Raw genomic sequence first — 72089 nt, 5'->3', positions numbered from 1 at the left:
CCTATTAATTCCAATAGAGAAGGAATAGACTTCCTAAAATTATTAGGAGTTAATCTAGATGTTAATTCATCCTAGTATAGTGGTCCTCTCAAGCATCTCCATTTAATAAGAAAATCTAGAAGATCTATTAATAAAAGACTCTGGAATCAAAGTCAACAATCCTGATGTCCAAAGCCCCAGATGGCATAGCAACATTCAGAAAGGAGGAAAACAAAGAAGGACAAAGAAAGAGCTATTTCTTGCAGGGAAAATTATATGCTGATTCCTTACTGCAATGTGATTAAATGCTCCTATAGACCTGCGATATCTTAAAGAATAATTATTTGTACTATTTTGGTGTTGGACCATAAATATGTTATTGTGACAATGCACCTTTTATCTCCTTGTGAGTAAATTTGGAGTTAAATGAGGACTTTTTCAAAGGTGTTTTAAATTAAATACTCCTTCAAGAACTATTGCCAAAAAGATAACTTTCTTGGATTACTACCAATGTTTTTCTTCTAACTTTATTTTTATATGTCTTACACAGTTTGTTTCGGTATCTTCATTATGTCTCTGTTACTATCTCCTTCATAAAGCCTTCTTTCTCTCTTCCCTTCCTTCCTACCAAATTACCAAATTGCACCTAGTTTTTTGGACTTCTTTCTTTCTTTGAAAGAAAATAAGCGGTGGGGAGAGAAAAAGACAGTGACAAAGAAAGTAGAAAAAATATAACTGCTCACATAGATCCTGATGGTATCCTGTTCATCCTCTTCTAGTCTCCTCAGTGGCTGCAGTGTTGTTGAAGCAATGCTTGCAGTCTATATCCATCAGGTGGGGAATGGAAAAGAGACCATGGATCACAAAATCTGTTTGGTTTATATTCACTTGGGTTCAGGTGGGAACATCCACATGTCTCCCCCGATGCACAGAGTTTCACACTGGATGATATAATGTTATGGATCAGGGTCCTGACATCTTCTAAGATGTTGCAGCTGTCTCTTCAGTGTAGTTGAATCAATCATGACCCATCAGATGAGATGAATATCTACCCTATGTGTGAATATTCCCCTACTTGGAAGGGGAATATTCACAGATGATTCATTATGTAAAGGAGGACATTGGCAGGATAAGAAGGACTCTTTCCACATCACAGGATTTGCTTCTTATCAATCTCTTCCCTTATCTGGAAATCCAGCTTGTAGCCTCAGATGTGCATGCCCTTCTGCACCCTAGACACCACTGTGCACTACCAGACGCCCAGTGGATGGTTTAAGCCATTTGTACCAATAGTCCAGTCTCTTATAGCACAGTCTCTTACAGAAGTTATTGCAAGTGGATGAATGTTTGAGTCATTAACCACTAGCAGTCCAGTCTTTCATACTCATCCAACTACCTGACCAATTAAGGGCTGACCAACAGCTAAAGCATGATATTAAGGGCATTATCCAAATGCCCCAATGACTCACCTAATTTAGACTTCCTCCTCTGGATGCATTAAAGGACCTTCAAATACTTAAATCATGGGGTGTGGAACCCGACACATCAGCCAAGGTAAGGGCAGACAAATGTTAAATACAGTGGTGTAATCACCTCTTTTGACCAGCTGGTTATCCATGTTTAGTGCACCCCAGGATGGTGTTTGCCCTCTTGGCTGCCAGGACTCACTGTTAATCCATGGTGATCCCCACTGTCAGCCACTACCATGCTTTTATTCATTTCTGCAGGCCTGCTCTCCTGCCATTCCTCTGCCAGCTTGTGCCTGGCATTACCCTGCCTTAGGTGCAGAATCAGGCACTGGGACTTCTTTAATTCCATGCCATTGATGATTGCCCAGCTCTCCAATCCATGCAGATCCTTCTGCGAGGCCTCTCATCCTTTGAGAGAGTGAGCAGCACCTCCCTGCTTGGTATTGTCAGCAAAATTCCTAAGAGTGTATTCAGCTCCTACATCCAGATCACTGATAAAAACACTGAACACAACATGCCCATGACTGAGCCCTGAGGGACACAGCTGGTGTCACCAGCCAGATGTAGCTGCATTCACTACGACCATTGGAGCCCCATTATTCACAGCTTTTTGCCTTGTCTACTCATCCCAGGCTCAGACAGCTTGTCCAGAAAGGTGCTGTGAGGGACAGCATTGAAAGCCTTACTACAGAGTGAACTGGGCTCTCTGTGAATGGAATATGCAGAACAAATGCTTAAGAATACCCAGTGTTTTCTCACATATCCACCAGCATAAGGGAAAAAAGACAGCAGCTGGAGGTAGCTGGGCATGCCAGTTGATAGGATACAGCAAAGAGCCTTAATCTGCTTTGTACTGGGCATACTACATCAGAACATTATGTTGTGGGTGTTAGGTACAAAAAGTAATTCTGAAAAAATACACAAACCTAAACAAAACAAAAACAAGACAAAGGACTGCCACAATAAACCAAACAAAAAGACCAAGCACCCTCCCCCTGCCCTATGCTAATGAAGTGTAGAAAGATTTCTTTTTTTGTTTTTAATGTACAAAATAAATTCAGTCTGAAAGGAAATATAGCTTCTGATGGAAAACAACTACATGAAACATGTTTTTTTTCCTGTTTTTCTAACTTTTAAATCATTAGCTTGGGTATGTTTAATAACAATACCATATTATTCTGAATGCTTTGCAAAACAAGACCTTGCTCCTACTTACACTTCATGTTCACATAAGGCATGAAAGCCTAACTAAAAATGTGAAGCTATGATATTGATAAGGTTATGTTAATAACTTTATCTTAATTCCATGGTATTGCACACTTTATAGACTTGTAAAAATTAAAAAATGATAACACAAGTGAACTTGAAAATATGTGTTTCAAATATAAGATTTGTTGATTGTTATATTCCTGTTTCCTGAAAACCCTAATTTAAACTTAAGTCAAATCTCTGGTGGCTAATCAGCTTCAATACTATTTTTCCTTTACTGTACCTTTAATCTTGATGTAAAGTCATAATATTTAGCATAAATTATGGCAGGATTTAAAGAAAGGTAATTAATCATTCAGAAATCCATTATAATCTAAGTGAAACTGCCTCATTGTCGCCTCTGCACTCTCAAAACTATAAGCAAATAGCTCCTATTTAGCAATCTTTAAGAACCTTTTCTTTCTGTATGCCTTTTGTTCCTTCAAAGCTAAGGTGCTTGAGAAATGAAGTCATGACTGCCATTTCATGGGTCATTCTAGCTGGTTACCTTCCTGTTGGGAAGATGTCTTTAATGGCCTACACCTAAAGTAGTAATCCCTATCTCTTTTTGTTGTCAGTGGAGAGAAGCAGATGCTTCTAAATAACAATTCATCTCATCTTAAGGTAGACATCTAAGGTTAGTAAGGTCAATCATGTACTTCTAGGGTCTATTTCTTCCCACTGATGTTTAAGAGATCTAATGTTACCCCTTTCAGAGGTTAATGTAGATACTGTGTAATAGTTCAAAGAGTTTCTGTCTGATTTGCTGCTTTATCTTTCCATTTCCACTTCAGTTTATACACTGATACAGTTTCATCAGTTGTTTGTTTCATCACTTCTGTTCACCTACAACTTCACACTAACTGACTGCCAGGATTTAATTCTGTAGGATTTTTCTATGCTTAAAGTTATGATTCCTGGAATTCAAGGGTTTTTACCTCCAGTTAAAAGAATTCTTGTCAAATGCAAAATTGATGGGCTAAATTTTAGGACTCAACATTAAATTAAGTACCAATAAAACCCATTTAATTAAATGGTCCCACCTTTATGTACATTTAACTGTAGTTCTGCATTGCAACTGAGATTTGATTAACATAGTAAGAGTGGTAGTTTCTGAGACTGATTGTTAAACTGAATGATTTATTTTAAGTTTATGGCATGGTGAGATGCTAATTCATATCAATTATTTTATCTTTTAGAAGACCTTTCTAAAATGAGGCTTACAATGAACTCTCTAAACAACTTATTTTTATTCTGTGACTCAAATTAGCCCAAGATTATATTGATTAAAATACTACTCCACTTACACTCGAAATAAGCATCTTAAAGAAATGGGAGTTTGTCAATTTTGTGTATGTCACAATAAGAGTGACTTTAGAACTTATAAAAGGACAGATTACAAATTTTGCTTTAGCAACATATATTGGTGATATAGTATTTTTTAAATTTATTTTTTATTTCATTAAAACTGCTTAATTTTCAAGAAAAAAAGCAATTCATTATTTTTCCCAGAAATAAAAGCACATACAGATTTTAGCTGTCAGTTCAGAAATGTCATTCAAACATCCAAAAGCTTTGCAAATTCCAGTTCCGTAACATATGTTCCACAGTCACCTCATTCTGAAACAGTCCTGTTAATCTCAGCCATAACTGCATATCCCTGAAATGTCCATTGAAGATAGTGGTCTAGGCATCCTTTTTAGTCAATAAGAGACTGAGAGATCTCCAGGCAGCTAGTACTTAAAATAAGAAGGACGGATCCCTCTTAGATGTCTGTCCACTGCATGCAAAGGAAACTCATGCTAAACACTGAAATCTCTGTGAGATGGAAAGAATATTTCAGTTCTGTGAATACACATATGCAACCAATGGCACCTGAGGCCGAGTTAAGTATATGGGATGACTCCTACAGCTGGAAAGTTCAATATTAACTTGCACAGCTTGCACCCTTTTAGAGTGGTACTCTAAAGACTGATGAAGATGTCTAAAGTTGATGACTATATTTGATCATATAGCCTTATAGTCTGTGAAGAGAAAAATTTTCTTTATTTTTAATTTTTCTTGCAACACAATTAGTCCCAGAAGAGAGAGTAGACTGATTTTTCTCTGGAGGTAACTATATTTTGTCAATGAGAGATCCAAAAGTCCATAGTCAGGTGTGGGAAGTTAGACAGGCAGTGCATACAGGTAGGTGAAACCTTAAGGTTTTTAATGCATATAACAAGGGTAATTACTCTAACTGTAGACAGTATTGTGTGAGACAGAACTTGGCTAAGATGATCTGTTTTAGGCATAACCGTGAGTCCACATATTCAGAGAATTAAGTGTTCAAACAAAAAGTAGCTATGGGGTTTCGGGACATGGTTTAGGTGGACCTGGCAGTGCTGAGCAAACTGTTGGTCTGAGAGGCCTTTTCCAACCCTGATGATTCACAGATTCCAATGAGCTTCACAGAACAATTAATTACTCTAAATAACAGGTTTCATAAAATTAATTGCCCTTACCACTCACACATGAAATGTGTATATTTGCACCCTATGGTGTAGGAAAGCATCTGAGTTCTATGTTTGTTTAAGTATTAGGTTATTGGTGCATATTTTTATGAAAAATAGGTAGAAATAGCCTTTACATTGGACCAGAAACTGTAGGTTGAAGTAAGCTTTGGGACTTGGTTTGATTTAAGGAAGTTCCACAGTACTTGAGAAACGCAGTTATTTATTACAGTTTTCTGTTTGGAGCATTGGGTGATATGTTGCATTTATAGAAGCCAGGCCATTGAACAAAGAGGAGAGTGAGACTTTTGAGCTCAGATTTTATATCTTGCAGAAGTCAGGGGAGTAAAAAGAATGACAGGTCTAACATTTTTCAGGTTGTTTCTCACCTTATGGAGAACACACTTTTTAGGGTTCTCTCTCAGTCCCAATTTTGTAAAGGGTGATGCTTCACAGACACAGACAAACTACAAAGGAGCTAACAAGAAGGTTTTAAAATAACAGAGTACAGATGCTAAGCTGCATTCAGTGTAGTTAGAAAAAATGTATGTAGAACACTATTCTCAGCTAAAATAATTTCAATTCTAGAATAATGTGTCTTCCTGAGGTATGTGTCAGTGTTAAAAGGAATAGATTAGTTTACTGATTTAAAAAACTCTAGGAATATATTAATTTATGGATGATAATATTAAATTCCCAGTCACTAAGCTTGGGCAAATAAAACAAAGACAACACATCAGTGTTGTCTTGTAACAGATTAGGAAATTGTACTTATAATTAGCATTTTAATAATTAGCTAACCCAACATTAATTCTTTTTATAAATGTAAACTGATAGAAGTAAGTGGGTACTTAATTTAAATACAAAATTTATAGCAAACTTTTATGGGCCTCTTAGGTCATTCACAATAAAACAAAATGTTTCAATTTTCAGGAGAAATGCGGATGTCTCATGCAGATGTAAAGATGCACAAACACAAATACCTCTGCAGACCTTCAAGAAATCTTATGCTTATGAAGAATATAAAAGCTGTGAATCCTCTGTAAAGGCTCTGAACTTTAAAAGTGTTTTGGGTTGTGAAGATGAAGGGACAGATGTTACATATAGGGTATTTATATTTACTCCCTTCCAAAGGGAGATAATTCCAAATGATAATCACCCTAAAATGCTTTGATGGCTGTTGGAGTTTAAGGAGTGTTGTGGTTCAATTTCCTCCTTGAGCTGTTTCCTCAGTGATGTTCAGGAAAGGTAGTTCATTACTTAAGGCAGCATCCTTTTAATCACTAGTCTATAATGATTACATTTATAGAAATGCAGTATAGAAATATGTGAAATACCTCTCTGGAGAAAGCATAAACCAGCAAGTTCCTGTGAAAGACTTATATACAATAATTACTGCTACTATCAGTAAATATTACATATAGAATTTAATAATATTTGGAAATGAGGGAAACTGGTCAAAGAGCATTTAAAAAAAATCAATATTTTTATTGATTTTAGTTCACTGTGGAAAAACACTATATACCCATCATGAAGAATAGATTTAAGAATTTGATTCATGTTTTACTGAATGGGTTTGGATACCTAAAAGTTTAAAGTTTTCTCATTGATGAAAATTTGCTACACTTTTTAGATGATTCTGAAATCTCTCTCTGGAAAAAAAATATTATCAACATAATGAAGGCACTCAATACAAAGAAGGGCTTTGAGTCATTGGTGGTTTTCAAATCTGGTTTTCAGGCACAATTGCAAAGACAGCTCAAAAGATAGCAAATACAATATCCTTGGATAGTACTTACTATTTTAGTGATTCTTTTATTTTTACCTTTTTAAATGAAACCAAGTTTAGCTTTAAATCAGTTAACCTAAACATTATAGTAGAACTTTACAAATCCCCTAAAGCCCATTTTAAAACAAATTTTGATATCACAGAATGAAAATTATTAAAATTATAAATAGTGTAGCACAATAACCTTTGGGATGCTTTATTTTACATTCTTAGAGCAGTAGGTGGGAAAATGAATAGAATAGAATAGAAATTCCAAAAGAATTTGAGTAAGAAAAGATAAAATGTTCATGTCTCATTCTATGAGAAGCTATTGAAATTTAATGCATTACAGACACAATCACAGGAAAACTGCAGCAGACTGTATTCTGTTTGTGCTTACTTTTCAATTAACTCCCTGTGGACTAGCTGAAATCAGTCTCCTTAAACTCTTTCTGCCTTCTGCACCAAAGTCACCATTGCACAGCCCTTCTGCTTATTTAGATTTTGTCACTTCTAAAATAACAATAAGCAAGTTCCAAATAGTAGGGTTTTTTTTTAATGTAACTGCCTCTTTTGTATTTTGCCTTATGATTTCACTGAAAACCTTGGTGGTCTTGAAAGTGTTCAGCATTTTTTTCAGTAGAGTTCTTTACCCAGATCCACTTTTCTTTACCTGAAAAACTGAATTTTAGAGGTCATTTTGTGTGCATATTGCAGTGCACTGCAGGTGTCTCATATTGCTATCCAGCTTATGGACTCTACTCACAAAGAACATTGCTTTGAGTTCATTATATCGAAATCAAATGTGTCATTGGGATACTACAAATAAAAGCTTCAAGATACAAAGGAAATTAAATTTCTGTCTAAATGACTTAGTTTCTCTGATTAGTGATCAGAAATGAAAGTATAATGCAAAGAAAATGCTATTATTCGTCAGCCAAACTTCAGTAGGACATATGACACTAAAATGCTTCCATTTTATCTGTCCTGTAGCTGGATTATAAGGTAGCTTTCAGGGGCTTTGAAGCCCCTGAAATCTAAAATTCCCTTTAGATGAAGACAACTGAAGTCCACAACTACTCTTGTGAAAGAAGCAGTCTCATTACATGATTAGTGTAGCAGTATTCTGCAAATTAATTTGGTATTGCTTCTCTGCAGCAGATGGGATATCAGGCACTATGGAATGCTCTAGGCTGGCTTTCAGCTGCTACTCTAAAATAGTGTACATAAATTCTGTATTATACCTGTCATCCCTGTATGAATGTCTCAGATATTCTGAAGCTTTTCAGATAGACACAAATGAAAACTGAGGTATTTGGCTTAGCAAAGAAAGGGATTAAGCTGGTCATGGACACCAGTAAAACACTTGCAGACAAGGAGCTTTAGCATGTCTTGTGCACTTGAAACAATGTGAGTCATTTTTCTTGGCATTAGAGTCTTAAATTTTGTATAAATATCCTTTTTGACACTTTATGTTTATTATGTGTCTGCCTTGACTTTCAGCTACATGCCCTTGGTGAGAGAAGCATATCTGAAAAAGAAAACCATAGATTTGAAAACATTGACCCCCAAATTGGCTGTTCCTTCATGTTTTAGAATATATTCTTCTAGCTTTCAGATGCAGATAGCACTCTTTTTCTTCCTTCCTTCATACATGTCGGAGAAAGGGAAAAAAATAACTCTCATTTTCTATTAATAAAGCTGAATTGTGACTATTTCACCATCAGATTTTTTTTACTTTAAACCATGGATCTTCTGTGACTGATATGAAACTATTAGGACATGGATAATTAGGGTGCTGTATTAATCACTGTTAGCAAACTGGAGGAATGATTAAGGCAAAAAATGGCTAATTTCACAGTTTATCTATGACATAAAATTCTCAAAAAAGTCATTTATATTGCTGGAAATATTCCTAGCTATTTTATTTTTCCTGTGGAACAAAGTAATAAGAAAGATTAATAGTGGCTCTCAGATGGCCTATAATTTATTCTTTTAATCAAAAAGTAAATACAGAATATTATATAACTCAACTCTTGAAAAAAATCCGAACATTTTACAGGATGAAAAACAGATCTAAGCAGAATTCTTCCTCTCTGCTACTACTCTTGCATCTGAAAAACAAACCCTTAATGTTTAATAGACCCAGTGCAGGAAATGAAGACTGTCTGACTTTTCTATTGTTTTTCTCTCTGCAGTAGAAAGTCTAAATAACCTGTGTCTGCTAAACAGTGCTGGACTCCCATGGTGGAACTTGCAGAATCCTGTGGGTCTTCCTGTGTTTTTACCACATATTTTATACGTGTTTTATGAAGCCAGCTGTTGAATACAATCTTATCTCCACTTAACATAAGGAGTTCTTCTGCCCCCTGCCACTGCTGCCCAGAAGAACCATTTATTTTTGTGAACATTCAGTGCAATTTTCTTGTTTATTATAGCATCCTTCAAGAAGAGAAGCATTACAGCTCAATTTAGTAGAAGACATCCAATAATAGTCATATAAAGTGCCTGAAGTGGTGAACATCTCCCACAACAAAAAGCAGTTCTACTGTCAGAGGGGTTGCAGTCTGAAGGGCTGTTCATGTCCTGACCACAGGAAAAAATATATTCTTCAAACCAGCTGCCCATGCATGGGAGAACTGCTGGAGCACCATCCATGGCCACTGCTTCCCACTAACAGCAAAGGGGTGAGATATGAGATGAAATGAGATATGAGAGGAAAGTGAGACCAGTGTTTTTGTTGAAATGCCTCCATCTCTGAGCAACTTTTCAAACATTTGCTGTTAAAATCATGCCCATGCTTAAATAAGAAAATACAAGTTTCAGGAGTATAAAAAGGTAGAAAAAGGAAAAATGTGCACATGGAGGAAACATCATCATGAGATACCAAAATGGGACATTGTAGTTCCAATGGAGCAACTCCATTGTCCAAATATAAATAAATGTATAGTAGTGTTAATATAGATTAATCAAAACTATCTTAAACCCGTACAAATCCCTATTAAACGCCTGTTTGCACCCTATAATCCTGTTACAGGACTAAGAGTACTCCACTGGTGGATCAGGCATATCCCAGTTCTAACTCATTTGCAAAAGCTGACAGCGTTAGTTGTCCAAGTTATCTTACATTTTATCTTGTCTGTTAAAAGGTAGAATAGGGAGAAAGTAAAAATGAGTCCAGATGAAAGTCTAGATGGGTCTAGAGGAAAAAATTAGCTACAGCAAAAATGCCTTTATTTGTAGTGAAAGATATACCGGCACTTGTTAATTTTTTCACAGTTGAATACAAAGCTATGTTGCAAATTGTGTGAAGATATATTTATAGTTTTGTTTTGATGTTTATACTTAGAACAAAAGAAATACACACAATTACTGGCTTTTATGGAGCACACAATAAACAGTGCAATTTGTAAAACCAAGCATTAACAGTCGTCATTTCATCCTAATGTATCACTTCTTCCTTAACATTTAAAACCAAAGTTTTATTTTGTTAATAAGTACAAGCAAGAATAGAAGTTATATGCCAACACTTCAGGTACACAGCAAGTGAAGGAAGCTGTCCTTATTGGTACATATTGCCTATTTACAGGTCCTTTCAGCACCTTGTAGAGACAGTTGTCTAAAAGTGGTCTTCATGGATAGACCTACAAAGCATGGACTTCATCTCATGTAATTTACCATCTATATGTTAAATCATCCCTCAAAGCCAGCAGGAAAAGATAAATAGGAGGAAGAACCCCTCTCAGTTGACTAACTAGGGACTGGGTGGCTCACACTATTTGACTTTCAGGCAGCACTGGGTGAAGTAAACCCATACATAAAATACAGATGGAAATTCTGTTCAGCTTCTACTACCTTTGATATCATATGTTTCATCAAACAGCTTCTATCTCACTTAACACAGACACAAATCATAGCAGTAAACTAAGTGCCAGTATTTTTACCAAATTTATATCAACTAAAAAAGTTTGGGGGATATATGAGACAGATATATACAGCACAAGCATTTATGAGTTCAAAGTTCCCCTGCAACCAAGAGCCACAAAAAAACCCAACCCCCCCCCTCCCCCCCAAAAAAAAAGGAAAAAAAGAAAAAAAAAAGGAAAAAAAGAAAAAAACAGAATCAAGGACAATATAATCAGCAAAACTGAAAGAGTCAGAGCCTGAGTGAACATATACAAACTGTTGCATGGTCAGCCATTAAGATAGCAATGGTTACAGCAACAGCAGGAGAAAGACCTGTCCCTGATGTTATTCTGGAACATACAACAAATATTATTCACTCTTATGTCACAGACAGTATCCAGAAAAAAGAAGATCCATTAACAATCAAAATACTTTTCCCTGACTGTTTGCAGCTCTGGAAAAGAGGTTGCATGGCTGCTGTTTTCTGATTTCAAAAATTCTTGATGGCACAGGAAACTTTGCAAATGCTTGTCTTTTGAAGTCTGAGAAGAATACAAAACTTTAAAAACTGATTTCTTCCCTCTTTCAACCTTTTAAAAATTTCATACACTTTCTCTTCCTCATACCTCTTCCCTGCTCCCTGCTTCCCCATCCAAAAAGGAAAAAAAAGGTCTCCTACTTTTTATGCAAGCATTTGGGGGTGATTTATGTCATAGCAGCTGCTCTCAAGTTCAGGCTGACATATAGACAACAATATGACATAAATCCTAAATGGCAAACATATAACTGCTGCATTTAACTTGCATTGAACTGTTGATTTCACATGGATGCTATAAAAAAGGATCACCCCTTCTGGCAGATATGAATTTTTATATTATTTTTTTTTCCACCTTCGGTCCAGATTTGAGAATCTGCTGAAATCTTTATTATTGTTCACTTGGCTTCGCTTTTCCTGCAGTTTGGTTTCTTATTTTCAGGGACATTTCTTTCTGTCACTGCAACGTTGTCAGTTTGTTCTCAAAGCTAACAGTCCACAGACATTCCTTCCCACCATCTCCTCTGATATTAAATCAAATGGCCCAGAACAGTTCAGTCATTGTGGTAAGGGAATAATAAAAATTTCTACTGTACAAGGTATTCAGGAAATGACAAGACATCAATGGGTGTTTAAACATGTCCTTTGTACTCCAGAAAAAAACAAACCTGAGATCTCTGATGGCACAAGGAAAAAATTCATAAAACAAGTAATGAAAGTACACAGTCAACAGAAAAATGAGAAACTAATTCTTTGTGATATTAAAGCGCAAGTCATGAATTTTTCTATATTGAGAGTTTGAAGGTATTGAGAAACAAGTTTAGAAAATCAGGTCAATCACCCAAATGGCCCCTTCCTTCAGGTTTTTACTGAAGGGAAACCTTCATTCTAAAGCCATCAGCAGGTCTTTTTAATCTTTATTTTATAGCTTCATAGTTACAATGCTACCAATAAAGAGAACCAAATGCTGTTGAGATTTGTTTGTTCATTATTATTTAGGCAGGGAAAATCTATTTCAAATCCGTCCTCCTGTTACAAAGTTTTGCTGTAAGTATATCTGAAAGTTACTAGGGAGGCTCTAAATTTTAGCATGCTGGGTAAAACATAATGAAATGGCTAAAATCAATAAACAGGATGAGATGGTCATTACTATTCCAAATGTGTTTCTTCAAATTGACATTTCTTAAGCCTTTTTGATCTAAATTGAGACACAGAGTGGATGACATACCATGACTAGGGCTTACCACATGACAGGGATTTTCTTTTTGGGCTCCTGTGAATTTTGCTGTGATTTGTAAGCAAAACTTAAATGCAGCCGCAGTATTGCATCAAAAAAGATACTCTCTAAAGACAGCAAAAGGAAAAAGTTGGTCAGTTTGTTTTTTTCATGACTATGTTTTTAAAATATGATTTAAATATTTTAAACTAAATACTGGGGGAAAAATAAATTCATAAATCAAAAGATTAGTTGGCATTGGTAGATGTTAATATCCCTGTTTTTGCTATCTAGGCTTTAAAAAAGAGTCCCTAGTAAATCTACAGTACCAATAAATTCTTTCTGAAAATGTAAAATTTTTTACTTTCTCATCATTTCTGCATTATTAATGGTCTCTAAAGATTAACTTATAGAAAAAGGCCTGAATTACCCTCAAAACAGAGCATAATTTTCTTAGGTGAAAATGTCTGCAGGAAGGGGAATGCCAAAGCCTGTAGGTTGTTTCTGCCTGTGTGTCTGTGCATTCCCAGAGGAGGCACAGGTGGAAGGATGTGCGAGGGATGCTGAGAGGGGCTGGCTCATGAGAGTCCATTTGGCCCAGGGCTCTGCTGCTCTCTCTCCAGCCTGCAGGTAGGAATAGTGTGGCTCTGTGGGAGCTCTGTATCCTGCAGTTTAGGCAGTGGGTTGGAAAGCTCAAGTGAAGCACCTGGAGGCCTCCAGGCTTCTTTCGCATGCAGCTTGATTACTGACTTCATGCCAATGAAATGAATTTCACCTGTGGATTGTAGTGCATCTTATCTAAATGGATGTTTTAGACTGTTAATCTATCTTTTTAATCCTTCAGTAACATTGTTACCTACAGAATCCCCTAAAAGCCTATCTTACACACTACAAGAAAGTGAATTCTTTGTTCTTTTTTTGACTCCTCTTTGAAGATAGTGGTTAAAGTGAATGACAATAAGACATAGGAAGATATTTTAAATTTCTCTTTTGCTGAATTCACTTAGGGCTCAGAAGTATGCAGCATTTCATCACTATCCATGGTTTTCAAAACACTGTGAGTATGCTCACAGAAGTGAGCAAAAGGATTTTGTTTGTGGCACTGAGGCCAGAGAAAACACTCTGCATGAGTACATAAACACTAAGACCACCATGCCACTGAATCAAGAGCTTCTTAACAACCTGCATGGTCAGGCAAAGGCTGCACTTAGAACCTGGTACAGATCCACAAGCTCTTGGTGTTCCCAAGCTCCTTGTGCACCAGTGTCAAGGCCAACATGCGAGTTTCCTCTCTGAGACTTGGCTTCCCCACAGAACTGGTGGTTTTAAGATGAATTCTCTAACGATAACAACAAGGAAAGATGAGCTAATATAAATGCAACTAGGCAGTCAGGTTCAGGTAAGTCATTGCCTGGATAATTTATAGTTTTCAGCTTTTCTCAGCATTACTGACATACCAGAACTCAGAAACTGTATTAAGACATAGGCTGTCATTGGTGCAAAGTAATTTGCACAGAGCATTAAAGAAAAATTGCAAACTGTTTCAATATTGTTAAGTTTTATTTTAACTTTGTCTTCACACTAGTTTATTGGAATTAATCCCTGTCCTCATTTCTAATAGACAAAGATTAATTGGTCCTCTTTATCAGAGCATTTGGTGATTAGGAATGTTCTTCTCTGACATGTATCTTCCATCATGGAGTGTAGCCACTCAATAAAAAGATGTGCTCCAAACCAGAGCATCCATTTTTCAATATAGCAATGTACAGCAACAGGTTACTGCTTTTGTAAAGCTATTACTTTTACTGTCAACATGTCTGCTGCTAGAAACTGTCTCATTAGACAGGATAAATTGGAACAGCATAAAAAAAATTTGACGAGGCAAGAAATTAAGTTTTATTACATACTTGTAACACACAGGTAAACATGTGTGCACACACACAAGACAATGTGACTGAAAGAATAATCATAACGTAGAATTAATAACAGAGAGTACACAGGTGAATATCACATCTGTGGAATAGAATTAGTTGTTATCCGAATAGAGGCAATTTGATTATGTAAATATAATGACACCCCTATCAGAGATGTTCATGGAAACCATGAAGCAAAAATACCCAGCACTGGAGTGGGTTCACCTTGGCTGGGTGCCAGATGCCCACTGAGCTGCTCTATCACTTGCACTTTTCAGTTGGACAGTGAGAGGGAAAATAAAATTGAAAAATCATAGGTTGAGATAACACAGTTCACTAAAGGAAAAATGGAATTTTGTGCATGCAAAAGAAGAAGAAGTTGAATTGTTTTATCATTTCCATCAGCAGGTGATGTCCAGCCACTTCCCAGGAAGCAAGCCTGCAGCATGCAGAGTAGCTTCTTTGGAAGGCAAACATAATAAATGAATTCCTTCCTCCTCTTTTTCTTGCTGCTTCAACTAGGTACTTAAACCAGCTTTATACCCAACATACATGCATGTATTTCATTAACTACTACTCTCTGTCAGTTCACAGGTATTATTTTCCCATTCCATGGACTTTCTCCACCCCTCCAGATGATCAAAACCAGCCATGATTTAGGCTCCATTCCATCAAGAGAGGTGATCAGGACAGGAGAAACAGCACAGCTTGAGCCTGGCATGGATCACCATCATACTCTCCTTGCTCCTCACAAAATTCACTCTGCCTTGGTTCATGTCATTCCTGATACTTTATATCCTGCAACATAAAACAGATTATTTTCCCCCAGAGTTAAATCTCCTTGAGATGTACCCCAGGTCTCCCCATTCCTCTGCATTATCCAGTTGGTAAGCCCCACTTTTGAGCAAAGACAATCCCACATCTGTGTTTGCCTTTTCCTGTGGGAAGAGAAATCCACCCTATCTTTCCCAGCTTTTCCCTGTGTGCAGTACAGGGACCTTATCTCCTCCCATGGAAGGCAGGAGGCCTGTTTTGGGTGGAGCAGGATGGTTTGCAGTTCCTCTGAAGGAAAGAACCAAGTTAAGCAACCAAGTGTCTTCTGCTAAATTTGCATCCCATTGCTTCCAAGCCCCATTGCCTAATGCTCTCAACATAGCTTTTTAGCAGTCCATTATATCTCTCAGTCTTTCCAAAGGTAGTTGGTGATAGGGGGTGTGACATATTCACTCAATGTCATTTCTTTGTCCTAAAGTTTTTTTGGGGGGGATATTTTGGAGGTGTAAATATAGAAAAATAAAAAAAAAAATCCTAAGAAAATTAAAAATTAAAGTGATATTAAATAACATTGTAGTTATGTCATTTCAATATGAAGTCCAAAAGAAGGCTGTGGGATGTAAAAACAAACTAAAAAAATGTGAGGAGTAATTGATTTCCCTGTGAAAGCTTGTTTAATCATGTAATTTCCTTAGTGACAGAGGCATTTGAATTGTAATTCCTGAGGGTACACAGATGAAGGAGTGAAGTGAGCCAGCACTGAAGTTCTGGCTTGGGTTGTCACTCATAATTACGTTTACAAGTGCCTGGTTTGATTGCATATGGAGCAATGGTTCAATCTGCTTTAAGTATTTATCCAACAAAAACGATTTCTCTGTACAAGATCTTTAGGAGTTGAGAACTATCAAGTTAGGCTTGTGTCTTCAATTATTTTTCTGACCTCTGATTTCACTGTATGTAAATATAGACAGCTTACATAAGTATAAAGTTGCAAGACAAATTAGTAGGCCTCCATTGTATTCTGAATTTTCTCACTTACAGCAATATTTGTGTATATGTACATTTTGTATATGAAAGATCTAACTTGCTGTTCTTGCAAGAAGCATGGGAAGCACAGTCTGCAAATCCTGCCACTTTTGTAATCATATTTAAATAGCTCTTAAAAGCAGCAAATAGAGTAAAACACTCAATTTCCCTCAATGGATAAGAGCTATCTAGGTCACGTTTTTTGAACACAATTTCTATCCAGTATTGTGTGAACTAGAAACCTGGGCCAATGTTAAAATGGCAGCTGCAACTTCGTGTCAAGGAAAGGCAGTTGCCTGCAAAGCAAAAACAAAATAGTGATAGCATCTCTACTCATGAAAGTGGTACTTAATGCTGTTAATATTGGGGGATTATCTTTGATATCTTTTGGATTTCACTTTTTGTGAAGAACTTGACCAGGATTTCACTTAAATTCAAGTATGAGAGTCTTTATACTTGTGGGTCATTGTTTGCAATTTTACAGTGGCATTTCTCTCTGATACAGGAGGATTGTGTAATATTTGATTTGTTTGAGTTCAGACTGTCATTTTTCTTTTGGACTCTTACATTCCAATTTCAGTTCCACACTGACAGAAACTGTGGGAATTTCTCAGGAGACAGAGCTTTGGATACTGTAAGGCTTTACAAACACTGGATTGTCCAATCATAAAGGGGACAAATCTGTGTTGGGAAGGTGCTTAGGAAGCCAGTGGATATTAAAGCTTTGTCTACTCAGTTGCTGCAAGCTATGTTTGCTTGGCAGGAATTCACACATCTCCTCTATGTACTGTTCTTCTTACACTCTGCAGTTATACCTTTCATTCAGTGTGTAAAGTGAGCCTGCACTTATTTTTTTTCTAGTTCTGTATCTACAAATTCTGTATTGCAAGCCATTGTAATTCAATTTCGTCTGTGTTTCTCAGAGCAGTTGTCAGAGCAGCTGGGGACCACTGTATGATGAATTAACTTCCATGAAATAAATATAGTAGCTTGGTGTTTAAAGTGAGATTTATTCAATGGAAGAACATAAATACTTGCCAGGTGGTACTTTGACAGAGGTTAGCTTTTGGTAGTGCGAAAAGATCTTTGTAGTCTTTGCATCCAAGAGCAGTTATGAAGGCAATATGATTGCAGGAAGCAGTAGGAGAGGGTTTTCTCCACAAAGCAGGACTGGGGTCGCTCTGGGGAGCCCCGATGGGCTCTGCAGGGCCTGGGCTGAGCAGAGAGCTGGGGTCTGGTCTGAGCCTGCTCTGGCTTCAAGTGAGGCTGCCCTGACAGGCTCTTTGGGGTCATGCAGTCCTCCTGACACATGGACCAACAGATAATTTCCAAAATAAAGAAAATGTCTCAAAAAATTAATACATTTTTTTAACTGCTAGATTTAACCACCATCTCATTCCACCAGTGAAAGCATTAAGGTATGTAAGGTAGTAAACCTTGAAGAAATAACTTCAAGTTCAAATATTTGTTCATGTATATTCTAATAGGTTTGTTAGGCAAAAACTTAAACAGAAAATTTAGATTATTTTGGTTCCTAGAACTGTTTACAAGTGGGTAGTTTTATTTACTAAATACATTACCAGCTTTCATTGCAGCAATTCTTGCAAATTTCTTTGGCCTTCTTGTCTAACAACTTTTATAAAAAGTAATACCGTTGCAGTTTTCGTCCTACAAAATGCAGTGTTTCATCAGCCTGCAAAATACTGACTGTAATATTTCCAAATGGATCAACCTTTCCGAAATGATTTTTTCCAGGCTGAAAATGCAAATGCTGATGACATGCTATTAGAAGGAAACTTTATGCCTCACATTTATAGCTAGCTACAGTAGGGTGTAACCGTTTCAAGGATTAAGATCCCATACAAACACATTAAATTAAAATGTAAAGAGGATTTGTGGCTGTGCTTATGATGGCAATTATTTCTTCCACTTATTTGCTAAAATCCAGACAACAAATACACCAGTCCACTTAATCTAATGCTCAATTAGCAAGGCAATGCAAGCCTTGCCAGCATCTCTATAGGCAGGCATGAAGAAAAGGCAAGAAGGACATTCTGAGCTTCATACTTAGGCCTTGTCATTGAACTGGTGTCGTACAGGTTTTGGGCACTTTGCTGAAATACAATCACGGACCATGAAATATGTGAATGCAGTTATCAGTCTCTTCAAGGGGAAGAAGTAATTTCCATATGAAATGACTATTGTAAATTTAATGTTTCCAAATAGTTGAATGACAAGATAAAGTAATTTTATATTAATTTTAATAAATATTTGTATATTTAAATAAATATAAATATTATTAATAAATATAAATATTAAAAAATATTGATTTTTATTTTATTTTATATTTAAAACGAGTCTTCTTGCAGATGTTTGCTCTGCTGGTTTTTTTAGTCTTTATACTTGATATTGACCAGAGGTGAGAAGGTATTTATGTTGCTTCCACAGATAACCAAATGAGAAGTGTATCTTTACATTGTATAAAGAAGTAAAAATATCATGAGAAAAATCTGAATTTCCCAGGGGCAATTTTTTTAATCATAAATTTGATCCATGACTGTTCCTATTTCTTTGACATTGTTTGCACTGCATTATAGATTCTCTTTCTCCCTGCAGGCATCAAAATTTGATTAATTTATAATTTTTACGCAAACAGGTATTTATATTTGTCGCTGTTCTTATCATGCATAAATATGGAACTTTTTTTTCCTTTGATGGTATTAAAATATGATTGAGAGCTGGCAAAGATATTTTTGCAATTTTCCAGTCAGTAGTTTGTTGTGCTTTTATATGTAGATTCTTCTTCCCCTATGTTATAGTGGCATATATGAAACACCCTTTCAGTGACATTTTTTTCACAGAGGCGTTTGAATCCCTTTTTATCGTGGGTTGGGTTTTTTTTTGTTGTTTGTTTGGGTTTTTTGGTTTTGGGGTTTTTTTTTCTTTTTTTGGTTTGTTTTTGTTTGGTTTTTTTTGTTGGCGAGTCGAGGAATTCTGACTTTCAATTCAAGTTGAAACATCTTGTTTCTTCTTGGATGTACGCAAGTTGTGGCTACATCTGCTGCCTCCCATTATTCATTCTTATGTCTGCCTATTGTTTCTCTTCCAGTTCTGAGATTAGAAGGACAAAGACAGAAATGATGCAAAAAACTTCTGGTTAAGACTGTTACCTGCATAATTCATATGGAAATACTTGCTGCAATAAAATGCAGTGGTCAGACCTTTGATCTTCAGAAGATCCCCACTGTTCTCAGGGAAATTCAAGAATTTGAACTGCAGATTGGAAGAGCTTATCACTACTCATTACATTCAAATAGATTGTCTAAATTCAGATAAATATTTGAAGTTTCATCTGCTAATCTGAATTAAATAAGGTTTCAAATCTAGTGGGATTTGACCATTATTGCTAATTACCTTTCTTTAATGATCACATTAAAAAGGGCATAATGGAGCTGTTTTGCCAAAAAACTTCTTGTTTCCTAAGGTTGCTGTGACCCTGTGCATCATATCTGGGTGATAAAAACATTGTTTGGTAGAGCTTTATTTTCGTTTTTGAATGTTATTGTCCAGTTGGTAGAACTAATTCCTGAAATTAAAGCAACTTTTTAATAGCATTGTACATAAATTCTTGGTGTATATATTTTAAAATATATTTGTTTATGAAAAGAGCAATAAAGTTATGATGTAAAAATTCTCCTTCAGCTATGATACAGAGTATCACTGGTAATTATTTTCCATGCAGCACAAAAGAGACAAGTTCTTTTCCCTGTTTCCAGATGGCAAAGATAGAAGGTAATTGAAATGATGTGCAAGCTACAGCACACATAAAAAAAATAGTAAACAAGCCATATTTTATGAGAGCATCATTAGAGTGATTTAAAGGTAAAGCAGCCTTTGAGAAACTAATGATTGGTAATTGTCAAGTATTTGTACTGACTAACTACCTTTGAAACATATTGTAAAGGCTTAGTAACATGTTATCTATAACCTCCAGAAAGATTAAATATTTTGACACATAAAAATAAAAAAGACAGAAGTTAATTATCTACAGCTTTGCATTGTAAGGGACAGAAATAGATGCACAGGTTCATATTTTGTTGTATTTTGGCCGATGTTAGGAGGTTTGATCTGACATATTCTGACCTGGAAACGTGATGTTTGAATATCATAGTGTTTAGACCTCTAGACAGTGTGGTGCACACATTTATGTACAGAAATCTGCTGTTGGTTTCTGAGTTACTTTTCTGCAAGATCTGTCTCATGTTATTTAATGCAGAATTGCATTCCCTCCCCTCTTTGTCCAACTCCATAATACTTCAGTAACACGGATTCTGGTTTAAAAACTTGAAAAAAAAATACTACTCAGCAGCAGAGAGCTCACAAGGTACAATTAGACTAGCTCCATTAGCTTTTGCAGCGGCTGAAGATCCAGCCCACTCTATTTCAGGCTATAAATTACTTTGGACCCATATGTTTACATGGTTGACAAATGGTTTGCAAAGAAGAAAAGGTATTCTGCCTGCAGCTTCCATTTCACCTCTATTGTGGATACCTAAAGTCACAGGTACTCTAACAAAAATGTTTGCCCCAGGTCTTCCATGAGCATGCTGTTTTTCTGGATGTTAAATAGTGTAAAGCACAGCAAAAATTCAATGTATCTTTTACAGTGATCACCATTTTCCCAGCTATTGTTATGTGTCTGTGTTAAGGAAGTTCCCACCTGCCCAGAGCACACAGCAGGTGTGAAGGATGCAGCGTTACTCAAGACAAGCAAGACAAGAGAAAGATGCTGTGAAAATATCATCCTAGCCTTGTAAAAATGTTCTAATTATTCTTATCCATTCACCAGAAACCACAGTTTACTTTCTTACTTGACAGGCATAGGTCTTCTCAGACAGAGGCAACTCTGGAACATTGGGAGAGCTTCAGAAAACCTTTAGGAATGAGGGAGGCAGTTCCATGAGAGAAAGAATTTCACTGAGGTGCAGGAGAAGCACTGGAGAAGAGAGAATTTCCCACAATTTCTGAGACATTAGAGGAAAAAGAGCAGGAAGAAGAAAAGAGGTATAATTTCAGTGAGGCTTTCCTGTAAAAGCGCACAAGCAGATGCACCAGTTGATCAGGTGGAAAGCACATTCAATCAACACAACTTCTTGCCTTCTATTTCTTTCTCCTTCCTCCCTCGAAGCATCTGCCTCCAGGATGACTAATCCCAAATTACAGACTGCAGGGAGTGTGACTGACTAAAAACACTTCTCAGGCACTTGTACCTCCTTCTTAACTGGCTTTCAAAATGACAAAGCTGAATTTTTTAATCCTAATCCTGGGAACCAAAGACAGCGCAAAAGTCTTTTCTCTAGGATCGCTCGATATCCACCTGAAGACTGGCTAATGAATCAAAGAAATGAGTTAGGAAAGCAAGGCCATAAACTGTTCTCTGAGGCCAAATAGCCATGACATGAGATATGTAAATTGAGCCTGAGTCTCCCCTGTGCTCCATTCATTTTTACTGTGGTGCTAATCATGAATAATTTTTAATTACTCTTTTTTCAGTTCAAAGGTCATGAAATGATGTGAGAATGCCAACATATGTCATACCCACTGTAGTGAAATGTGTGATGCTTGCTGTGAATTCTTGTTGAGCTGAACAAATAAAGCAGACCATGTGTCAGGGAACACATCTACTCTTGTGATATGGTCACCTTAACTATGGAAACCAGGCCACTACTTAGATTCAAAAAGTGTTGGCTAACAAAGCCTAAAATTTTACAGTTCACATAAATGAACTCTCATCTCCTGCAAAAAACTTCTCAAAGGTGCAGGCTCACGAGTCACAACACACTTCCAGAAGCTCCTCACTCCCACCACAAACTTCAGTGTGGAGTACAGGAAATATGATAGTAGTGCTTTGCCCAGTAAGGGCAAGGGAGGAGGGAAATAAAGGCTGGAAAGAGAGAAAGAAGACAAAGGATGTCATCAATCCTTAGGTCCTGCATTAGTCCTGCCATATGGGTGGTTGGAGGTGGGGCAGTAAAAAAAAGAAAATGAAAGACAAAGAGAGGAAAAAGAGGTGGGGCACACTGATCCACTTCCTTCAATGTCTTCCTTAACCTGGTGCATGCCTCTTAGTTAAACTACATTTTGTGTGATGGACAGTACTGCTCCTACCTCTGCAGAACTTTCCCTTCTAATAGCAATATTCCTGTTGCACCAGTCAGAAGCTTTGAGACAAGATATTCTTATGCCTGGGTCTTTACAACACAGAAAAGCCATGTAATAGGAATCTACAAAACTATAGCACAGACAGGGATTTCCTTGTCCTCCCCTCTGACAGTACAGAAATAGGGACCACTAAACTATGAGAGAAGTACCCAGGTTCAGAACTGACAGAAATAAAGAAAACCTTTGTAATTCCTTGATGACATTAGTTTCTGGAGTGTCAAATGTTCTCATTTGCTCATGAGGACAATGGGCATTGATATGTAAAAAGTTTATCAAATATGCACATTCAGCACAGAAAGTTCTCTGTACTGAACAAAGCCAAACACTGGAAGTGTGTTTTGCTGTGGATAGAAAGTGATATGTGCATGTCCTCTTTTTACAATTCCTTTATGCTCCTGATTACATCTGTGTCCTTGTTGATTTTCCCCCCAAAAACAGGCATCAGCCCATTCCTGGGAGTGGTAGAAAAAGTAGGAATATTCAAATTATTATGGCAGATGATGAATTTAAATAAATAAATAAAAGGAGCTGAAAAGGGAGATGGGAGAGAAAGATTAAATGGTTGTAGATATAGAAAGACTGAAGGACATCAAGCAGAATATCACCACAGCTCACCCTCTTCCCTGAAGTTTTGAAGAATTAGAGGCTGCTCCCTGGATATGCTGTACCTGGACTTATCACAAAATGAGGGATAGAAATGATTCTATTAGACTCTACTATCTCTATATTTCCCAGCTCCCTCCTTTTGTTGGAATGGATGAGCTTTAACCAGGAAATGGTTAAAGAGAAGCTCCCATAGCTTGACAAATCCTCAGAAACAGCAGGTAAATAAAAAGGTCAGAGGAGAAGTGGAAATTTTACTGTAATTTTACAAATATTTAGAAACTTGTTCTATCCTGCAACCCACTAATAGACTTCATAAACCATGAAGGCAGGGAAGGCAGGTTGGTAAACTTTTCTGAATAAAAGTAGAAGTTTCATCATCAATATCTACATAGTTTGTGGTGACAAATCAGTCTTTCTGCAAAAACGAGAAAAAATTAGTTGTCCTATAAAAATACTTTTGTCATTGTTCTTCCAGTGTGTATTAAGAATGGTTTTTCTTCTTGCAAGACAGCTTCCAGTTCAAGTCTTGCACTGAAAAATGATAGATATGTAGGTCCCGGTGTTTTGCCAATGCAATTAGATAACTCCACTCTTGTGTGCCAAAACACAATGAGATTTTTGAATTTTAGAGTTTTGCAGTTACAGCAACAGAATATTTTTAGTTAGTTTATTCATTTTCCACTGTACCAACAACAGCTGATCTGCCTCTGCCTTTGTCAAACTGGGCAGCAAGTGCCAGTGTGGCAATGGTCACATTGCAGTGAATGGACAATGAATTCTCACAGTGGCTATAGGTCAGAGGAACCTTGCACACTGGTGCAGTTTGAAATTCCTGTTGTCATTTCAAAGTCAGTAGCTGTTGATCAGCTTCACACACTAAAACGTGAAAGAAAGAGATCCCAAAGAAAATCCCTTCTGAGTCAGCACCTCTGCCTGTGCTGTTTTCTTGCTGTTCCTCTCTTTTCATTCTCTTGGTGCAGCTGCAGCTGGGAAAGAAAATGTAAATGTAACTGCTGCTGCTGCAAAAATTGCAGCCAAAAACTATTGATTAGTGCAGCAATTGCAAAGTTGCAGCTGTCCAGATAAATATATCTATCTATGCTCAAATCTAAGCTCTACAGCAACGACAGATGGTTTTCCTCTCATTAGGGCTGCCATATTTCAGACTGATTTTTCAGAAGGAAATAGTTAGCTGTGACTGAGCAGCTATATGCCAAGAATTCCTGGACAAATAATAGAAGTGCTCAAAATTCTGAATGATAAAACTTCCATCTGGAAAAGACAAAGTGTAATGGAAAACCTAGACACATGGCAGCCTTAGCTCAGATGGTGGCTTAAGAATATTAGAAAGACTCATTCTGGCTACCCAGTAACAGATGTATCCTGGGCTGAAAGAGAGGAATGATGAAGGTTTTAGAATTTGTCCCCAGATGCAAAACCTAATGGCTTCTAGTTGGTTTTCAATAAATACAATATCATTAATTTAACTGAGCACAAAGCCTGGAAACAACTTAAAATAATTTGAGATATTATTCACAATATTTAATGCTTAATATGGATGAAGTATCACTGTGAGGAGTAATAACTTATTAGGTAGGATTTATCCTATGCGATGTTACCCATCTAAAAAACACCTATCTAGTCACAGCTGGTCCCTTTCTACTCAATATTCAAGGCAAATGTCCCTTAAGATAGAGATCCACTCTATATTTAAAAAAAAGTGTCTGAAACGGGAGAGAGACATTTCTCCACTCTTTTTTTTAGGAGTGAAATATACTTGGCAGTTCATACAATGGGATATTTCCAATTGTTCTTACTTGAAAGTGTCTAGACATATTTTTCTGATTTTGACTGCTATGGTGTTCAGCTCAATGATCAAAGTATATAGACGTGTGCCAAACTTGGCTTTCAATATCAGTTTGCTTTCTGGTAGCAAAGACAAGAATTTCCCTTTCAAAAATATCTAGATCTCAGGAGAAGAATAGTAAAAGGAAAACATTTTTGAATAGGGTATAGCAAATAACTGTGTGTGGAGAAATATTCCCCATGACTGAGGTGAAGCTGCAACTCCTCATAAGACTATCTTAGTGAAATAAGAGTTGACTGTACTTACATCATCTATTGGACTAAGAAAGGGTTGAGCTATACATATGGTAATAGGCAAGGAACATATTTTTTTCAAATAATCTGTTTTATGTATTTAAATATGAGGCTATTTTTCATCAGTTATATTAACATCAGAAAAGATTTCTCCCTGTAGCATTTTGCTCATCTTACCCATGCTTCCCTTCCCTTCCCTTCCCTTCCCTTCCCTTCCCTTCCCTTCCCTTCCCTTCCCTTCCCTTCCCTTCCCTTCCCTTCCCTTCCCTTCCCTTCCCTTCCCTTCCCTTCCCTTCCCTTCCCTTCCCTTCCCTTCCCTTCCCTTCCCTTCCCTTCCCTTCCCTTCCCTTCCCTTCCCTTCCCTTCCCTTCCCTTCCCTTCCCTTCCCTTCCCTTCCCTTCCCTTCCCTTCCCTTCCCTTCCCTTCCCTTCCCTTCCCTTCCCCTCACTTGGATGTAAGGAACACTTGAAAAGCAATCTCTAGTTTAATTTCTTTTTAAGAGTATTTCAGGACATACCATTCATATATTTCATGAAAAGACAAAATTACTAGTCAGCATATTAGATAATTTACTAAAAGTCTCAGTTTCTTAGTTTATAGTGATGAAATACTAATTAGACATGGTTATGTAAAATACTGCAAATTTGAAAAATGAAACCTTTCACATTACTCTGTCTAGATGTCTTAATTAGTGTTTAATTCTATTCATATTATATGTAAAGAAATTTTTCAATTTCCTGACTGAATATTTGCCATGGGTTTGGGACAGTCTAAGTAATGTTTAATCAAAAGTCAAAATATAATTTCTACAACTTATAGAATATCCAACACCTGTATTTCTGTGCTGGAATTGACTCCAGAAAAGCAACTTTTTTCACTCTATCTAAATGACTAATATTGGCTGACAAGTTAAAATTTCAGTACAATTGTTTTTTAGGGTCTAATGTTAGCTTGAAAGAGTTGTTCTGCTGCAGCAGCTTGAGCAGCTGTATTTTCATTCAGTATATATTCCCACAAAAACAGAACAATAGTTTAAATTACACTAGCTCCTTCGCTGCTGAACAACTTTGCTAAGTAACAGCCCTGCTTGCTCAAAAATATAGAAGAGATGTTGCCATTTCTTGTGGTTAAATTTTTCAGCTTCCTTAACCTAGAAAAAGCTCCCTGAGGGCAGCTTCCATGTGCAGTTACGCTTTGCCATCACATAATTTTGGAAAGCCTTAGAATTTTTAACAAGGTCAATAAATTTTAATTTTTAAATTCAATTAAGACTTTTTTTTTTTTTAACTTAATACGTAATTTGATAGTAGCCCATATGTATTTGTTGTTATCCAAGAGTATCAGTGTATCTCTTTAAAATTCAGAATGTAGCTCTTTAGAATTTATCAGCAAATAATTATTTCTTGTTGCATAACCTAATCTGAGTCCAAAGGATCTAGTATTTACATTTCTAGGTCAACAGAAAAAAAAAAAAAATTTGAGGTAAGTATTAGGTGTGTTTAATATATTTGGGTTCCCATATGTTTTACATTTGGTGTCTTTTGGTTATTTTCCTTTATGTTTTAACTGCTTAAAAGCTGCTATACTTTACAGCTTTGTGTGAAAACTGGGTGGAGGCACTGCAATTAAAATTTTACTGTATGTCAGGAGAACGTGTCCTTTGTCCAAAATTTCCCATGAACTTGAAAACCATTTTGCTTTTTACCTGTGTTTAGAAACCTCAGTGGACACCTTATTGGTTGGACAAGCAATAGAATTTAGAAATCTAATATAACACATGGATGCTATTGTATAAAACTTCTCAAGGAAACCAGAACAATAAATTCTCTAAATGTGAATTTCTCCAAACAGTTTTCTTTTTGAAAGTTTTTACGGCTAATTTGTCAGAGAATGGATATTTAAATTAACTGCTTTGCACTATTTCCATGTTTTATGGATCATTATTAGTTATACTTCTAATACATCTAACTTGTGTGGGGAAAACCTCTCCAGACTAGCATTTTAAATGATGCCTATTTTAATACACACTTACAAATGATCTGAAAACAAGGCTCCAACATTTTTTTTCTCAAGTTCAAATTTAGAATCCTCAATCCAAATGTTTTACACAGACCTGTGCATCAAAACCTCTTTATAATTTTTTTTTTTTTAATAAGAAAATGCTGTATTTTGAGTCATGTATCATCAAATATAACCTTGTATTGCTGAAGAGGTCTAAGATGTAGTCTATTGAACATCTTAGGATAAGAAAATAGCAAGTTGTGTAAGGACACTTAAATTAATCCAAATTGTACTAATGGCATCACAGAATGGCACCTATCTCTGCATAGCACATGTTTAATTTTACCTAACTGCAGCACAATACAGAAGAAATGAAGATCCCAAATTGATCACACTTCACCCACCCAGGAACTAAGCGTTCTATAAAACCATGTATTTTTCTAAGACACTAGGTTATAACAACATTAATATTGATGAGATTTTTTTAAGAGTTTATAATTCATTTTGGCTCTGGATGTGACCTTCAATTTCAATGCAACTCTTTAATATTCAGTTACCATTATGTCCAAACCTGCTTCCTCTGGCTGGTCACATGGTTTACTTCCTCTAGTGCCTTATGCTGTGAATCATCATCTCAAATTGCCAGTAAGGCAGAACCATGCTATAATGGTTCTCTTCCCCTATGGATATTTCCCTGTTATTATTATTACTACTGGTATTTATTTAAGGCTACATCAGTTTACCATATGTGTCATGCCAAGCAGCAGAGTGTAAAGTGATTGGAAAGATTAGATTTTGTTCATTGCAAGCAGGGATATTACTCTGCAGACACACTAGAAATTGCGTTTTCTAGCCAGTTTTTGTTCCAAACTCATTTTAGGGAACATTAAAGCATATGGCGATTTGAGACATGTATGTGCCTTTCTTGCATTTAAAAAAATTCTCCAGGGAGAAAAAACAAATGCACCACCTCATTTTGAAAACTGTAGGGACAAATCTCAGTGACAGCTTCAAATAGGAATTGTTTTTTTTTCAAGTTGCCTTCAGTTATGGGTGCAACTATTAGCTTTGTCAGTATATACTACCTTGCATCCAGTATGCCAAAAAGCTGAGTAAAACTGCAATATTTCTACCAAAGGTGTAAAACTTCTAGAAAATTGTTGAGATACAGATTAGATGGGTGATCTGCAGGATGGGTGGGAAACTGGCCGACAGGTCATGGTGATCATGCTCAGCACCTTCATTAATGATCTGGAGGATGGAATTGACAGCACTGTCACCTTTTTTGGCAATGTCACCAAAGTGGGTGGTGAGGTGGAAAGAACAGAAGGGAAAGCCACCTCAGAGAGAGACCTGTACAAGCTGGAAGAGTGGGCTAGCAAGAAGATTGACACAGAGACGTGTGAAGTCCTACATCTGACACATTATAAGCAAATAGCTTAATTAGCAAATAGCTAATTACAGTGGAGCATTCAAGAATGATGTGGACAGAATGGAAAGGGTCCAAAAGAGAGCCAAGAAAATGATCAAAGAACCTTCCCTATGGGGAAAGATTGAAGGAGTTTGGTCTTTAATCCCTGGAGAAGTCTCTGGAGGAACTCATCACCATATTCCAGTTTTTAAAGGGTAGCTACAAGGAGGATGGAGGAAGTCTTCACAAGGAGCCACATGGAGAAGACAAGGAGCAAAAGATACAAATTGAATGGGATAGAAGTTTCACTCTGATAGAAAAAATTAATTTAAAGTGTGAACAACCAATCATTGGAAGAGTGCAGAGTCTCCAACACTGGAGGTTTCAAGATGCAATTAAACGTTGTATGCTTTTCTCCATGGGTATTTACTTCCCAATATTTTGAGGATCTGATTTTTTTTAGAAGCCATCTTGTTTCAACCTTTACTTCACACCCTTTCCTATGGGTATAAAGGCATATTCAGAGGTACAATGTGCAAGGTCTGCTGTATTATCCCTGTACATTTTGATAATGGTTGTTACCTAAAGTCATGTTCTGGATTTATGCAGAAATACAAAATCACCCAATTCTGTGTTAACTTATTATTTTTTCAAAATAAACAGCAGAATCATAGACATGTAAAGTCATATAAATCATGCATTTTTCATACAGTTTCCAGAAGGACAACTGAAAATTGAAAAAGGGCCATGTACTGAAAAGTAACCCGGCATAGATAAAAACATCAAGTAGATCAAGTGTATCCTAAACATCTCAAAATTAAAAAAAAAAACCCTCTGCATATTAATATTTTTAAAAAAAGTCAGACATGATAGACTGGCCTGTTGGAAATTTTACTTTCATATCCTGCCTAAAGGAGTGCTTTACTATTTTCATAAGAGTAACTGGCAACAGTTTGTTTCTCTTAAAAAGAATATTTTCCTAATATTTAATGTAAATAAAAGGGATCACAATTTTGCAGATTATCCTCAGACAGTATTGGAAATACTCTAAGACACTTAACATATGGAAAGAGAAAATACTTTTGCTGATAATCTAAGTGATTTGGGGAATTCATTTAGATACTACATTTTTTACCCATAGCGAAGACAAAAAGTTACTTTCTTACTTGTTACTTTGTAACTAGCTGCTTGACTTATGGATAAGTGCAAAAACTTGTACTGCACTGTGTGTAAATATTAACCAAAGGCCAGACCATACAGACAACATGTAATCTTTTATATCGGTGCCCTAATTATTATTCATCTTCTGGTTTTGTTCTTTAAGAAAATAGCATCTGTGCAGCTGGTTTTCCACAATTAATGACTATGGAAGTAGATCTGTGAATATTTCAAGGTTTTAAGGAAATACTTTCAAGTTGAAAAGTCTTGAAAAAGAATTTTTTACTATGTTCACTACTCTTTTGAAATAAAAAAAATATTGAAGCCCAATAACAATTTTTTTCTTTAATTTTTAAATTTTGTTGTTGCTCTTTTAATCTCTTTACCATGAGGGTCCCTCATTAAGGCTATTCACAGAGCACAGTGTTAGTCAGCTGGGCTAATGAAATCCTAATGAAGTAATTGTAAGTTATTTGTTTAGACTGACTGTGACCAGGATCAGCAAAATTTGCACCTAAGTTATCTCACAAGACCCATTTAGGAAATCTGTGGCACAGTTCAGGAGAGACTGTGAAAGCTGCTAACCTCACAGAAATGTCCCTTGCGTGTAGCCCTGCCAGGGTATACAGCCAGAGGGGTCAAGCTATATCACTTTTTAGTAATTAACTTTTGAATAGAGCTTTGGAAGTACAAAGTGCTTCTCAAGTGCTATAATTATCATTTCCCTATATAGCAGCATACTTTAATTGCAAAGCATGAAGTAAGGAAGTAATATTGACCAAACATTTAGCACTTGGTTATAGAAATTATTGCTGGAGACTATAAAATAAATTGGATTTCAGGTGAAGCCTGATGGTTTATTGTGTATTTTTAAAAGTTTGGCCATCTCTAGATTACAGACTGAGAAATCTATATATCACCTCCAGCAAACAGACAAACCATGTTTTATAAAGCTCAGTGATTGTTACAAATGAACATGTTGCTCAGCAACCAGGTGAGTGAACTTGTGATGGTAACTTTTGCTTTAAATCTTCTGTATTATTTTTCCTAGTGCTCCTGTTGTGACTTTTTCTTCGTTTTGGTGTGTTATCCCTTTTTTTTCCTGTTTTGAACATATTCTACCATATTGCTCTATTTATAAGAGATGCAAGATTGTCTGATAAAATTTATGTGGTCGCTGAATTCTCACAATTGTGATGTTTCCTGATTATCCTCATTGCTAAGGTGATTGTAAGTAAGGACACCCAAAGACTTTAAAGAGAACTCTTGGAGACCAGTGTGTTAGGAGGCTTCTCCAAAATTCCCTTGGGAAAACTGCCCATGATTGCCCACATGAATCTACATGGGATGCTATTGAGGAGTTGGAGCATCAGGCAGCTGAGGCAGCCTGCCACCTTTCCTGGCTTCTAAGAAGTCTGGATACCAGAATTGATATATATTTTTGCTATAATTGCTGTATGTTACTCCCTCCCATCTTCTACACCATTGCTTTATATTGTCTGGTTTGCCTTAGTAATAATTTGGATGACTGCATGGCTGCATCTCCCAGGGGTTGTCATAGATTTTACATATCTTCATGTTCTGTTTAATGACCCTAGTACAAAAAAATTTTAAAAGTGCAATGAAGTGTTTTTTTTTTAACAAGATGCTAATTAAATTCTGTAATATTTGGATGATCCTTGTGTTTTCTAAGACAGCTACTCTTTCAGAGGTATCACTTGGTCTGACAATCTGTGATGTGTTCTTTTACAAGCTTTTCAAGCTGGATGACTGGTTTAGGAAAAAATGCCACTGAGAACATTATTAGAAATATGTATATCTATGTTGATAAAAATATAATGTTTTAAATATTAAAAAAATATCTGAAACAAAAGAGTTAATATAATATCATTCTCTGGTGTAAACATTTTGATGAAGTCTGAATTCAATCTTTTCTACCATGAACTTTTCTTGTTCTGCTGTTCTTGTTCTGATATTGGACATCAATATTTTTTTTCCTAGTTAAGTCCTGAGGACTGCCATTTTGAAAAGCTGGTATACAGGCTGGGTGAAGAATCGAGTGAGAGCAGCCCTGTGGAGAAGAGCTTGGGGGTGCTGGTTGATGAAAAACTCAGTATGAGCCATCAGTGTGTGTTCACAGCCCAGAAAGGCAACCCTGGACTGGACCAAAAGGAATGTGGCCAGCAGGCCAAGGCAGGTCTTCTGTCCCTCTACTGGTTTCTGGTGAGACCCCACCTGCAGTGCTGTGTGCTGGTCAAGTGTCCCCAGAGTAGGGAGAACATGGAAATGTTGCAGCAAGTCCAGAGAGGGGCAGGAAGTGGATAAAAGGACTGAAGCACCTCCTCTATGAAGAGAAGCCGAGAAAGTTAGGAGTCGGTCTCTCAGTGTGGAGGAGGTTGCATAAAGACCTCACAACAACAGTCCAGAATCTGAAGTGGGTGTACCAGAAAGCCAGGGAGGGCATGTTCACCAGGGACTGTAGAGATAAGACAAGGGGGAATGGCACTAGATTGAGAGAGAAAAGGTTTAATTTAGATATCTGGAAGAAATTCTTTACTGCAAGGATAGTGAGACACTGGAATTGATCAGGTTGCCCAGAGCAGTTGTGGGTGCCCCATCCCTGGCAGTGTTCAAGGCCAGGCTGGATGGAGCATTGATCAGTCTGGAGCACTGGAAGGTGTCCCTGCCCATGGCAGGAGGCTTGGAGCTAGATGATCTTTAAGGTCCCTTCCAAAGCCAACCATTCTATGATTCTATTGCCTTCCTTGTTGAAGGAATAATTGGTATTTGCCGACAATATCATGCACCCAGGATAAATACTGATGTACATACCAAACTATAGTTTGATTCTGAAAACATTTCTGGTCTACAGACAAAGTAGAGGTATTCTATTGATTCCAGAGGTATGTTGTTAGATTCTGGAATCCTGAAGAATAAATCTAAACAATACTTAAATCTGTGTATGTAAAGCAGTGTTTGGAAATACAAGGGGTTAAATTGCAAGTGAACAAGGTTAAATTCAATAACAGAATAGTCACTCCCAAGCATATCATCATCAACTTGCAAAATATTGTTTGATTGTTGCCAGGCTTCACATGTAAGAATATAAAATAAATAAATAAATAAATAAATAAATAAATAAATAAATATATATATATATATATATATATATGCATGCATCTCTCTCTCCCTCTTTCTCTCTCCTCCTTCCTGCTCTCCCCCCAAAAAATTTTTGGGAGTCTCCTGAAGAGACTCAGTCCCTTGATTTGAGGAGCTGTCCTGTAGGGAATGCCAACAGGACTAAGCAGGTAATTTAAATGGCGATATAATCTTGACCAGTGCACTTCTTGTTTCATATGTAGAAATCAGAGTGCTTATAAATAGGAGCTCTGGCTAGCAAATGTTTCGTGTCCTTTACCCCATCATGACCCAAACCTCCCTTCCCTTTGTTTCAGATGTAAACAGAAGACTTTATGGTAAGGAAAGAAGTCACTCAATACTAATTGTTATTGTTATGCAAATCATATTAATATCAATAACATTTCTGTGAATTCAAACAAACATCTAAATGATCATGCTGTATCTTAAATATTTAAAAGAGAATGTCTCATGTTATATTTCCAAACAGTACAACAGGGCTGGGGGTGGAATCTAAAAGCCATTGTTGTCCCAGTTTAGATGTCCAAGTCTTTGAGTTCCAGGAAGAGATAATTTTTTGCTTATAATCTTTTATTAGGAATTCTAAAAAATATGCTGAACGCTTTGTGAGGAGGGGAAACACTGCAATTAACTATCAGTTCACAAAGGAGATTGCTATTTTTGAGGCTTCAATGAGGCAAGAGAAGTCTTGGCAATATTCTCACTGCAATCATTGCATTTGATGTGGGAGAAGATAGCAGTGGCAAAGTGAATAGTAAGTTAACAATATAAGAAGAATACTAAACTAATACATATCACATTCCAAAGCAATAAAGACTGACATTCTCAAAGCTTCCCCTCCTGGGACTTGCTGCTGTGCAGATGTACACCCACTGTAGATTCTTAGATTTCATGTGATTTTAATAGGATTATACCTCACATTACACTTATATGCAGATTTCTACTCCTCTTTCATGGTTCATTGTAGCTGAACTTCAGGGCTTAGTAGTATATTTGCAGACACTTCTAAATGCCTACGTGATTCCCTCTAAACTTGAAGCAGCTAGGCTTTTCTCTCTAGAAAGAACATAACCTTTCCTATTTCCAGTTTTATTGTGACTATAAAGTTAATTTCATTTAATGAAATTTTACAGCTAGAGTTATTCACCATGACTACTGCCATGTGGCTTTACTTCCAGCATTTTACCCTGCCTTGCTCCTGCCTCTTTAATAAAGAGCTCCTGCTTTGCTAGGCTGCTGAGATAGTCTAGTGATGAGAGAGAAAGAGACCTTTGGAAAGGTTTTGCCATCCACATGCAGGCTGTAGCTCCCAGAGTGTTTACTGCCTTTACAAGTGACAGTAATCTTTCTCATATTTGCTGTGCCAATAATGAAGCCTTTATTAACACCCCACCCTCTTTATAGACTTCACAGAAGCAGATGCTCCATCTGCTTGAATATTTGAAAAGTTACTCATAAAGTAACATTTATAAAAATGCTCATGAACACATCTGGAAAGAATACTGTGGATACAACACCATCACACATTATTATTATAATAAAGCAGTAGGAACAGTTGTTACTTCTATATTGTTATTTTACTTGGTGGAGAGGTGTATTCGTAAGAACAAAATGGCTAAATTTGGGTGCCTAGGCAAGGTATGAGCATTTGTAAATTCTGACACAGCAGTCTGTTTCACACCACATCCAAACCCTGATTGAAACTGTGGTACTTTTAAGAGCTTTGCTCATTGTCTCCTTGATTATTTGGCTATGTGGGCTAAGATCTGAGCCACTTGAGGAGTAACACACAATGAAGTTGCATATTCAAGGCAAAAATGCTTTTGTGTGTCTTCTTTTTATAGGATAGAAGTGTCAGCTAGACACCTTTGAAAGAAGATTTTAAATAGTCCTCTTTAAGATAAATTTAATGGCTGTAGAAGTGGTATTTCTAAACACACCTTCATGATTTTGTATGAAAGCAGTCATACTTAACTTTCTGAGGTATGAGACCTGCTAGTATATACAGATCCTTTCTTGGATGTCTGACTTGTCCTATGGTTTCCTTTAAGCCTCTACAAACCTCAGAGATATTTGTCATGCTCTTAACCCTGGACATTTGTAATGGTCTGCTGTGTTTAACCTGGAAGGCAGCTAAACACCACACAGTTGTTTGCTCACACTCCCCCAGTGGGATGGGAGAGACAAGCAGAAAAAGACTTAAAACTCATGGGTTAAGATAAACACAATTCAATGGGACAGAAAAAGTAGGGAAAATAATGTTAGTGATAAAGAACATACAAGCAAGTGGTGCATAATGCAATTGCCTGCCATCTTCTGACTAATGCAAAGCCAGCCCCAAGCAGCAGATCACTACCGCCTGTAGTAACTCCTCACAGTTTTATTTTTCAGCCTGACACCATGTTATATGGAACATATGAAACAACTCTGGTCAGTTGGACTCAGCTGTCCTGACTGGTTTTTCTCCCAGCTTCTTGTGACCCCCACCCTCCTCAGTGGCAGGGCAGTATGAGAAGGCCTTGACTTAATGTAAGCACTACTTAACAAGTAAAACATCAGTATACTATCAACATTCTCCCATATTTAATCCAAACTACAGCAATGTACAGCTGCTAGGAAGAAAATTATTCCTGGCAGAACCAGGATATGGTCCTTGAGGCTTCACAAAGCTCTTCTGTGTATGTCTTACCGCAGTTAAACCACTTCACTTTCATAGATTTGTAGAATCTTTTCAATTGGAAAAGAACTTTAAGATCATTTAGCACAACCATTAATCAAGCGCTGCCAAGTTCACTGCTAAGCCATGTACCTAAGCACAACATCTTTCAAATACCTCCTGGGATGGTGACTCAACCACTTCCCTGGGCAGCCTATTTAAATTTGGACCTTCATCCCAAACTGGGCTGAATGTCTCTCCAAGGACAGCTCACAATCTATTTCAGCACTGCTCTCTGGATAACCACATGTATAAGAAAAAGGATAAAATAAGTAGTTAGATCTCCTCCTGTAACGCAGAAAAAATTAGGAAGTTAAAGTGATAAAGACCCACATGTTGCATTTTTCTTTTTCTCAGAAAGTAAGAAAAAAACCTGGAATTATTAGCTGTTTTTTATGATTTTCTCTCAGCTCAAATTGAAAAATGTTGTTGAGCTGGATTTTTCATGCCTAGTTGGGCACAAGTCCAGCGGGTTCTGTTGCAGAAGTCTGTAGAAGAATGGGACCGTGAATGCTGTATTCCTGATCCTGGCAAGACATCTGCATCTTCATGGACATTCTGGCTTTAATAGAAACCAGTCTTTTGCTCAAGGCTCACAGAATGACTGTGGTCAGGAAGGGCCTCTGAGGATTGTGTAATACATGCCCCTGTTCAAAGCACTATCAGCTAGAGCTGGTTGTTGAGGGTCTTGTCCAGTCAGGTTTTGAATATCTCAGAGGATGTAGGCTCCATAAACTCTCCAGACAATTCCTGTGCTTTACACCTATTATGGCTGAAGACCCCTGTATTTCAGTTTGTGCCCACTGTCTCTTTTTTTCTCAGTTGTAACCAGTGAGAAGAGTCTGACTGAAACTCCTTTACTGCCCTCTGACAGATATTTTTAAATATGCCTTGAATCTTCTCTTCTCCAGTGTAAACAGACCCCTCTTCTTATGTCAGATGCTCCAGTCCCTTAATCACCTTTGTGGCTCTCTTCTGGACCAGCACCAGAACTTCCATGTCACTCCATTATGCTGGGGAGCCCAGAACCTGACCTGGTACTCCTGGTGAGGCCCAGCAATATCACATAGAGAGGAAAGATCACCTACTTTGATCTCATCTGTGGTTTTAAGAAGCCTTAATATTGATCTATTAACATTAAATATATTTTTGATTTTGGATTTCAACAATACATATTTATTTCAAGCAGACTCACAGTGATTTTCTTTCTTATTAAGAAGGAAGAATTATAGTTAGGGCAGATAGAAGTAAGAAAATCTATACTGAGTAGACAAGGTTACATTTGTGCTATGAATTCATTGCAAGTATTTATGTTTTTATTCAGTAGCTGTAGAACCATAGAGATACATATTCATTCCATCCCATACAATTCCTGAGGCTAAATATGTTGACTTTAGCAACATTTCTATGGTTACCTCCAAGTTTATTTTTTCCCCTTTAACTGATGATTAGGAAATAATAAGACTTTATTTCATTTTCTTGTTCTCATGTACTCAATTTCTGACATTGTTTTTCATAATTTCATCAAAGAAAAATAGGTGAGTTCTGATCCTATGTAAGTACACACAGCTGCTCCTGGGCTAGTGTGGTCTCTTATTTCCAGTTGTTCAAAATAAGATGTCTCAGGAGTGACTGTGAGATCTCTGGGATATACCTGCAATCAGAACTTGCTCTATAGACTTGAGAAGCAGCTCTGTCCTTGTGAAAAATCATCTGATATTTCACCTAAGTGGAAAACATGGGTTTTAATTCTGTCAAGTTTTAGAAGCTAGAAGCTGTATATCCAGTTCAGCAAAACATTTAAGCGCATAATTAAGCAGTCCTCTTTGGTTCATAATTTGATTACATTTATGTACTGAAGTGCTGGATTGAATTAATCTAGGAATTCTAGAAATTGGCCCTGCCTCCACTTAAGTTCATGGTGTTTCGGTGACTAGGAGCTGCTTAAAAAGGACAACAAGAAAGGTCTTCCTCACTATTTTACCCAGATGCACAAAACACTCTTGCAAGATGATTTCTGTACATGTATGGTACGTACATTTATCTTTTGAAAGTGTAAATAAATTTGAAACAAAACTGCCATTTGAGAACAATAAAAAATAAACCATCACATTATATTAGGTATAGCAAAAGAAATAGCAGTAATCAATATGACCTTATGGCAGGATAATTTGATTTCATTCATTTAATATCTATTTTGATCAGATTACAGGATTGATAAAAAAATAATGAAATTTCTATTATTTATTCAGGGTTCTATCATACTACTGTTCATATTAAATATTGCCAAATCATTGTAGCATATATAAAGACATGAAACTATTCTGAAAATAGTTTTCAAAGTTGAAGAACTCAGAAATCTGGAAACCCACATGACTCTCAGTCCTTGTGCAACAATGGGACAGGGTCAGTTATCAGGTACAAAAGTAGTGTCTGGGATTTGCCCTTTCAAACATGGACTGCTTGCCCTGACAGAAGCCTGGGGGTGGGAAATACAGTTTCATGTCCTGTCCTTTTCTACTCCTTCATCCATCTGGCACAGATCTTTAGAAGAAATAAGTCTCTGCAGAGCAAGCACTTGAGATACGAGACCTACAAAGGTGGTTGGAAGTGAAATGGGGCTGTGAGGCAAAACAGGGTACATTGTCATGTGTATATCAGAATGAGCACTTAAATTTGGCAAACCTGTGTTTGTTCTCATGCCTGCTCTCATGTCTGTTAATATGGCCTAAGTATTTCATAACAGGAAAGTGGTAACACCAGCTGAACAAGGAGCACATAGAGAGCAATCAGAGATATGTTTTCACTTTCACTGGGACAGAAAATATTTTTTCTATTAAAATTCCAGAAAAGAAACTTTGTTTTTTAAAAGCTCCCTTTCAACCAGCCTTTGAAATAGCATACACTGAAGTGTGGCTAAACCAGGCTAGCACTGGAGATATGCCAGAAATCTTGCCATATCTCCAGAAATCTTGCCCCTCTGGATCACATCTTCTCGATTTGAAAGTAAGCCAAATCAGGTTCCTTTACCCCTCTTCCACTTTTCCTTCCTGGGAAATCTTGGTTGGGAATGTGGGTGCTCGTGCCCTGCAACATATGAGCGTGAGGTTTGGCGTGGCCAGGTGACAAAACTGCTGCTGTGCATCTGCAGTTCTGACAGGGAAGACATTCCCAGTCCTCTGGTCATCTCTGCAAAGCTTCCATCTCACTGTCTGCATGCACCTGAATCAGTCTGTGCCTTGGCCATGACTCCAGCACACCTTGACTATTCATGCACAGTTGTCACTTCCCTGAGCTATCCAGAAATCCTGACAAGTGGTAAAGTTATTTTTCTGTACATGTTCTATTTCCAGGTGGCAGCAGACAACATATTTGGCACAAAATTACTGTACCTTGATCTCAGGAGACCAGAACAGCTCTTTGAGTTTAGTACTTTGGGGGCTAGGAGGAAATCTATTTCTTCTGGCTAAAATTTTCTCGTTTTTTTCCTTTACAATGAAATTGTCCTCCAATGCCTGGTGAATTTCACTGCTGCACTTCACAGTTTGGTAGCTTTGAAATGGAAAATGTTGGGAAGCCAGAGGTCATGTTGCCAAAGCAGTTAGCTGAAAATATTAGCACAGCCAAAAGACAGGCATAATTCTAAAACAAATTGGATTTTCAGCACTGTGAATATGGAATTTGAATATGGACCTGTTTTAAGATGTCTTAATGATATTTTAGTTGGATGAAATTACTTGAATATGAATGACGTTCAGAGGACTGAAACCTGATTTTCTGACCATGTCTTTTATATAGTGTGAACATATTTTGAGTTTATCTGGTTTGGGTATTCTCTAGACTTAAACCTCTACTACCCCTGACCTACTCTTTCAAGACTTTCTAGAAGCTTTTTATTAGTATGTGTTGGAAACAGAAAAATATAGCAATCAGGTACATTGCTATTAAGTTCTTACCTTAAAAATGAGAGTTGGTTTAATTGTAATCAAACAAGAGAATGGATGGCAATTTCTAGTTGATGTATCATTAAGATCTTCAAGACACTTATTGTATGAAAAAATTAAGCAAATTTGGATTTTAAATCATCATCAGGCAAAACCTTAATTATTTTCTCCATCTCCCCAATGCACACACTGACGTGTACATGTGTCTTTGTGAGGTCATACTGCATGATTCATCCTTCTCATATACAAGATATATATATTTGGGCGAAGAGTTTGATCTCCTAAACATTTGTCTGATTCCTTCTGCCATTCCCATTTCTTTAATATATTCTGTAATTGTCAACATTTGAAAAAGATACCAAAGTCAATGAGAAGAAAGCATGAACTACCTGGCATAATTTCAGCAGGTTATCAAACATTATCAGTCACAGAATAATTCAATCAGACACTTGGGACTAAAAAATAATTTAATAAAGTTATAGGGACTTTTTGCATGCAACTGTACCCCAATCTCATGAAAATTTGTCCCTTGGGCAAGGAATACCTAAATATTGAAGATTATTTTTCAGAGGACTGGATGGTGATAAAAGTAAAAAAAAACCCTCATTTAATGCTATCATAGATTATTAGTAGGTATAATACTCCTCTTCTAAAACCGAGTCAAAGTCAGAACACAGAAAATAATTCAGCCCTATTTTCTCTGAAACTATACCTTCAGATTATTTTATCATATTATTTGTTAAAATGATGCTAGACTTAACAGGTATTGAAGCAGAAATTCCAGATTATCAAAATGAAGCTATACTTTAGCCCAAATATACTTTCAAAGGATACAACTCTTCCTGTACAAATAGAATTATTAAACTTCAGATCATTATAGGTAATGTTTTTTTATTCTCATTTGGATCTTACTGTTGTCAACAAAATATATTTTCCTGCTTGTCACTTATAAAAACAGAGTTTGTTAAAGGACTGCATCACAATTTTTGTGAATTTTGTCAATATTCTTGGCGTCACATTATGAAAAGTTGTTCAAGTTTGGAGAAGAATAAAATACTTTCATCGTAGGAGATGTATTAAAGAAATCTGAGAGATTTCAGTAAGTGAAACTCTTTAAGAACCTCTCCAAGCCTATGCTTTTCTTCTCTCAATTTAATAAAGAAACATGGCAGGGAACATTATATTTCTGTACTGGTATAGAGATCACTCAAACAAGTCAAGGGTGTGAATATCAAGTATGCTAATCTTATTAAATAAAATTACATCCTGCAACTGCTTGATGTGACTTGCTGTGAAGCAGTTTATCATAAATGTGAAACAGGCTGTTTCTTTAAATACAAAGAGCGACATATTTGATATATTAGAAACAGCAAGATCTGTATAGAATCTAAATATAAAACTCACTATGAAGTGATGATTTGCTTACAGGTAGCAAGGACATAGTTATTCTTGTTCTAATTATTTTCTGTGCTATTGAAAGAAGAAATTTGGCACCAATTGATTATGTCTGAACCAGACAAAAGAAAACTTTATTAGTCTTGAATTGTTCATATTTTCCATGGTTAAAATCAGGTTTTGAATCTTATGGTTTGGTTGCTGAAAGGAAGGAATTGCCAAAGGACAATCTCAGATTTTCTTATGGAGGTGTGAATCTATGATCTTTCTCCTTAAGAAAGCAGCCTGGGAAAAATTAATGAACTGTCTCAGATAGCATAGTGTGTAGTATTATTTTATAGTGTGAAGTATTATTTTTCCCAATCACAGATTCCCTTTATAACTCCCTAAGTGTCTCTTTTGGAATGAAAGAAAAACATATCCCCAGATCTCTGAGTTAGGAGGAGACCCAACAGATTATAATTCTGGAGGGTTGGGACACCCAGTCATGCACAAGGATCAAGACAAAGTTCTTGACCTTTGACTGTTCCTTTCTTACAAACCTTCTTATAGCTTTGAGGAAAAACTATGCTTTTCTAAGTGACCTTCAACTTTGTGTTAGTACAAGCTCTGTTTCTGCACAGGAAAGCAAGACAGGCATCTCAAGGAATTTTTCAGGTTACTGCTGCTATATATTAATTTATGTAGCATTTAAACTAATATGAAATGGATCAAGAACTGTGTTCTGACCCTGAAGTCCACTGTTATGTCACAGCTCCATTCTACAATTACAAGTGTTTGTCCTCCGACATAAAGTCCTAATTTTACATAACCTGACAAAATTCCTAATCCACTTAATTCCAAAGGTTATTGGTCTACACTAACCTTCAAACAATGCCTGGGTTTTGCCTGGACAAGTCCCAGTCAACACAGTTCAAAACTGTTCCTAGGATGACACTAACAATTTGAACAATCTGCAGACAGTGCTCAAGCCTAATGAGCTACCCCTGTTCATTTATCAGAAGAGAAAAACTTGAAAGGAACAATTTGTAATGGAAGTTTCTTTTGATAATCTTTTGTCTAATCTGGAACTCATTCTTAAAGGTGAATTTTTGCAAAGGATGGTTGAGAGCTGGACAAACTGCTCAACATTTATTGCAGAAAATCCTTTTATTGCTTTGCTATCAAACTTTCAAAGAGGAACATGGTTTACCCAAAGTGTCAGAAAGAAAATCTCTTATTCATTAGCTGTCATTAGATTACTTATCCACATAAATTCTTGTCTATAAACTGGCTATCATTCATCAGTCAACAGCTTTAGCTGTCCCCAGTAGTCCTATGCTAAGTGTCTCAGTGGAGGCATGGGAGAAAATTCTCCTCATCCTTTACATGCCATAGAAAGTGAAGAAAGCAGAGTTAAAATACCTTTCCCCCTACAAAAATATATCTGCACTTCCACATTTTTTATGCATAGCTACTGCTGTGATTCCTATAGACAGGGCTCCACTGTGTCTGAAGGATTATAGCATATCTGAAGAATATCCAGGACTTGAAAGTCTCTCATTATAAGTGTGCTGTCCTACATATTTGATGGATAATCTGATAAAGCACGAAGCCAGCCACCTGTCCTTGTTGAAAAGTCCTTTTTTTTTTGAGGATGTTATAAAGATTGCGTAAAGCAGCACACCAAATTTCTGCAGTGGTACTCTCTGTTACACCCAAAGGAATACCAGGGAATATAGCTATCATTATTTGTCCTGGTTAAGCATGCACCTTCTGAATATATTATTGTGAAGCTACCTTTTGAACTTTTCCTCCAAGGATTCTTTGGAGAGTAAGTCTTCAAAAAATCAGTTCTCTCTCTTTCTCCCTGGCATTTGTCCAGATCTGAACCACAAACCTATATGCAACTAGAAATTCTTTGGAAAACTCCAGACAAGTATCCATTCAACAGTGTTTGAAAAATGCAACCTCTTTAAAACCTATACTCAATAAATCCCGCTGCAAATATCAGGTTATTTTTTTCATCCTCTGAACAGGTGTCCCCTTAAGCTTTAAAAATACTGCAGAAATATTTTACATGATTCATGTGTCACACTGGGTTTGTGTAGGATTAATTTGTAGAAGGTGAAATTGCAGCCGTTCTCTGAGCTAGAGGTCATTTCATATGGAAACTTATAGCACCAGGCCCAGATATGAGGGCTGCACAATTTTTATGTTTAATGAACACACTAGATTCCAAAATGGAGCTCAGTGGAAAGAAAGATTTTGCACTGATTTCAAAAGTGATTGCATCTCTGTGTGTTAGCTCACATAAATAACTGTGCTGTTCCTACAGCATGGCACATCTCTGGCTAGTGCATCATCCCTTATCTGGGCACAGCATTCTGGCACCATCATTTGGTAACATAAGCAGTTCTGAGCCATGCCAAGCAGTTTTCTGGAGCTAATGAATCTTAGGCCAAAACCTCGTGGCTGCAATTCCTTTCACTGTCTCAGGTCCATGGATATTACTACCACAGACATGGCTTCTTTCTTAACCCAGCTTTAACTGCAGGACTGGAAATCCCAGGAAGTAAAAAGACACCTAAAGGGTCAAGTAATTCCAGATGCAGTGGGCAGTGTCAGGTTCATTAGAGAAAAAGCCCTGCTGGTAAGCTTGGGTTTATTGTCTCCCTACTTAGACCTCACAACCCAAATTTAAAACAATTCTCAGCAAGTGGAGGGTCAGGTGGGCTTTACATACATATATCAATATATCAAATATATCTCCTCTCAGGCACTTTTGTACTACTCTATAGAAGGAACACAGCCAACCACAAAGCCTACATTCCAGCCAGGTATCAGGATCAGTATTAATTTCTGAGCATTTCAGACCCATTTTAGGCTTTAATCCTGTCACCTTTTCTCCTTTCTGAGGGTACAAGTCTCAAAAATCATCATAAACCTTGGATTGATGCTTCAGTTTACTGAGATCCTACTTCCCCATACTTCCCTTCAGGAATCCCACCACAGTTGTTTTGAGTTTCCTAATTGACCCAGTCTGGCAGCACAACAGGAGAAAGGACAGGAAAAGGTTTCTGACTTACAGTCACTGTTGGTTTTGAAAGCTCTATGTGCCCATAAGTCTTTGAAATGATGCAGCCTTGACTTGTACCCTGTGGTAGGTCTCACCTCTTCTAACAATCTAAAGCAGAGGCTGATTTTTCCAACAATAGAAGTTTTTGCCCTCATCCTTCCCCTTCAGAGATTTCATTCACAACCCACTGGATAGTTCAGAGAGAGCATCTGCTCTCTGACATGCACAGACACCTTTTTTGAAAGTCTCCAGTCTCTTTAGCTGCGTTTATGTAGAGCCAGAGCACTGAGTATAGCACAGGCATTGCTATACATTGAGGGACATTCAAAAGCAAGAGTCAGTCTTTCCTTTCTCATTAAAAATTTCCTACACTCTTTCTCTTGAAAGTTATGTTGGAAAATAAAAAACCTGGTCATGTCACAGCTGGGATAATTCCGCAATATAATGTTTCATGAGGCAAATAGCACACAAAATGGAGAATAAAGCAAAAGGAAACCTTAACTTTATATAGTTGTTTGCCAAATCTTGTATGAAACTTGTACGTCTATTTTCTTTCTTTGACCACAGATAATCCATTTGTTGTTGTTTAAAGGCATGTACTGCTTGGTCTCAGCTGTTGTGCATTCTTTCCATTTCTGTTGTCTCTCAGAGCATTACAGTAGCCAGCAAATTGCAACAAGCAATAATTATCCTGTTAAGAGAGCTTTCAAGTATTTATGACTTCCCCATAAAGAAAAAAGAGATGCAGGTGAGACCCATATATCTCTTTAAAGTACTGTTAGGGAAATGATAGAGATTAAAGAACAGCATTTCACAACCGGAGAAGTCAGAGCTATTGGTAACATAGGAAAAAAAAAGGTGATGTTTTCTTGTCTCTTGCTTTAAAACAGATATTGGCCATACCTGTGGAAAAAAAAACCACTTCCATTAAATTCAAAGCAGTTATATGCTGTTTCTCTTCTAGGATGCACCAGGGAAACACCAAGCAGTCCCTCTGATTAGAATGGGACTATGAAAATGAGAATAGGGACTTTATTTAGTGTCTTAAACATGCAGGTAGGGATATTTAGGAGCTCAAATGAGGAAAATGCTGATTTAGGTAACTACTGGCTAAGGGGTAGTTAGACCTCTTAATAGTCATGTGGTGTGTAAGGAAAGGCACATAGAATGGAGCTGTTTACTTTAGAAGTCTTTTTAATATTCTGAAGACCTAAGGTATTTTTGAAAAGTATTTGCTCAGTCTGGTGAACAATTATTTTTCTAGATATTGTGTAGCTTGTTCTGATCAGAAACAGGGCAGGAAAAGCTCAGAAATTGCATCTCTATGGTCGTGATGCTCACAGTTTCTCTGGGAGTGTTCCTTTTAACAAAACCATGAATAACAGTACTAGAGAGGGCAAATAGTCTCCAGAGAGCTTTCTTGTACACAAGAGTTAAAAATACACTGAATAACTTCTATAAACAGTATAAGGGATATCAAAAGTCTAGATGGAGCTTATTTAAAATTGTGATAAGCCCATTGACCTACTTGAGGTTATATTTAAATGAGAACTGCTGTAAAAAGCTGTCCTGGGATACGTGTTTGGAGCTCTTTTTCTTCACTCCCAAAGATGAAAATAAAAGCATGAGAAATTAAAGTAAGTTTATTTTAGATCACTTAAAGCAGTATTTTAGTTTCCAAATGTCTTTCTTAATTTTTAACCCCATTAATATTTTTTTAAAAAAAACAGGTTTATAAATACGTGATTTAATTTTTGATAGCATCACCAAAATCTTTTGCAAATAGATTAATTTCATTAGCTTATCTTTCCCCATAACATTTCAGTGAAAATTGGTCAGTGGGTGTTTTGTTTTATTTATTTATTTATTTTACAAAAAGACCCTTCTGTCAAAATATCCCCAGAAAGCTTTCCAGCTGACCAACCCAATTACAACCAGTTGCAGCCTTATACAATTTAAGCTGATATTGCTCCATTGCAATAGAGGTAATGGGAGACTTGTTCTACTTGGATTACTACCTTAAACTACATAAAAAATTCCAAATTTTCCATCTTCTAGGAAAAGATAATTTTATTTTTATTGTCTGTTACCTACATTAAGCATGCACTCTCATTTTTTTCTGAGAAAGTGTTGTGTAAATAACTTAATGTGTTGTCTTATTAACTAACATGATTGCCAGGATCTGATATATCTTGCAAAAGTAAATCTTCACTAATGGTACGAGCATAATTCCCAAAGGCTGGTTTTCAAATTGATTTTTGTGAATTAAAAGTAAAAAAGCTTTGATTTTATTTTGAGATATTATGTATTTTCTGCCAATAAAAGAGATCTGAGTTTGTTGCATGTTATCCATGTTTTTCCGTCGGTTTATGCAGTGTTTTTTCACCTATTTCTTCAGTTTCTGCTAACCAGTATCACTGCACTTTTCCTTTCCACCTGCACTTTGTGTTGGATTCTGATGCCTAATGCGGTACTTTGTTCTGCTTTTATAACTAATGCTTAATCGATTTATCTTCTGTACTTCACTTATAATCAGTGTGACAGGCTGACTTGGCACACTGATTTGTTTATAAACTTGCAATCTTCTAATTAGAATCACATAGCAAAATGGTTTAGAAACAATTTGCAGAGCCAAAATATGTAAACTGAGTGTGACCTCTATGGATATATTAGCAAATAAGGATGATATTTAATTATTTTTTTGTATGAGGCAAGTTTTTGTTACGGTTTGAGGTCGGGATCAAACTCAGCCTTATCAGTTCTTGTGCAGGATAAGCAAGAGGGATTCCTTGCTGCTGTGGGAAGTAGATAAAATTTATTGTTATATTACAGAGGACTTTCTTGGGTATTTGCAACTACTTTCACTGATAAACTTTCAAGTAATGTGACTCTAGGTCTCTGTGATCTGTGTTGTATTTGGGTACCAAATACTTTCAGCCAAAGAATGAAATTAGCCAGCAGGCATGGTGTTTGAGGTGAAAGTAGGTGTTTTCCAACAGCTAGATCTGGAAATCAGTTTGCACTTATGGAAATATTAATATGCTGATATTAATATAGTTACATGTGTTTGGATACATGTTAAAAATACAGCAAAACAAGGGTGAGCATAAGATATAAGCATTAATTTAAGGATTCAGTTAACCTGGCAAAACCAGCAGATAGACTAAAGCTCAAAGATAGACTTTATTATCTCAGTCAAGATTTTTAGTCTGAATTTCACCTTTGTGTCTCCCTGTATTCCTCTTACAACATTATTCTTTATTGTTACACATAACTTTCCTTTCAACTCTACAAATGGCTAGAAAAGCTATTCCTCTGTTGTTTTGTCAACCATATGTTTAGGATCTTGGTTGTCATTCTTATGTTAGAGTTACTAAATTCCAGATCACAATGATTGATTACAGCTTCTCAGTCCAGTCTGAAGTGCCTCTGCACATGAAATTTTCCACTGCTACAGTATTCTCTGCTGTATTATGCCTGTCAGGTTGTTGGCAACCCTCTTGTCATAATCTCTAAATCTAAATCAAGATGTCCTGGCCATGGCAGAGAAGTTGGACTAGATGACATTTAAACATCTCTTCCAACCCAAATTGTTCTATGATTCTATAAAGTGTCAAGTATTTTAACATTTCTTAAAACAGTGACTTTTAATAGATGGTCAAACTAATTAATAGTTTTTGGTAATGAAAGTTTGTTAGTGCCCAACAGAAGGTTACTTTTATAAAATTAAGATGAAAAATATTGAGGGAATCTGTACTGTGTCCAGTGGCTGAAACAAACAAACAGTAAACAAAGCAACCCCCAAAATCTGCCCTCCCCCCTGCTCATGATTTCTTTCTTCATCCAAACAAAGTAAAACTCGATTTGATTAAAGGAATCCACTTCTTGCTACCCTTATAGTGGTACAAACCCTCTGCTACGACCTGTCATGGGAGAGGAGGGGTGGGAGGGAAGGAACTGTACGACACCCTCAATACAGAAAAGGCTGTACTGGTACCCCAGCCTCTCCTTAAGGTAGATGTATGTTGAGGAGAGGCATCTCAGCATGGGGTAACAAAAATATTAGATCATTGGACAAAGCATTTGGAGCAGCTTCTAAGCTGTTGTCACTTATTTCAGGGTCTCAGGACACCAGACAGGAAAAATGGCAGGGAAAGAAAGGATGTGTTACACCATCCAATCATCAAATATTTTTCTTCTCTGTAATGAAAACTCCATAGAAAAATCTATATATCCAGTAAAGAAATATCAAATTGTTTTTTGCTACCTTGCAACCTTAGAAACACTCATAAAATATAGAGTCTAGAACTTGAGATACACAGCTAAACTAAATACAGAAAACCTTCTCTTGAACATGTTTAAGAAATTTTTTTTTCCTTATATGTAAAGGTTGTTAGTGTTTAAAATTTTCATTCCTAATTAAATTTTCCTATTTTTATAGGTGTTATTCAAAAGCTGCTAATTTTTAAAAGATATAACCAAGATGTTTTCTGAATACATATTTTTCTAATGTATATTTAACCTACTACTTAATAAAAATTCAATTTTACATGTTACTTTCTGTAGTGTTTATATCTCTGACTTTCTTGGGCAGGGAGTGACAAGGAAACCAAATTCATTCTTTAGGTAATGCTGTGTTTATTTTATAGACAGGAAAACTGAGAAGTTAGAAAATGGTATGTTCAAAATTAGAAAAGAACAAAGAGAACACAGCCTACCTTATTTTCCACTGAATGTCTTTTCCACAGTGTGAAACACTGGAGTTGATTAAGATTGAAAGCAATTATAACTTAATTTAATAAATGAGGAAGAAGAAGATTATCAATTACCAGGGAAGAAGACATTTTTTAAGTCATCTTGACATTCTGAGAAAGGAATGCAAAGCAGAAACAAAAAATGACTGCAAAGAAGACACACAGACAACTATGTAGCTATCCTAAGTGAGGTTTTCAAAGAAGTATAATTTGAAATATTTCCTTCAAGAATTATAAATTTTTTTTTATTTTTATTTTTTTTTCATGACATCTACAAAGCCAGATACTGGGATCAGTATTAAAGAAACATGAAACAGTATAGTAATAAGACATCATCTCAAGTGCTAACCTGTTTATAGGTAGCAGTTAACTAGGACATGATATCTGATGGAAGGAAGGAAATATAAAAAATCATCATCTGATGGAAGGAGTGAAAATAATTAATCACCTAAAACCCATACACTTTTTTCCTATTAAGCATCTTCTGGCTATTTTTGAAATGTATCTTGGCATCTTCCCAGTTATGCATTTGCATACAGCTTTTTTAAACGTCTAGTTCTTAAAGGCATGTAAATAGTCAAGGAGTTTAGAAATTATTTCCAATATAAATAGTATTTTTCTGTGCAATGTTTAGTAAATATTGATTTTTTAGCAGTGCTGTATAAACAAGTAGTGGTCTAATTGAAAAAAAAAAAGCGGGCTTGGGCTGGCACATATAGATGAGATTTTTCTAATCTTATAGCAAGTATTGTTGAAGATGGAGAAACCTTGGAGCTTTAAAGTAGTCATATATACAGCACAATATATATTTATACACTGTAGAGAGTGCAGCTGTTGTTAATGTGTTACAAAACTGTCCAGTCTCTGATGAATACTGAGCTATTCTCCACCAGTCAGACTGCATGTTTACAATACTCAATACATCTGGCTGACTTTAATTGCATTAGCTTTGCTGCACCAGAGGTGGCATAACTTTCATGTGAGCTAATTAGATTTGCTCAATTTAAACAGACACATTAATGCAGCTCAGCGAGGCTCAATTAAATCTGTTTTCAAAGCAAAGGCACAGTTTGAAGCATCATGGGTAATTCTGTGCAAATTGCCATATTGGCAGAGAAGTTGAGTGAGTTGTTTGCAATGCCTATTGGCACAATGCAAGTTTCTCCAGTTAGATTGTGAGGTCTAAAACAGCAAGACATGTGTTCTACATCCTCTTTCTTGGGGCTCTTCAAAGTGGTGCATCTGCCTTTCCAAGCGAAGGAAGTGATTTGTGAGTTTGTTTAGAAAGCGGACATCTTAAGATTTCATCCCAACCATTGTGCCCACTGATTTGTGTTTTATATTCTTTCTCTTACTGAGGCAACAGCAGAACCTAATAATAATACATCTTCATAATGGGATTTCCGAACAATTGTATGTTCCTGGTGTTTCAAACTTATTACAGTTACCATCACTCTCACCTTTTGCTAGTGCTCAAGCATAACTATCTATCAACTCATTTTTTTCAGTTATGTACTGTGACCCAAAGTGCTTAGCCTTGCAGGTTTACTTCTGAAGAGAAAGTCGCTAACAGAGTGCAACAAGGACACCAGCAGCCTGTCACTAGGACCACTTTTCATTTTGGCACCCTAGAGATTGTTTCTCCCCACAAAATCAGGAAAAGAGAGGATCCTTTATGGGAACTCAAGTGACATAAGCCTGCCCAAACTGATGCTATATTTTCTTCTTCTAAATAAGGCACATTTATAGAAAAATAAATAGTGTAAAATTGACCACATGCCTTGAAGTTAGGTTTTTTTGGTACATAGACCAATGTCTCCAAGCACTTGTGTCTCCTCTAATTGCATCTTCATTTATACCCATATGAATAACTTGCAAGGTTCCCAGAGGGAAGATGAGTTTATTAGGCCATTGGATGACCTTGTTTCCAGCACAACATTGCTGGAAGATATTGCAGTTAAGGGGATCACAGTAAAAGTAACCCTTTTATTTTAATGCTCCTGGCTGGATGCATAAAAGGTGCACCATATGCTGCTCAAGCATTCTCAAAGGTATATTATGGACTGCTTTAATGGTTTGTGTTGTTCTGATGCAACATTTATGGAGAGGTTGATTGGTAAAAGCAGTCTCCAAAAGAGGTTCTTCAGGATTTTCTAACAAATATGAAAACATTTGATCTCTAGGGTCCATGGTGTGTCTGTTAATTCATAGTGTATGAAATTTCTCACTATTTTGTGTGGGTATTTGTAACCTCTTCCACCTCTTTTTAATGGCCCTTTGGAAAAAATTGCTTTTTTTGAAGAAAAAAAATCATAGATTTGTTAAGATTTTTCTTGACTTTTACTTGACTTTGAAGGGGATTTAAGAGGAGGGAGGGTATCCTCTACTGGCCAGATAACAGGGCTCACGAGCTTAAAATCAAACATTTGTGTAAATAAAATATACAGCTTAGTGTCTAAATTCAGAGCAACATTAGCGGCAGCAGCCAATTATTGAATCCCATTGTCTCATATTTTCAATACTTATCCACAGTTATGCCTTATTACTGGAGTAGTAATCACAGTAAATTTAAAATACTCTGACACCAAGAGGCTCTCAAAAGAGTGAAAATCAGCAGTTTTATTAAACAATATATAGAAGTTACAGCCATGATGGTGGCGGACAAACCAATATGAAGCAGATTGCTCTGTGATTAGCCAAATGCACAGCACAATTATATTCGACACATCAGTTATAAATAGGAAAGAAAATCCATTTGCCATGCACTTCAACAGATTCTGTGTTCCAACAGCACATCCAGCTTGGCTTTAACTTTAGCCGGATTTTCCATTTATATTCTCAGAACTCATATGTTTCATTCTCAAACTGTAGATTTTGCTGAAAGAAATGTTTTAAATGGAATTACAGTATTTTTCACTAGAAAATAGTGAAAAGAGGATCTCTAGAACTCTTTCCTCAACTTGATCTGTATTCAGAAAACTGGCATCTGGCACAGGATCTGCTCTACTCTGATGTCACTGTCCTCTCTGGAAGTTCTCCAGTAATACATATCCAGGCTGTAAAGTTTTCAGAATATTTGCTGGTTTAAAATTTTTTGTTTTAGAATGTTTTGCTGTTTCAGAATTTTTCCACCTCCAGGCATTTGCCCTAAGTGATGAAGTATTGGAAAAATATAGAATAAACCCTTTATACAATCTGGCCAATACCCTAAAAACTGACAAACTTTTCTTGCTCTTGCTGTTTTTTGTTGTTGTTTGTTTGTTTTCAATTTTAAATCTTTTCTATAATACAGTTTAAATTTACTTCAGTGACCATACTATTTTGTGGATTTGTATTAAGCAGTGGAAATTGTTCTAGCTTTCCTTTCCCAGTTCGGTGATTTATCTAGTGAGTTCACCTTCTAAACTGCCACTAGAATATGAAAGTAGCACCATACTGGGACAGAAGGTTTGGAAGTCTTTTGCTATTGTAGGTTGCAGAGTTAAAATTTCAGATACAATGGCAACTGCTGATGTGTCAATGCCTTGAAAACAAAATGCATTCTCTGGAAAGCTAAAAGTTAGCTTGAGGTAATTATGTAATTAAAATTTAATAAAGATGAGAAAGAGCAAAAGCTTGTGAATTAGATGTGCTCATATAATTTGCACTGAATATTACTCCTGAATATTTTTCTGTTCAATAGTAAAGTTTTAAATAATTTAAATAATTTTAGAATATGGTTTTAGTAATATAAGGTTTAAATTGCTTCTTAAATTTGTTTCTCTTTCTGTCTAAAGCTTCATGTTTAGTGTGTAAAGAATAGTCCTTCACAAAACTTTGACACACAACACACAAAACCTAGCTGCAGATGGTGAGTTTGCTTATGTTGTTTACTATACTCATCCTGGAATGGTTTCAGGGAGAATATTTGCTATAAAAGATAGCATAATTGCATTTTATATTCTTAATTTTAAACGTGGCAACATTTAAACTACATACCTTTTGAACAAGAGATGACCTTTAACTAAAGTATTCCCAGCTGGGAGCATTATAATTATAATGTTTATTTATTAATATGAATTATAATGCATAAAAATACTGTTGCAGTTATAGAAAAGTCAATTAGGGCAACACCCTAGAGGACATACTCTAAAAGGATAAAATGCAATAATCATAATCATAAGAATAATAATAATAATGATTACTTTCATCCAGAAGGATTCAAAATTAGATTATGAGGGTGACATGGTGTCTCCATGTTTAAAGGCTCAGACTACCTCTGTTTGATACCAGTCATTATGTGATTGACTCTTCATGTTCTAAGAAATATTTTCCACTATAAGTTGAGTCCATGCCCTCTCTGTTTTAAGGGGAAAAAGAGGATGAAAGCATTTGAGATGAAAAACTGTTCGAAACAAGCAAGCACCTTTGGGTCAAGGAAACTAGAATTTTTGCCTCTCTACCTTTGGATTTTTTTAAATGTATTTGAAAGTGGATTATCTAAAAGTTTTATGTTGCACCAGATTTCTTTTCTATGACTGTGGAAGAAAATGTCCTTGGAACGCTGTTAACCTAACCAAAGATTCAACTTCAATATGCTTGTCTTTCACATTGTTTTGAGAGAAATTTCTGTGAAGAACCTCCATATGTTTTCTCTGTTCCTTTTCTGTTCTATAAAATCTTCAGATATCTGTGGATTTTTCCTGGTGTCATAGCACTGTTGTCTATTTCAATTGCTTAACAATATTTCTATGTAGATAGAAATGAGTCTTTTATATAATGATGCCATTTATTTTTTGATCTTAAATCACAGCACATTGGCCTGCTCTTCTGATAGCAATTCCTCTTCATGTTACTATAAAGAAGGTCAAGAGCTTATATGCTACTCTGGTATTTACAACTGGAAAAGATAGGTAAGGAGAGGTTTTTTAGTATGACAGGCCAAGGTACAAATAGAAAAAATAACTTGTTCAAATCAGATAAAAGTTTAAACTGGAAGTACAACTATACATCGAAACAGAGTTCTCAAGGGAGATTACAATGCAGTTTTCAAAATAAGATGAAATATGTTTTAAGTTCTGGCACAAATACAGTTTCTGAGGTTGCTTGCCACTTTTGGTCAGGCAAGATGATCACATCAATCACTTCTGATTTCCAGGTCTATTCATATACAAACCCTCCAACTTGCCATGGTCCAAGTGTGGTGCATCATATTTAGAAGTGTCTCAGAGAGAAGCAACTAGGCAGCTCCTCATTCAACAAATATGAACAAATATGAAGTGCAGTGGAGACTCTTTTCACATTCTATAGACAATCCAATGCTTTTTCATAATTCTTTATTCAAACAAAAATTTAAAACCACTGTTTTCTGGGAGAACAATACATTGAAGTTGGATTTTATGAAAAAAAAGGCTTCAAAATTAAAATAATTTTAGGAGCTGTATCTCTGTAAAGCTATTTTAAAATGTGTGTGTTTTGATGGTATTCTGTTACTGTCATTGGTATGTTGTTTATAGCAGAAAACTCAAAATCTTCAAATACAAGTATAGCATCATATTTATGCTTATCATTTGATACATTTTTTGTCTCCTTTTCTTTTTTTAAATCCAGAGAAATAAATTAAATAATTTAGTTCCACTGAAATAAAGTATTCTATTGGTATCTAATTGTTTTCTACTTACAAGCCACATTGTTTTATTCTCTATCATATTTGGTTTATTACGGTGTTTTAAAAAAACAAGCTGATATGTTTAAAAAGTATAAGACTGTATTTTAAATTCAATTTTCACAATGCAACTGATGAAATTTTACTGACCAGCTATCTATGAGTTTATTGGTCCTGACTATTTTTTGGAGTAGTATAAGCTATCTAGAACTGGAAAAATTAAGTATTTTGCTTTTTTTTGTTTTGTACTGTTGTTGCAGTCAGGAGAGTCTAAACTTCATGTCTAATGGAAAAGTATTTGGATTGGTGACCATGCAACATGAAACCAAAAGAAGCCAGCCTGTACAGTAACAACAATTAAAATATTTATTATTTAATTTATTTATTTACCCAGCTATCTATTTATTTATTTATTTATATATTTGTGACCTGGTTGCAGAACCCTGAGCCTAAAAACCTCTCTGGTTTCATACAAAATTTTCCTTTCTGAGAAAGAATTAAAAGCATAAGGGAGAAGATTGTGGGCTTTTCCTAAGTTATTTTCTTTTCTATCTGTAGGTGTAGATGGTGTATCTGGCACCTTTGGAGAGGTGAGTTAAATACGCTTTCTCACGTACTGTGCCTCCCTTTTCAAAGTATTTGTTGTGAGGTACTTTGCTTGCAGAGGCACATCTTGAGTTGGTGTGTATTTGCATTGGCCTTTTCTGGATATAGTGCCACAAGCCTGCTCCTAAAAATCTGTTGGGATCAATATGACATATGCTACATATCTCCTTAAGAAGTGTAGAAATTCTGTGAGAGCTAATTTAAGAAACCATGAATATGGGAAATTTTTTCTACTACGCTGGTTAAAAAAATATATAAGTTTACATGTGGATGTAACATTTTATAAAGTGAATGTTACTCAGGAACTCACATATGCTATGATAGTGCGTGTAATTATTGAAAGCAGCTGATTTTGCTAACTGAAAAGAGTTAACTGGGTGCAGATGTGGTCCAACTGCATGTACACAAACAAATTCTGTTTAGAGGAGTGGAGGAATTTAAACCCAATTGCCACAAACAGTTCAATTTTCAGAATTTCACAGAAAAATAGAATCCATCATGGAAGAAAGAAGAATTCCCCAAAGAATCATTGTTGTGATGATTCACATAACTTGCTTTTAGAGACAACAGTTGTGCAAATGCCAGATACAATGAATCTTGAATGTTAAATGTACACTTGAGAGTTCATATAGACTATGTGAACACTTTAAGGCAATTTGCTATGTATATGAGTATATAAAGAATGTCTCATTGCCACTGACTCATTCTCTGACAAATGGACTACAGCAATTATGTATTATGCTTTTGGAGACATTTTTATTTAATATTAATTATAATTTTAATATAACATAGCAAATGTATCCTGGCATCTACACAATATAACTAAAAGAAATGAGCATAATTTGTAAAGTAATATAGTTCCAGTAAATTGAATGCCATTAAATGATTGCAACAATGTATAGTATAAAAAAATTACAATTTTGCAAACAGTTGCATAAATGTAAGTTTCATCCTAGAAGTTAATGTTCATTTTGAAAGGAAAGCTACTACAAATATTTAAATGAAAAATAGCCACATTTTTAATGTCAGATGATGTAGACTTTATGCTAGAGGTTCCTTATTGTTGTGAGTGGTTCCACAAAAATTAAAAGATCCACCATCAGAAGTTCATAAAGATAATGTCTTTCCTTGAATATTTCAAAATAAATATTTCAGTTTGCAAGATGTCAAGTTGCTAAGTAATTTCTCACTTATGCTTTGACCTTAGCACAAGAGACATGCCAGATTCTCTGAACGCTGAAGATCTTGTAGTACTCTAAATACCTCCAATGGATTGGTTAGGACATAAGCTTAAAGAAGAACTCAGACAATTTCCTAAATACTCTGCAAATGAAAAGAGAGATATTTGAGGTTGCCTAGGCTGAGATGAACTGAACTCACCTTGCACATATTCCAGAATGGAGGCCTGTTTGATTGAGGAAAGTCTTTCTGAAACAAAGCTGCTGCAATTTTTTCACGTTTCATGAGAAATACCTTAAATCAATGCTTCATCTGATTTTAGAAGGACACACTCTCTGAATTAGATTTATATGTTTGTTGCAATTTCAATCTATGGCATTTCAAGTGGTAAATGACAAGTTACTATCATAAAAATCATGGGTAGATATCTTTGTGTGGAACAGAATCCAGTTGGACAAACACAAGTTATGCCATTATTAATAACAGTATCAGACAATTTGTGACATGTTGCAGTGATACCAGTACACTATATGTTACCATTTATAATCACAAAATATTTCCCAAAACAGCCAGCATGAATTATTCATAACTTAATTTTTTGTTGACTTTTGCTAGTCCAGGCAGGAGATGCCCAGAAGCTGGAGAGGGGTCACAGGTCAGCAGGAGCACCTGAAGAGCAGCACAAAGGAATTCCAGCCACCCCAGCCAATGAGTTGGCTTCATCAGGGGATCCGCCTTAAATGGCTTTATGCAAACGCACACAGCACAGGGAATAAACATCTGGAGTTAGAGATGTGCACGTGACTGCAGAGCCATGCTCTTACTGGAACCATGGAGACATGGTGGGATGGCTTCTGTGACTGGAGCACTGGGATGGAATGATCCAGGCTCTTTTTGAAGGACGGGCAGAGGAGATGAGGGCAGCACTACACAGAGTAATACTTGCTGAACTTCTGAGAGAAGAGGAGATAATCTCCTGGCACACCTTTTTCTTTTCAAGTTCTGGATTTATACTGGCCAAAAATTTCTGAGTCCACCATGCAATGTTGTCACATTCAGTGAATCAGACACGTGTCATATTGAATGAATAATGCCAGAATTCTGCTACTCTTAGCCTCATGAGTGATCCTTGCTAGCATAATACTCATAGACTAAATGCATACATGCAAGTAAAATTTACATTCCTTACATGCCTGTCTGGGTTATTTGACTGTGCTTCCAGGCCTTTGAAGTAGTCTTTGTCTACCATCAAGGAAAATCTAGTGTAACAGAAGTTGCTCAAAACTCTATAATAAAACACTTTGTTCACTGACTCACGACTCTGCCAAGCTACCAGAGATGCTCAGAACCTTTGCTGAACTCTGTTTATTTGCAAAAGTCTATTTATTAGGTATTATTAGTGTGTTTAAACAGTGTTTAAACCAGTTTTGTTAGTTGCAGCCCTTAGAAGCTGCAGTACTTCAGAACTGAGAACATGGGAACATGAATTTTGGAATACAATTTTCTTTCATCTCATGAGTTTCTTTTATTTTTTTTTTTAATATGAAAAAAATAAATAAAAAAAAAAAATCCTATTTGGTTAAATTATGAGCCCTTAAAATGATCTTTTCATAACTACAGTAAGTAGTTTTCAGTCTGGAAGTCAGCTTTCTGATGTTTTCTTTGATAGAGAGCTTGTCTTATTTCTTTGTAGCCTGCACAGACAAGAAGACTGTATCTCCAGGAGCAAATGAACATGCTCCATCTGGGGGCTGCAGACATACAATAGGGCATTATTTGATGTTTTTGCAGGAGTAGGTCATAGAATCTGACTAGTGAGAGCCATCCCTCTGTATAACAGGTAACAGAGACCAGAATTCCTGAGTCTCCAAGATCTCTGACTAACAAAGTCAGTGGTGTGGGACCACGGTGCAGCAGTGCAGCAGTGCCAACAGCTCATCCCTGCAGATTCCAATGATATTGTCAGTGATGGTAGGGAAAATATCATATCTCACCATGCCTGGCAACACCTGGAGAAGGAGACTGCAGTATTGAAACCTGGAATCAATACTTTTCCAATTGGTTATTGAAGCCATAACACCCTTTAGCCGATGAGGACCCCCAAGGAGGAAGGGTGTACTTCCTTCCCCAGTGTGCTAAAGTGTTGGCTTGGTGCTGGCATTTGTGTGCTCTGCATTTAAGGCAGGACTAAAACTCGACTGAGATTTTAATGGGGGGGTAACAGGAAAAGTTACCAGCAGAACCCACTGATGTGTGTATTTTTGGTACCCATATTTTTAGTACAAAAACACAACACTTTTTTTCTTTTTTTCTCCCCCTCCATTTTGCCCAGACTTCATTCAGTTTACAGTGCAGAATGAACTGTTAATAAATCAGGTTGTGTACTGCAAGAGGCCTTCATGGGACATCTGTTTCTTCTGCAACAGAACTTGTGGGCTGGGAGGTTTAACAGATGGTGTCACAGAGCTTTCCCTGTTCCTGCATCTCACACCTTTGACTAGCACTGTGATTTTTGAAAACTTGTACTTGACTATGAACTGTAACTGCAGGTTAATAACTACCTCGGTTATTTCTGAAATCTATACTTTCCTGTCAGGTCTTAGTTTAAATTGATCAGAAAGTTTAAAAATTAACAAATGTGACTGTGTGTGCACAGACAGGAACAAAAACATGTCTTAGAAAATTATGCTAAAATGGTTTCCTGGTTATGATGATTTATTGCTACTTTCATAAAATCAGATTGTACTTCTGCCTTTAAAAGAAATAAAGATAAACTTATATTAATTGAAATTACTTGCTTTCTGGTTACCCAAAATTGATGCTTGATGCTCAGAAGAGTTTCGTTTAAAATTTGCAAATCAGGACAATAAGAACTCTGCTTGTATATAAAGTGTAAAAAATTAAGTCTTAAATTAAAGACTATATTTTTGCCTCTATTCACTTTATTTCAACTTCTAATTAATAAAATGAGAAAAATAGTGCCATCTTTAGTGTTTTTAGAGGTATGTCATAAAGAAAAATATATATAAAGGAAAATTAACAAACAGGGTCAAGTATGCACTTGCCCACAAATATCCAAAACATGTTAAAATATCCACTTCATAGAAAAACTGACTTCTCTGGGGACTAAAAAAAAGTTTAAATTCTAAACAAACCACATTTTTCATTTTTCTTGTAGAAAATAAAAGCATAAAGAAAAACAAAAATGCTTTGTTTTACTTACAGCAAATGTTCTTCACAGAAAGTATCTAAAATATACTGGATCTTGGGATCCTGAGAATGACAGTCCACATTCCAATTTTTTTTTCATATGAGAGACCATCCAGGCAGTGACAACCAGTGCTTGGAATCTGGGAACTAGATGCCTTGGGGTTTGGTCCTGAAATTCTTCAGTGCTCTGCTTTGTGGCAGGAAGACTAAAAGAGAGCAGAGTCCAGGCTTAGGCTTTTAAAGAGGTTCAAAATGCTTTTAAATTCTTTGGGCTGCACATTATGTTTCAAACATTCACCTACTGCGTGACACAGCTCCATGTTTGATCAGCTTCTTCCACTTGGATGGTAAGTTTTGAGCTTTGTTTCCTCATCTCTGTGCTGTGCCCAGATCAGTATTTAAGGCACATATTCCAACCCAAACTGTATTCAAACTCCTGTGGTGCTGGGTTGGGATCATAGCTTTCAAAATCCTTGTTTCCTGGTATTTGGATCCCACGAGCCTCAGGACCAAGCTTTATATCCTCACTGCCCATCCTTAGAACAGGCTCGCCTGAGGCTCATTCTATGCACAAAGGGATTTGTAATGAATTATCCTTGCTGCCCTGCTTCTTATGAGTGAATGACATTTCCCACCTACCTTTTATAGCACCCTGTTCTCAGCTTCACACTCAACCTGTCACTTTGCAAGTTGTGTAATGACCAACAGTTCCCTCTTGACCAGTCAAACACCCCGCTTTTCTAGGGAACAGTCTGTATGTAATTGAAAAATTCATTAAAAAAAAAAGATAATTAACATTTAAGAGAAAAATAATTAACAATTAATCCATTTCTGAGAACTCCATTCAACAAAAGCTTATTGTTAACTTCAGATGGAGTAGCTACCTTCCTTCACTGACTGCATAACCAGCAGCCTTTGAGGTCCTTTTGTCCACTCTCAATCATTTGAAAAGCAACATCTGGAAGGTAGGATGTAATGATATGTGGGCAACCCTTGACAAATGTTTTTGGCTTACCAGAAATGCCCTCATTCTGGTCACCCTCAATCTCACCTGCAAAGCCACACAAATGAGTGAAGTTAGGTACTTCAAAATGAAGCCCAGATTTAAGCAATGTTGAGAGAGGGCAGGAAATCATCTCATTCCCATCTAGGGCAGGAAGCTGATGGATGTCTTGAAAAAATACAAAGACCTCTGTTCAGTACAGGTTTGAAACTACTCTTGATGAACCATGTGTAGCTGGTTTGATTACAAAGCTGAGTAATCACAGCAGTTTCCACTGAAAACCAGAATGAAAGGAGGACAGCTTCATACAAGCAATTAGAAATGTCCCCAACAATGAGGGAACAAAATCAATCACCACATGTAGTCCTCTGTGGCTAGTGCCTTCCTATCTGGAGTAGTTTCCTTTTGCAACAAACAATATAAAATTCATTAGGAGGCTTTTATTACAGACACCATACACCACTAAAGATTAGCATTTCATGAATGACCTTGTCCATTATCGCATTCTGGACAAGACTCCATTCTGTAGCTATTTTCTAAGAAAACTCACTGAAGTGAGTCTCAGGAAGGAGGCAGGTGGAAAAACATCTTGACAGATACCCAGCTGATTTATGTTCAGTGCATAAAGGGGCATACAAGACTCGAGAGGGACTTCACAAGGACATGAGAAAATGTCACAGGACAAGGGGAAATGACCTTAAACTGAAGGAGATTTAAATTAGGTATTAGGAGAAACTCTTTACTATAAGGGTGGTGAGGCACTGGGACAGGTTGCTCAGACAGGTTGTGGATTCCCCATCCCTGGAGGTGTTCAAGATCAGGCTGGATGGGGCTCTGAGTTACCTGGGATAATAGAAGGTTCCCTGCCAACATTGGCGTGATAGGAACTACACAATCCTAAAGGTCCCTTCCCTAAATTATTCTATGATTCTAGCAATCTATATATGTGGATTAAGAACTAAGTATGTGAATTTTGTTCAGACTAAAGAATTTTGTAGAATTCACAAAGAGCTGTGGGTAACTCTAAGTCTTACCAAAAGTCCTAGAAATCTTGGCTCTTAAAAACCACAAGAATTTTCAAAGAAATTAATTCAAGACTGAGACAGCGCTAAACAAGCGGTAGATGAGTGGATATTTTCAGTAATTGACTTAAGAACTGTACACCACACACTCAAAAAGTACTGTAAAACTGATTCAAAAGAGAAGGCAGGATTCCCTCAGACAGCAGTTGTGTATTAAGAGGAAAGATGCCTGTTTCGTCATTCAAGTACACAAAAACAGAGGGACAGAATTTAACTAAACTGTCAGTGTCTAACTTTTGAGTGTTTGAATTTGTAATCTACACAATATTTTCACACAGTACTTTTTTTTTGTTTTTTAAATTATTATCTATAAACAGCCCAATTCTGCCAGATCTGGGAGAGTACCTAGGAGCAAAGAGGATTTGTATCATTGGACTCCAGCAGATAAATCACTTTTCCAAAATATTTAGGAGTTGCATGTATTTGCATAAAAATTTAGGAACAGATTAACTGATACTGACATTCATCCAGAGGCTTGGAGGAAGTTAGTCATGGAAGCATTCTCCTTTTCCTAGTTCTGAAAACTAATATATTTTTCAACAGTTTTAAAAAGCAAAGATTTGTGTATGCCCTCACATGCAAAATGAATGTGAAAAGGGTTTAATTTTTAGCAAAGTGTTCTTCATATAAGCAGCATAATGCATATCCTAGTGATTATCATATTACACTAACATTTAAAGTTGTAAGCACAATGCTAATGGAAAAAAATTCATTTATAAGTTAATATGGCATAACATTTTTTCGGTACTATTATTGTAGGAGAAAGGGAAATTGTAAGAAAATAAGGTGCCTGGGGCATGAAGTTCAAGTATTGTATGAAGCAGAAAACAAATTATCTGAATGGAGATGGCAGCACAGAGTAGTGTGAGCACAGATATATGTGAGTTCTTTTCTATAAGAAAGAATAAATGTCTCGTACTGTCAAATCTCACTACTGTGAGTGTTTTATATGCCCCATTCTAGTCTATGCAACATATTGAGGTTAATGGCCAATTCAGTCACTATTCCTTATGCAATAAATGACTTTATTTTCATCTTTAGGTTCTCTGAGGAGTAATACAAGCATAAAGCATATATGAAATATAGTTCTATTAGAGGACTTAACTAAATTATGAGCTTTGAAGTAGAAAGGCTGCCAGATCTGTTGGGTGATACCTTCTATATTTTTGAATGTAACAAAACTATAAGGCTGCAGGTTTCTTTCTAAAAGGTTAAACCAAATATCCACAGCTGCATACCTCAATAAAATACAAAAGTAACAAACAAATTATATAAATATTTCATGTCAGAAAATAGATGCTCTTAAAAACTGGGCAATTGAGGAGAAAAAAAATCTTTCAGAATCTTCTTAAAATGGCTTCATTCCTCCCACATATTTATATGAAGAAATGTTATGACAACCATTCAAGAAGATGACAACGGGAATTTTGAAGTAACCTTTACACTAGTAGGTTATTATAGCCATTTTTTCTATGTTTGTATGCAAAATGACAGCTGAAGTGCTTTGGAATTCCGTAACTTCTTGTGACCTAATTTCTAAACAGAAAATGGATTACATAACATAAAAGCAGGAAATAGAATTTGTCTGTGCTTTCATTTTTATTAATTTTTGTGTCAAATAAGTCCCAGGCTCTTCAATTAATTACTAAAGATTTGAATGTTCCTGTGTAATCTTTTTTTTTGCATCATTCAATTATGAATTTCATTTACAGTTTTGTATCTAGACCCTATAAAAACAAACAAACCTCTATATTCATACACAAGGAAATTTTCCAGAGTGGTTATTGGCATTGCTTCTGTTTAGCCTACTGTTTTTAAAACAGCTAGTGGTAGTAATACAATAGTAAAGAGCACATGCCAAATGCATCCATTGGACACTGGTGGGTGTCAGGAAGAGGTAGTCAACAGAAAGTCCTAGCTGTCCTAGATGTCCTATCTGCATATAATATTTTCCATAACTGGAATCCTACATAGATTTCTTTTTTTCATTATTGTTTTGTTTTGTTTATGTCTATTGATGTGTGTCCCATTCTACCCATATCAAACATCATATTTCTGGCCAAATAAAGATCCACATTGTTTTCTGAACCGCACTCCTTGTCTTGTAAGAGATACTAAAATTTGCACTTTTCAGCTTTCTGCATAATGCAGGAAACATCTGGAAAGAATGAAAACAATGTATTGATCCATTTATCAAATTTCTATCATACTGCCATCAAGCCTCTGGAAAAGGCCCTTGTGCTAAAAGAAGAAAATAGACAAAAATGACATCTGCTATAAAACTTAATACCTTAATAGTAGCTTAAATCTGAGTCAAACCACACAAATTTTGTGTATATTTTTTTAGTCATAAGAAAGCATACATGAATTATTTATTCAGCACCAATTCCTGCAGCATTATCTAAGCCTTGGAAATTGTTCACCTCCTTAACTCTGCAGGGCACTTGCATGGGCAATGTTAAACATGGGCCATGTTAAACATTCTTGCCAGCAGTCCAGAAGCAATATCTTTTTATGAGAGTTCATGGGGGGAAACAATCCTTCCCCTTGCAGCAGCATCAAGATGCAGTAAAGCCCTCAATATGCAGCACCTGGCATTCTGGTGCCGGTGGAAGTGACTCTGAACCCCCCCATTACAAGGGAGACCCCAAAGACAACTGCCATCAATGATACTTCTGTCACTGTGGCAAAGATTCACAAGCTGGTTGATGAAAAAATAAAATAAAATAAAAAATATATTAAAATTTTAGTATTGCATTCACACTGCAAGCTAAAGAACTAAATATTTTTGCATCAATCTGAATTATGTATTTAAAGGAGTATTTAAGGAAGGATAAATATGGATGCTTAGATTAACTTACACAGTAATGACAGTATTAATATGACACATATCCTTTTGATTAAATGGGTCAAAACTGTCTCTTGGCTGTACTTAGTAGTTATAATTATCATAACAGTTCCAGCTAGAGTCCCTGAAAATTGTGTGGACTTTTTCCATTATTTGTACATAGCAAACATTTTATTCTTCTATTAAACTGTCAATCTGCGTATTCAGTGGGAGACTGGTTATCCTGGGGCTTAGTGAGACTGTGCTGACTACACATGTCAATGCAATTCAGTGATATTCAGTTGAAATAGTGAGATGGAATATAAATAACAACTTTAAAATTTGATTAAATTATGATACACGTATCCCCTAAAAACAAACAAACCAACAAACAAAAACACAGAACTAACAGGCCACAGTCCTGGGTTCGTTCTTGTGCTGTTCATTCACAACATCATCTTTATTCTTTACACAATCCCACCATATGCAGAAGGCTACCTGACAGTCTTCTGAGGAATTGTTTTAAGCTGACAGTAAGAAGAAAATATTATGTTTTCACTCATCAATATTCTCTCAGTGTTGAGGAGTTACTCAGCTAGACCTTGTTAGATAAGAAAGGAATATTGAATATTATGGATGGAAACAGGAGCACTCTTGATCCTAGGATAATTTTAATTGATGCAGACCAGGAAGCTGGGGGATAGAGAAAACTTCTGCGTTCTTTAATTTTGTTCTGTAACTTAACTGTGGGAATCTATATCTTAAAAAGCCTTGAAAGAAATGATACCAAGTGTGTTTACTTTATTCTTACTATAAAACACAACTAAGTAGTCCTAAAACATATTTATTTAACACATTCTTATTTTTACTACCACTTTGACTGGGAGCCAAAATAGAGTAGGTTTGCTTTCTTTTACTCTTCGCTAGATAGTTATGCAGCCAGCCTTTTTCAGATTTTTTTTTCACATTGATTTGTGAGGGAAAACAGTTAGTTTGCCCTGATATTATTTATGGTACAGAAATGGGAGGAGAGATTGCAGCAAAATCTTTAAACTCTGTGGATGTGATTAATTTAATACTATTTTTTCCATGATATATTTTCATATCCTCTCTGTAAATATTGGTTATTTATCGCTTAGTAATTTAGGCATTATGAAGGTATGGAAGGAGAGTGTTAACGCTGTCCAACTACTGGTGTGCAATTTAATATACTTTAATAACCTGCTCAGTTATTTGGCTAGTCTTCAGAGGACATAAATTAGTCTCATGCTTTCAGTTGCTTCCTGAAAGTGCCCATCTATGTGCTGACTACAAAGGGAGCCCTGGGAGACCAGCTGCCAACTTAGTTGTCTGAAGCTACATGATGCAATCGAGCTCCTCTTGAAGACCAAGGAAAGACTGATTTAAATTTGCCTGACAATATGTTTGTTTACAAATGCTAACTTGTCCCACTGGTGATATAAAAATTATTGACATAGCTGCAATATCCATACAATGCTTCCCAAAGGCAATCAGGAATTCTGGAGACTGCAGGTATGCATGTAACAAAAAGACAGTAGATATGATTTTGTTTATTAGTTTTCTGAATAAGAATAAACAATAAAATTCATAGAAAAATAAGAACTGAAGGAGCCCCAAGAGCATCACCTGGACTTTCCTTCAACCCCAGGTCAGAGCCACATTGTGGCAGATGCTATTCCTATCGTGGACTACTCTTGACTAATTGCCTGAGCTGTCCTTAAAATGGTTCAAAGATTAAGACTCCACAATTTCCCCAGTCAAATTATTCCAGTCACTCATTATCCATGCTAGTTGAATGTTTTTTCTGCTTCTTAACTTGAATCCCTCGTGGTGCAGTTAGCATCCATTACTACCTACCATGCCTACTATGATATGTAGGGAACAGTTCTTTCTTTACTTTTGCAATAGTCTTTTGCTTGCTTCTCTTTAATGTGATGATTTTCCAGTAAAGGCAGGAGCAAAAATGTTGGTACATCTCAGTATCATGTGGTAACATCCTTCCAAACCAGGGAGTAACAGATGAGCATCTCTGCCCTTCTTTTTATGACTTAAAGACTGGAACAAGTTTTCAGGATATCTGATGTTTCTTACAATTCTTCTCTATCTTAAATTTTGATATGTCTAATTTCTATGACTATCTGTTCTATCCTTTTAGCAATCTTAGATTCCATTTTCTTTACACCTAAAATGCCAAGTATTGAGGCTACAGATAAAAAACTCTATTGTCTGTTGATGTTATATCAAAATGCTGTAAAAGGAGCACCTTACATCCCAGCCCTGTTAGTGAACTTGATACTGGAGGCTTTGGACCCCTCAGTACTACTTGGCTGGCATCCCCAATCTGAGTAGCCCCAAAAATGAGGAAGAATGATTACCCTGCTTGTTTTAGCACAAATTATGACTGGAATCTCTCTTCCTATTTTTAAATCATGTGAGTAAATAAAGTGAGATGGAGATTTTGAGCTCTGTTTTAGTGGTGAATTTTGAAGACTGTTTTTCCTCTTTATAGAGTTGCTATTGTTACCTTTTAAGATAAAGTTACTTTATGGAAGTCTTGAGGAAGAAACTGAAACTACCAGGGTTTTGCTTCAAAAATATTTCACATTTGGTAAAGTTTGTACCAGGTTGTTTGCAAAAGTTGTACAAAGCCAGGATCTGATTTGGTCGTTGTTAATCAGTTTATTAAAAAGAGTTTCTAACTTGCAATGAATCCTTGCAGGAAATTTGGGATGTCATGCTTTCAGTAGTGCGTTGAACAATATTTTCAGGCACCCTGGCTGTTCACAGAATAATCACCATCTTGGATTATGATGTCCTTGTAGCTGTAGCAAACTCACCACAGACAGGAACAGTGAAATAGTACGGGAAAGGAATCAATCTTAGGCAGCAAGATTTCTTGTATATTTTAAAGGAATAGGGAACATTGTTCATATAAGGTAAAAAAACCCAAAATAACAAAACCCAAAAAAACTCAAGAAAGCTGGTATAAATAGTTACCTTGTCTCAAGCCAAATGTCTGCTGCAATCATGGCTTGTCTCAGACCACCTCTAGTTTGTTTCCATGCAGGGTGGTGTTTTCAGACTCTGCTGTGACAGGCCAGACCATTGAAAGCACTCCACTGCAGCCATCTCCTCAAACATCACTCCATCAAAGGTGCAATCCGGGTTTATACAGGCCCTCATAGAATATTTTCCACAGCCAGAATGCTCCTTAATCCTGACAGCTGCCAAAACCACGTTTCTGAAGACAGATCTTGCATGCAGATTTTGAATTGTAAATATCACTCTTTTCAGTGTCAGCTTGAAGTCAGCCCTAGACCTTAACAGGACTATCTAACAATGCTTGTTTTACATTCAGAGATATATGGATACCTGAGTCACAGAAAATCTTGAATGCAGTATTTGAATACAAATGTTAAAGATGCAATCTTAATCGTAGCACTGCATCTAGACACCCAAATGGTAGCAAAGTTGGCATGAATCACAGGGACAAACACAAATGATGTCACAACAGAGGGGAAAGTGTGAGCTGAGAAGCCTAGAATAGGTGGCTACCCAGAGGAGAAAAAAGCAGCAGAAAGATTTACAGGACACTGTCTTAGTAGCACTTGATACATCGAAATGAAGCATGGGTAGTTATGTTCTATGTATAAGGTTTTCCTTGCAATTTTTCTTGAATTAAACATCCATTTATTCAGCCTTTCTAGGGTTGTTAAATAGTGCTATTAGTTGGCATCCCATTGCCAGGATTTATCTGCACACTTCATTATTTGAGAACTGACTGTACTGAGTACTGAGTCTCGCCTTGGGCAGGAACAGCTTTCGGGACTTACCAGGTTGAGATTTGTGGGAGTTTGTGTGCTCTTCTTTAGCAATTATGCAGGAAAGATGAATTTAACTGGGAACTTTGAAATACACAGAGCCATCTTGGTGATCTGATCTGTGTGACAAGCCTATCTAGTTACCTGCTAATTTATGTTGTGAACCAAGACCTTCAGATAAATAGGATTTTAGTGTAAATAAATAAGAGATAGTTGCCATTGAGCGGTCTTGACTACTTATCTTGCTAAAAGCCATCAGTCCCATGTTGAATTCATTTCAAGCAATAAGTTACTTCCATCCTGGCTTTTATCCTCCCATTGGGCCACCTTTTATTATAAGTTCTTATTACAAGCTGGCAATGTGTCACATGTGAATGAAAAGTGATGAGATCAGGATGAGAATAAGCTGGGTACCTCAATTAAAGTTTGATTTTAATAGCACTCTTTAGGTAACTTTTCAAAAGCACTATCCTGGCCTTTATTAAAATTGGCAGAGTCTATCAAAAAAGCAGGTTATTCACCTCTTCATGTTCATCACCTGGGCACAATAAAGATATGTAGGATGGCAGAGATGAACAAATGTAACCATTCATGTTCAGAGACACTGCAGAAATTCAGGTTCCCATAAAGTCAGCTCAACCAGTTAAAAAAGTTTCTTGATCACACTTCTGAGCCTTTTCTGAGTGAGCAGCTAAGGCTGCAGTTTGAGTACAAATAATGGACTAACCACTGACTGAAGGATACAGCTTTTTTTCACGAGATAAGGTACACACAGGTTCTTTATGAATATCTTTTTTATGCTTTCTCCAAACTTTACTAAATTCTCAGATTTTTTTTTTTTCAAAGACCTTATTTTAAGAACATACGAAAGCAAAAGGTAAAGAGAATTAACTTTTTAAATTTAGGTTAACACTATGTTAATTTCATTTTTTTGGGACATACATTTTTTTTGATCTGTGTAAGTTTAAGACTGAGCACTTATAGGCAGATTTCTAAAATTATGCAGGCATGTTTTTTATTTTTTTAAATTAAAGCCTAATTTTTTATTTATTTTTGATGTGGTCTCCTATATATGAATATTTTAAATTTTATAAAATTAATGCTTCCTATCTTTCTGTTTCTGTTGTGATATTAAAGTCACAATGACTGGAAAGTGAACAGATTTTACAGTACTGGAAGACATAAAAGTAGCTAAATAAGAGACAATAATAAGACTGTGTCTATTTCAGTGCAAATCATATTTTTATTTATAAATACTTCATATATCACTGAAAATAGATACAGTGCCCACATTTTCCTAATAAACCTGTTATCCATCCTCCTGTAACCAAAACCACATGTTTAATCTCTAGGTATCTCTTATCTTTGACACTTCTAAACCTTTTGCCAACATTCACATAAAATAACAATATTAGTGCTCACCTAAATAAATGAAATTTGAATTATGAAAAAAAAATAAAACTAGAACTGAGCCTTTAAGCTAAAGCCTTCAGATGCTAAAAGTTCTGAAATGATCACATTGTCAAAAATGTAGCAATACAAGGCTTAAAATATTCAAAGTAAATTAATTAATCTCTTTAAAAAGCTTACTTGAAGCCTCAAATAAAGTGATGTTTCCTGATGTTTCATTTAGGAATGTCCTGTTATCTCCCCCACAGCTACTCAGTCACAGAGCTGTGTTTCTGATGATAAATACAGCTGGAATTTTGTTGGTTTGGTTTTGGTTTGTTCTAAATACATTGAAATAAAATCTTTTTTGCTAATTTAGAAAATTATGTTCTCTGCTGGAAATATTCAAATAGGGCTCCCAGCAGTTTGATATGAAATAGATTCTTCATGGGCAACATCTAAGCTAATGGTTTTTTGTTTGCTTTTTTTGTAAATAAAGTAAGATTAAGATTAAATTATTACAATTCAAATAGCAGCACACATTTTTCATGTCAACAATTTCTTATTTGATTGACAGAGCTACCTTAAAACGTCAGATTTAATGATGACTTAGTTTAAAACCACTGATTTTCAGAGTAATGTATTGTCTATATTAGCAAATAATTTAAATGCAAATGCATCAACCAATAAGACTGTACACTTTCATTTTCAAAAGTCATGAGAAATATCTTATGGTGACTACTAAATCAGTAAAAGTATTAAAAGAGAAGGAATTTTATGATAAATTTACCTCTCTTCTATACATCAAAGATATAGAAAATATGTTACATATGCATGGGGATTTTTCCCTATACTCAGGCTACTCTGAAACAATGTGCAAGGATTAATACAATATCATAAGGAAGATAAATATCACCATCAACCAAAAACTCTATAAAGAGTAAAAAAGGATAGAAATTTAAGTAAAACTGATTGCTGAACTAGGCAAAAAAAAAAAAAAAGAAAAAAAAGCACAAAGCACACTTAGTAAAACTAATGTTATTTTCTCATTTAAAAAAAACACACATTTTTTATTATATCTCTTGATTCAGTCAGAAATTATTTGATGACATTTTCTCATGGATGTGAAAATACATATGCTTTCTGGAATCATGCTTTTTTAAAGAAGTCACTTAGAACAAACAAAGAGATAGACTCAAATTATTCACCCTTTTTTGACATTAGGGGTATGAAATATTTTAATGTTAGTGTGGAAATTATTCTTAAGCTCAGCACTGTATCATGCTTTGATTATGTTGAAAGAAAATACTCTGCTTTAAAACCAATCATAGCATGTATTTTTTTTAAGCAATACAGATTTATGGAGTTTAGAAAATGAAATAAAAATCATTTAGAAGAAAGAATAGAGAAGAGCTTTCTTTTATTTAGCTGTACACTGTGTGTTTTCCCAAATACTCAAGTATTATTTTGCTGTATACACCCAAAGTTTTGAAGTTACGTTTTGTTGAACATTTGAGGAATCAAGCAATGAGGATCTCCCAGCACTGAGCACCATCCTGCACACAAAAATTCCCTGTAACAAGGTTTTGTTGCAGTTCAGCCACAGCAAAGCACAGCTTTGATTTCAGCGTGTTGAGCATCTCATCCAGAGGAAGAGTCTTTGCTGAGCTATTGGCATCGGAGAGAATTGCACCCAAACCTTCTCACAAGTGTTTTCCCAGCTCTGGGAAACTCCTGATTGGTCTTTACAGGCTTTTTTTCCACATTCCTTAAACATGTCCAGAGTGGCTTGGTTCATTCATGCTGGTTTGACAGCTGGAAGAAAATATATTGTTTTTCTTTATTACACCACGGATCAACTTCAAATGAGCTCATAGGCATTCTTAGCATTACTTGAGAGCTTAGTGAGATAATGGTTTTAAAATCTTCAACAAACCAGCATCCAGAAGATAATGCACTTCATAAAACCACTGACTTCATCTTACCACTGTTTAAATCCCTCTAGCATTTAGAGAAATTGGTGTCATTTTTTTCCAATAAAATAACATTTGTAAGGTGTTAAAAGTTCATTTTAAAGTACTGTTGATGTAGTTCACAGGAATTTGCCTTAATAGCTTTTGTAATCCCTGGGTGAAAAAGCAGACCATTTGCTTTAGCAGATTATCTGTTTGGTTGGGGTTTTTTTTTCCAAACAGAAAGCTGTGGAAGGGATTTAGTTTACTGACAAAGCAAAAAAGTAATTTCATTAACTATGTTAATTTGGATTTCCCTAGAAAAAAAATCCTAAACTATAGTTTATTACATTTTCAATTACAATTAATCTATTTTTTTAAATTCTAATTAAATGCCTGAGTGACAAAAATATTGTGTGGTTTTGTGTTTTTTTAAAAAAAGAGAAGTGTAATATACATTTTATGCTTTCTAAATTTGAAGTTACTGAGCAGATTCTATCTCAGA

At 36.1% G+C, this 72089-nt stretch overlaps 2 long non-coding RNA genes across 2 annotated transcripts; both read left to right on the top strand.

Annotated features, from left to right (window-relative positions):
* Positions 1-30374: 30374 nt before the first annotated feature.
* Positions 30375-34801, top strand: LOC147653614 (uncharacterized). The gene is made up of 3 exons (XR_015286102.1): positions 30375-30818; positions 31826-32047; positions 33280-34801. It is a non-coding gene; the product is annotated as an uncharacterized LOC147653614 (long non-coding RNA).
* A 10066-nt stretch (positions 34802-44867) lies between these two features.
* Positions 44868-57848, top strand: LOC147653613 (uncharacterized). Its single transcript, XR_015285962.1, has 3 exons — positions 44868-44954; positions 55053-55084; positions 56895-57848. It is a non-coding gene; the product is annotated as an uncharacterized LOC147653613 (long non-coding RNA).
* Positions 57849-72089: the final 14241 nt, after the last annotated feature.

The sequence above is a fragment of the Cyanistes caeruleus genome, chromosome 4 (assembly GCF_971803275.1).
Source record: "Cyanistes caeruleus chromosome 4, bCyaCae1.hap1.1, whole genome shotgun sequence".
NCBI classification, from domain to species: domain Eukaryota; kingdom Metazoa; phylum Chordata; class Aves; order Passeriformes; family Paridae; genus Cyanistes; species Cyanistes caeruleus.
Note: the sequence above shows the minus strand (reverse complement) of the source record. Positions and strands in the feature narration are given on the sequence as shown.